The sequence below is a fragment of the Triticum urartu genome, chromosome 3A, assembly GCF_056163025.1.
Source record: "Triticum urartu cultivar PI428250 chromosome 3A, HENAU_Tu73, whole genome shotgun sequence".
NCBI lineage: Eukaryota > Viridiplantae > Streptophyta > Magnoliopsida > Poales > Poaceae > Triticum > Triticum urartu.
Window position 1 is genome coordinate 547,824,171 of NC_141875.1, and position 72,089 is coordinate 547,896,259.

Consider the following 72,089-nt stretch of genomic DNA (forward strand, 5'->3'; position numbering starts at 1 on the left):
TCACTGTTGCTCCTTCAAGCCGGTGTCCATCACGCCGACCTACTGCGACTCATTGGCTGACATCGAGGCTTCGACATCTCGGCTGGACCGGGGGCTCCGCCATTTCTTCATCAACCTACTTCGGAGACTTCGGCGACAATAGCCGATCAGCTCCGTGACGTTAGCTGGACCGAGGGCTTTACCTCGGCGAGCCAACCTTTGCCAGCATCGCCATGCCGTCGCTTTATCACCCATCAGGCAATGGGTGTGCGGATCGAGTCCTAATTTTGGGAATCACCTTTCTTCGGATTGCTACAACAAATAAACCAGGTGCTATTAATCCTAGTATTTTATTTTTGCTTGTTTGGGTTTATTTTTCCCAATGAATTATTACTCTGGTTTGTCCATCATCTGTACATAGGTCTATCAAATGATGGTCGCATTAACGACAGTCGCGTGGTGGTTCGGTCAGTTTCCGTACATAGTCCGGTGAACGCCGCATCCGGAACTTGGACCGACCTCTGAATTCAGGCTTTGCCACGCCCTTACCACATCGCGCCGACGCCCTGCATCGACGTTGACTTCGGCGCCAGGCCATATTTCTTTTATTACTCACTTTGCGTAAATTATTTATTATGCAATGATTTTTTTTAAATTATTATTATTACTATTATCTCCGGTTTGCACTATTTTTTGTGCACAGGAAAATGATCCGGGTTGGGCAGTATCGTCAACTCGGCATACATACATGCCACGTCACCTCGGCTGGACGAGGGGCTTCGTCAACACTTCGTTACCCCATGCCAGGGACTTCGGCATTACTCTGCCGGCCCGCATTGACCGTGCTATGTCACCACTTCGGAGTGTCGAGCTCTTTGCTCCGCCACCTTGGCACCGGCTTGGGGGATATCCGTTGGCTGGCACTACACGTGCACCAGCATCTACTGAAGCCACAGACAGCACAAATGCTCCAAGACCCAAGAAGCGGGCTCGTGTCCTCACTGACCGAGAGCTTCTTGTGGCCCTTCACCAAAAGCAAGATAGGCATCATGACTGGCTAAAGCGTCAGATGAAGAGCCTCTTGGTGGATGTCAATCGTCTTCGAAACCTATCCACCAAGAATGCTTTCGTTACACATGAAACATGCCGTCGTACATGGAAAGGGCTCTCAATGATATGTACTGAAGCTGAACTTGAAGAGGATGGCTTCACAGAGCGTTTCAAGTTTGACACCACACCTCCCAGAAGGGCTTTGATGCGCAACACACCATCATTTGAAGACTCTGAGTTTTCTTCATCTGCTGCCACAATTACTGCAAGGATTATTGATGAAGACGACGATGCTACATCACCACCACCTGCTTCAGCTCATCCCAGCTCTGCACCGCCAAACAACTCCACAGACCCTGCTGCGCCTGGGAACGCGTAGCAAACTCTATGTCTTCAAACCTTTTTGGTCATTACTGACAAAAGGGGGAGAAGCGTATGATGTTTATATTCTTCAAGCGGGTCAATATGGGCGGGTGCCTTATGTTTTGATATATTGTGCTTCGTGCTTACAACTCTTGTTTTTGCTTCATTTGGTTCTTTGAGTTGTAAACACTAAAACTCGATGGTCGTCTGCTACTCGTTTGCTACTCTGTTTGTGAAGATAAATTCCGCATGTGCGACGATAAATTCCGCACTTATCTCATTCTGCAGACGTCCATTTTCCATTATGCATGTCATTGTCTTCATATACTCTCACATGCATAGTGGATTGTCATTATAAGCTGAAGTGGATCTCCACAAGTACAACCTGCCATGTGCATTTGCATTCCAAAAGCAAATTAACTTATATGCACATCTTCAGGGGGAGCCCTTGCAACTTATGAAGACATTCCCTATCCTTTACAAACTTCACACATTATATTCCCCGTTGAAAACTTCAACTAGTTTGTCATAAATCACCAAAAAGGGGGAGATTGTAAGTGCATCTAGTGCCACCCCTAGTTGGTTTTGGAGTATTGACGACAAACCTAGTTGAGGGACTAATGTGTTTGTGAGAATTGCAGGAAAACACAGGTAGAAGTCCCTCATTGATTCGGTTTTACTACCAGAGATGACCCCTAAAAATGTATGAAGACATTGAAGACAAAGGTGGTATATGAAGACATTCACATTGAAGACTATGACAAAAGAAGACACGTTATGAAGCCTATGGAGCTCGAAGACTTAGATCTTTCGTAGTTCTTTTTATTTTGTGTTGAGTCATAGGAACCGCCGTACTGTTAAGTGGGGTCCAGGAGGACCAGTCAGAATGACTGAAGTGATGTATAAATCAAAAACCTATGTCTTCGAGTGAAGACAATGAGAGCGAATCTTGTCCAGAGCCTGACAAGTCAGCTTTGCTTGTGGCCCAAGCAAAGTTGCCATGAGAGTTTGAAATCTGACCGTTGAGACACGTGTCATTTCCTTAGTGACCCAGGGTCATTTCGGACAAATCAGGTCGGGTTGCCAAGTGGCTATAAATAGCCCACCCCCACAACCATAAACGGTTGGCTGCTCAGATTTCAGTGCACGGCTTTTGTCGTTTGAGAGCAACCCACCTCGAAGCCTTTGAGAGAAAATTCCTAGTGAGGAGAAAAGCCCTAACCACCCAGAGCCAGAGTAAATTGGGCATCACTTAAGTCTTCGTGTCTGCGTGATCTGAAGACTTATTACACTTGAGGGCTGTGAATCCTCCAGACGGTTAGGCGTCGCGTTCAGAGCATCCGAGAGACATTGTGGATTGCCAGTGAACGAAGTCTGTGAAGGTTTGGGAGTCTACCTTGAAGACTTACCAGAGTGATTGGGCGAGGACTAAGTGACCTTAGCTCAAGGATAATACGGTGAGGACTTGGTGTCCTGGACTGTGTGTTCAGGACTGGGTGTCCGGGACTGTGTGTCCTAAGGTTTAAATACGTAGTCGCTCCAACCAGACGTACAGTTGTCACAGCAACTGGAACTGGTCCAACATATCATTTTCTTCAATGAGTCACTGGTTTCATCTTCACTTCCTTTTCTTACTGTTACACATTGTGAAGCCATTGCATGCTTGCTTTATCTTTTGTCTTCAGAACGTGAATGTATGAACTGTTTGGCTTCATAACTTCTTCCTACCTGATCCTTATTACACTGAAGTTGTTTGTCATTGTGCTTTCTCTCTATTGAATACATGATCATGGCTGGCCTAGTGTAATCTAACTTCCGCTGCATAGTAATAGGCATAATCTTCGCTGTTTGTCTTCATAACTCTCACGTTTTGAAGACTTTCATAAAAATCGCCTATTCACCCCCCCTCTAGTCGATATAACGCACTTTCAATACTTCGGTACATACAATCATTATACATAAAATTATTTTACCCAAGTCACTTGGGGGCTCTTAAATTTATATGAGCCGTTTTATAATAAGTGTTCTTCTTCTTAGATGTTGCAAAGTTTTTATTACTATTATTATTCATCACTCCTTTTTTCGACATGAGTGTGTGGTCACTAGCCGGGGAGCCTAATTTCTCTCTCAAAGCCGCTAGAGTTCAGTTTGCTAAACTGGCCTAATGAGAAGTACTTCGTCTTCGGGATAGGAGGTTGAAGCCGTAGGCTGACCCGCTTGAAGTCTTGAGATAGGATGTGTCATGTTAAAGCACGACAGAAGCACTCTTTTTTTCTAAGACCAATTTTCGGATGGGCACCGAACACTTGATCTTGTTTGGACGTCAAGTTTTTACTGACGTTTTTTTGGTTTTCCAAGCTTTTTGGCACTTTTAAACTATTTGTGTGTTTCCAGCACAAGTCTCACAGTGCAATGCCGGACACCTTTACGGATTCGGCAAAAACATTCTCGGATCTCACTATATATGCATTGGTTTTGAATTGTGTCTTCGGTCAATAGTTGGGTTGCCCGGCTCCTGCGATTGCCTCCTGTTGGAGAATGTAGTAATTTCAAAAACTTTCCTACGCACACGCAAGATCATGGTGATGCATAGCAACGAGAGGGGAGAGTGTTGTCTACGTACCCTCGTAGACCGTTCGCGGAAGCGTTATATCAACGCGGTTGATGTAGTCGTACGTCTTCACGATCCGACCGATCCAAGCACCGAAAGCACGGCACCTATGAGTTCTGCACACGTTCGGCTCGGTGACGTCCTCGCCTTCTTGATCCAGCAAGAGAGGCAAAGTAGTAGATGAGTTCCGGCAGCACAACAGCGTGGTGACGGTGTTGGTGAAGAACAATCTCCGCAGGGCTTCGCCTAAGCACTATGAAAACTATGACGGAGGATAAACTAGAGGGGACGGGGTTGCCGGCACACAGCTTGGTGTTTCTTGATGTGTCTTTGGTGCTAGCCCTGCCCCTCTGTTTATATGTTGAGCCCTGGGGTCGAAACTTGGAGTAAAAGCCTCCACAAAGTCGGTTTCACCCGAAAGGCAAGAGTCCTTCTCGGACTCCAGGGCCAGACGCCAGGGTTCCCGGCGTCTGGACCCAGACGCCAGGGACCCTGGCGTCTGGCCCCTGGACTCCGCAAAACTTCCTTTTGCGCTTTCCAAAAACCTTGTGGGCTTTCCCCTTTGGCCCAAATAAAGTGTACTCGTACCAAAACATTTCGGGAAACATCCGGAACCCCTTCCGGTGAATTCCGGAACCCTTCCGGTGACCAAACACTATTATCCCATATATCAAACTTTATCTCCGGACCATTTCGGAGTTCCTCGTCATGTCCGTGATCTAATCCCGGACTCCGGACAACATTCGGTCATCAACATACATAACTCATATAATACTATATCGTCAACGAACGTTAAGCGTGCGGACCCTACGGGTTCGAGAACTATGTAGACATGACCGAGACACCTCTCTGGTCAATAACCAATAGCGGGACCTGGATGCCCATATTGGCTCCTACATATTCTACGAAGATCTTTATCGGTCAGACCGCATAACAACATACGTTGTTCCCTTTGTGATCGGTATGTTACTTGCCCGAGATTCGATCGTCAGTATCTCAATACCTATTTCAATCTCGTTACCGGCAAGTCTCTTTACTCGTTCCGTAATACATCATCCCGCAACTAACTCATTAGTTGCAATGCTTGCAAGGCTTATAGTGATGTGTATTACCGAGTGGGCCCAGAGATACCTCTCCGACAATCAGAGTGACAAATCCTAATCTCGAAATACGCCAACCCAACAAGTACCTTTGGAGACACCTGTAGAGCACCTTTATAATCACCCAGTTACGTTGTGACGTTTGGTGGCACACAAAGTGTTCCTCCGGTAAACGGGAGTTGCATAATCTCATAGTCATAGGAACATGTATAAGTCATGAAGAAAGCAATAGCAACAAACTAAACGATCAAGTGCTAAGCTAACAGAATGGGTCAAGTCAATCACATCATTCTCCTGTTGATGTGATCCCGTTAATCAAATGACATATCATGTCTATGGCTAGTAAACTTAACCATCTTTGATTCAACGAGCTAGTCAAGTAGAGGCATACTAGTGACATACTGTTTGTCTATGTATTCACACATGTATTATGTTTTCGGTAATACAATTCTAGCATGAATAATAAACATTTATCATGATATAAGGAAATAAATAATAACTTTATTATTGCCTCTAGGGCATATTTCCTTCAGTCTCCTACTTGCACTAGAGTCAATAATCTAGTACACATCGCCATGGGATTTAACATCAATAGTTCACATCACCATGTGATTAACACCCATAGTTCACATCGACATGTGACCAACACCAAAAGGGTTTACTAGAGTCAATAATCTAGTTCACATCGCTATGTGATTAACACCCAAAGAGTACTGAGGTGTGATCATGTTTTGTTTGTGAGTGAAGTTTAGTCAACGGGTCTGCCACATTCAGATCCGTAAGTATTTTGCAAATTTCTATGTCAACAATGCTCTGCATGGAGCTACTCTAGCTAATTGCTCCCACTTTCAATATGTATCCAGATTGAGACTTAGAGTCATCTGGATCAGTGTCAAAACTTGCATCGACGTAACCCTTTACGACGAACCTTTTGTCACCTCCATAATCGAGAAACATATCCTTATTCCACTAAGGATAATTTTGACCAATGTCCAGTGATCTACTCCTAGATCACTATTGTACTCCTTTGCCAAACTCAGGGCAGGGTACACAATAGGTCTGGTACACAGCATGGCATACTTTTTAGAACCTATGGCTGAGGCATAGGGAATGACTTTCATTCTCTCTCTATCCTCTGCCGTGGTCGGGTTTTGAGTCTTACTCAACTTCACACCTTGTAACAAAGGCAAGAACTCCTTCTTTGACTGTTCCATTTTGAACTACTTCAAAATCTTGTCAAGGTATGTATTCATTGAAAAACTTATCAAGCGTCTTGATCTATCTCTATAGATCTTGATGCTCAATATGTAAGCAGCTTCACCGAGGTCTTTCTTTGAAAAACTCCTTTCAAACATTCCTTTATGCTTTGCAGAATAATTCTACATTATCTCCGATCAACAATATTTCATTCACATATATTTATCAGAAATGCTGTAGTGCTCCCACTCACTTTCTTGTAAATACAGGCTTCACCGCAAGTCTGTATAAAACTATATGCTTTGATCAACTTATCAAAGCATATATTCCAACTCCGAGATGCTTGCACTAGTCCATAGATGGATCGCTGGAGCTTGCATATTTTGTTAGTACCTTTAGGATTGACAAAACCTTCTTGTTGCATCATATACAACTCTTCTTTAATAAATCTATTAAGGAATGCAGTTTTGTTTATCCACTTGCCAAATTTCATAAAATGCGGCAATTGCTAACATGATTTGGACAGACTTAAGCATAGATACGAGTGAGAAACTCTCATCGTAGTCAACACCTTGAACTTGTTGAAAACTTTTTTGCGACAATTCTAGCTTTTGTAGATAGTGACACTACTATCAGCATCCGTCTTCCTCTTGAAGATCCATTTAATATCAATGGCTCGCCGATCAATGGGCAAGTCAATCAAAGTCCATACTTTGTTCTCATACATGGATCTCATCTCAGATTTCATGGCCTCAAGCCATTTCGCGGAATCTGGGCTCATCATCGCTTCCTCATAGTTCGTAGGCTCGTCATGGTCTAGTAACATGACCTTTAGAATACGATTACTGTACCACTCTGGTGCGGATATCACTCTTGTTTACCTACGAGGTTCGGTAGTAACTTGATCTGAAGTTACATGATCATCATCATTAGCTTCCTCGCTAATTGGTATAGTAGTCACAGGAACAGATTTCCATGATGAACTACTTTCCAATAAGGGAGCAGGTACAGTTACCTCATCAAGTTCTACTTTCCTCCCACTCACTTCTTTCGAGAGAAACTCCTTCTCTAGAAAGGATCCAATCTCGGCAACAAATATCTTGCCTTCAGATCTGTGATAGAAGGTGTACCCAACATTTTCTTTTGGGTATCCTATGAAGACGCACTTCTCCGATTTGGGTTTGAGCTTATCAGGTTGAAACTTTTTCACATAAGCATTGCAACCTCAAACTTTAAGAAACGACAGCTTAGGTTTCTTGCCAAACCATAGTTCATACGGTGTCGTCTCAACGGATTTAGATGGTGCCCTATTTAACGTGAATGTAGCTGTCTCTAATGCATAACCCCAAAACGATAGTGGTAGATCGGTAAGAGACATCATAGATCGCACCATATCTAATAAAGTACGGTTATGACGTTCGGACACACCATTACACTGTGGTGTTCCAGGTGGCGTGAGTAGTGAAACTATTTCACATTGTTTTAACTGAAGGCCAAACTCGTAACTCAAATATTTTACTTCTGCGATCATATCGTAGAAACTTTTATTTTTGTCACGATGATTTTCCACTTCACTCTGAAGTTCTTTGAACTTTTCAAATGTTTCAGACTTATGTTTCATCAAGTAGATATACTCATATCTGCTCAAATCATATGTGAAGATCAGAAAATAATGATACCTGCTGCAAGCCTCAATATTCATCGGACCACATACATCAGTATGTATGATTTCCAACAAATCTGTTGCTCACTCCATTGTTCTAGAGAACAGAGTCTTAGTCATCTTGCCCATGAGGCATGGTTCGCAAGAATCAACTGATTCATAATCAAGTGATTCCAAAAGCCCATCGGCATGGATTTTCTTCATGTGCTTTACACCAATATGACCTAAACGGCAGTGCCACAAATAAGTTGCACTATCATTATTAACTTTGCATCTTTTGGTTTCAATATTATGAATATGTGTATCACTACGATCGAGATCCAACGAACCATTTTCATTGGGTGTGTAACCATATAAGGTTTTATTCATGTAAACAGAACAACAATTTATTCTCTTACTTAAATGAATAACCGTATTGCAGTAAACATGATCAAATCATATTCATGCTCAACACAAACACCAAATAACACTTATTTAGGTTCAACACTAATCCTGAAAGTATAGGGAGTGTGCGATGATGATCATATCAATCTTGGAACCATTTCCAATACACATCGTCACTTCACCCTTAACTAGTCTCTGTTCATTTTGCAACTCCCGTTTCGAGTTACTACTCTTAGCAACTGAACCAGTATCAAATACCAAGGGGTTGCTACGAACACTAGTAAAATACAGATCAATAATCTGTATATCAAATATACCTTTGTTCACTTTGCCATCCTTCTTATCCGCCAAATACTTGGGGCAGTTCTGCTTCTAGTGACCAGTCCCTTTGCAATAGAAGCACTTAGTCTCAGGCTTAGGATCAGACTTGGGCTTCTTCACTTGATCAGCAACTTGCTTGCCGTTCTTCTTGAAGTTCCCCTTCTTCCCTTTGCCCTTTTCTTGAAACTAGTGGCCTTGTCTACAATCAACACTTGATATTTTTCTTGATTTCTACCTTCGTCGACTTCAGCATTACAAAGAGCTTGGGAATCGTTTCCGTTATCCCTTGCATATCATAGTTCATGACGAAGTTCTACTAACTTGGTGATGGTGACTAGAGAATTCTGTCAATCACTATTTTATCTGGAAGATGAACTCCCACTTGATTCAAGTGATTGTAGTACCCAGACAATCTGAGCACATGCTCACTGCTTGAGCTATTCTCCTCCATCTTTTAGCTATAGAACTTGTTGGAGACTTCATATCTCTCAACTCGGGTATTTACTTGAAATATTAACTTCAACTCCTGGAACATCTCATATGGTCCATGACGTTCAAAACTTCTTGAAAATCCCGATTCTAAGCTGTTAAGCATGGTGCACTAAACTATCAAGTAGTCATCATATTGAGCTAGCCAAACGTTCATAACGTCTGCATCTGCTCCTGCAATAGGTCAGTCACCTAGCGGTGCATCAAGGACATAATTCTTCTGTGCAGCAATGAGGATAAACCTCATATCACGGATCCAATCCGCATCATTGCTACTAACATTTTTCAACTTAGTTTTCTCTAGGAACATATAAAAATTAAACGGGGAGCAACATCGCGAGCTATTGATCAACAACATAGATATGCTAATACTACCAGGACTAAGTTCATGATAAATTTAAGTTCAATTAATCATATTACTTAAGAACTCCCACTTAGATAGACATCCCTCTAATCATCTAAGTGATCACGTGATCCAAATCAACTAAACCATAACCGATCATCATGTGAAATGGAATAGCTTTCAATGGTGAACATCATTATGTTGATCGTATCTACTATATGATTCACGCTCGACCTTTCGGTCTCAGTGTTCCGAGGCCATATCTGCATATGCTAGGCTCATCAAGTTTAACCTGAGTATTCTGCGTGTGCAAAACTGGCTTGCACCCGCTGTAGATGGACGTAGAGCTTATCACACCCGATCATCACGTGGTGTCTGGGCATGACGAACTTTGGCAACGGTGCATACTCAGGGAGAACACTTTTATCTTGAAATTTAGTGAGAGATCATCTTATAATGCTACCGTCATAAGTATGCAAAGTAAGATGTATAAAAGATAAACATCACATGCAATCAAAATATGTGACATGATATGGCCATCATCATCTTGTGCCTTTGATCTCTATCTCCAAAGCATCGTCGTGATCTCCACCGTCACCGGCATGACACCATGATCTCCATCATCTTGATCTATATCAATGTGTCGTCACATGGTCGTCTCGCCAACTATTGCTCTTGCAACTATTGCTATCGCATAGCGATAAAGTAAAGCAATTATTTGGCGCTTGCATCTTATGCAATAAAGAGACAACCATAAGGCTTCTGCCAGTTGCCGATAACTTCAACAAAACATGATCATCTTATACAACAACTTTTATCTCATCACGTCTTGACCATATCACATCACAACATGCCCTGCAAAAACAATTTAGAGGTCCTCTACTTTGTTGTTGCAAGTTTTACGTGGCTGCTACTGGGCTTAAGCAAGAACCGTTCTTACCTACGCATCAAAACCACAACGATAGTTTGTCAAGTTGGTGCTGTTTTAACCTTCGCAAGGACCGGGCATAGCCACACTTGTTTCAACTAAAGTTGGAGAAACTGACACCCGCTAGCCACCTGTGTGCATAGCACGGCGGTAAAACCAGTCTCGCGTAAGCGTACGTGTATGTCGGTCCGGGCCGCTTCATCCAACAATACCGCCGAACCAAAGTATGACATGCTGGTAAGCAGTATGACTTATATCGCCCACAACTCACTTGTGTTCTACTCGTGCACAACATCAATGCATAAAACCTAGGCTCGGATGCCACTGTTGGAGAACGTAGTAATTTCAAAAAAACTCCTACGCACACGCAAGATGATGGTGATGCATAGCAACAAGAGGGGAGAGTGTTGTCTACATACCCTCGTAGACCGTTCGCGGAAGCGTTATATCAACGCGCTTGATGTAGTCGTACGTATTCATGATCCGACCGATCTAAGCACCGAAAGCATGCCACCTCCGAGTTCTGCACACGTTCGGCTCGGTGACGTCCTCGCCTTCTCGGTCCAGCAAGAGGGGCGAAGTAGTAGATGAGTTCCGGCAGCACGACGGCGTGGTGACGGTGTTGGTGAAGAACAATCTCCACAGGGCTTCGCCTAATGTGACGCCCAGGTAATTAAGCTACAGTAATCCTCACTAATGATGCCACGTCACCTCTGTCACTGTAGTTAATCTCGGGTTAAATCAAAACGGTTTCGAAATTCAAATCAAAATTATGATGGTAATAAAAGTGTTCAAAAAATAATCAAACTAAAATGTTCGGGGGTTGTCAAATATTACAAGGTTAATTATGGTGGGGTGCACACATTTTTATAAAGTGTCTGAATATTTTAAAATGAAATAAAACAGAAGAGAAAATAAATTAAGAAAAGAAAAATAAAACAAAGGAGAGGGAAACCCCCCTGGCCAAACTGGGCCAAGCCCACCTGGCCCAGCCGGCTAGCCCCTGGCCCGGCCCACCCTCCTCACTCCCATAACCCCCCCGGTCGGCGGAAACCCTAGCCGTCACCCCATTCCCCCTCGATCCCCTTCTCCTCCCTCCCCCGCCGATCTGGATCGGGATCCGCCCGATCCCGTCGCCCCCGACGCCGGCGCCCCACCCCACCGGCGCTCGTCCTCCTCCCCTCCTCCCCGACCGGCCGCGCAGGACGCCCGAACCCCCCCCCCCCCTCGTCGCCTCGGGACCGTCCCCGACTCCCACCTCGCCGGATCCGCATCGCCGGACGGCCGCCGCCTCGACCTCCTCCCCGCGGGACGCCCCCGACCGCCCCCGAGCCCGCTTCCGAGACCCCACGCGTCCCCCCCCCCGTGAGCTCTTCCCTCCCCTGCTTCGCTCTGTAGCCGTAGGGGTCGACCCCCACGCTCGGTCGCCATGGCCGGAGCTCGCTCCGGCGCCGCGCTCGTCGCGCTCCGGCTCGCGCCGGCTCACCGCGCCTCACGTACCCCCCTCCCCTCGCGCCTCCTCCGCTCGGTCGAGGCCCCCCTCCTCTTCCCCCTCGTTCCCCTCCATACCCGAGCGCCCCCGTCGCGGATCTCGTCGCCGGCGCCCTTCCAGTGACCAAATGGTCACGGGGCCGAGCCCCTTGTGCTCAGCGCGTCGCGCAACCCCCCTGGCCTTCCCGTTAGCCCCGTAGCGCGATCCCGACGCGGTCCTGAATCCCGCCGCCGCCTCCGCCGCTCGCCAGCGTCGTTTCCGGCCAAGTCCGGCCGTGCCTCTGCCACCGTTGGACGCGGCATCCTCTCCACGTTCGAACGCACCCGCCCGCGGCCATTTTTGCCGCCGGACGGCGAATCCCGGCGAGGTCCGGCGCCCCTCCGCCGCGGGAACGCTCCCCGGAGCTCCCCAACACCGGCCGCCGACGTGGCCGACCTGGGGCCACCCCTGGGTCACTGACCCGTGGGCCCTAGGGGCCCGGCCGGCCTGTTGACCCGGTCAGCCTTGCTGACTGGACCGGCCATGCCACTGACCGCAGGCCCCCCCCAGAACGTTAAAAATAAAAATAAATGATAATTAAAATATTAATTAATTAATTAAGTAAATGCTTAATTTAATTAATCCTGATTAATTAACCTAATGGCTAATTAACCTAATTAACTATTGTTAATTAACTAACAGAGTATGACGAACGGGACCCACCTGTCAGGTTGACCAAGTCAACCCTGTTGACTGCCGACGTCAGCATGACATCATGCTGACGTCATAAATTCATTTTTCGAATTAAATAATTAATTAATTAAATTCCAGAAATTAATAAAATCTTTAGAAAATCATATCTTTTAATCCGTAACTCGGATTAAAATATTTTCAACATGAAAGTTGCTCAGAACGACGAGCCGAATCCGGATACGCAGTCCGTTCGTCCGCCACACACCCCTAACCTATCGAACCCGCAACTTTCCCCCTCCGGCTCCTCTGCCCGAAATCACGAAACACCGGGGATACTTTCCCGGATGTTTCCCCCCTTAACCGGTACCACCTCATACCACGTTAGGGCACGCCTAGCATCGTTACTTGTCATGTCATGCTTCACTATGCATATGCTTGCATTATATTTATTGTTTCTTCCCCCTCTTCTCTCTCTAGACACCGAGACCGACGCCGCTGCTACCCCGTACGACTACGGTGTTGACGACCCCTCTCTCTTGCCAGAGCAACCAGGCAAGCCCCCCCTTTGATCACCAGATATCGCCTACTATACTATCATCAGTGGCCCAACATCCTTGTCCGTCTGCCATGCTATACTATCGGGCCGTGATCACTCGGGAGTTGATCACGGGTATATACTATATACTTTATACATGATACATGTGGTGACTAAAGACGGGTTGGCTTGAGGAGCACCCGCGAGTGGATCTTTGAGGCGGAGCGACAGGGCAGGTTCCGACCACCTAGGAGAGAGGTGGGCCTGGCCCTGGTCGGCGTTCGCGGATACTTAACACGCTTAACGAGATCTGGGTATTTGATCTGAGTCTGGCCATTTGGTCTATACGCACTAACCATCTACGCGGGAGTAGTTATGGGTATCCCGGCGTCGTGGTATCAGCCGAAGCCTTCTTGACATCAGCGACGGAGCGGCGCGCGCTGGATTGGACTGGAACGCCACTAGGCTAGGTCTGCTTCCGGCCGCCCACGCAACGTGCAGGTGTGCTAAGGGCGATGGGCCCAGACCCCTGGGCGCTTACGTTTAGACCGGCGTGCTGACCTCTTTGTTGGTCTAGGTGGGGCTGCGACGTGTTGATCTTCCGAGGCCGGGCATGACCCAGGAAAGTGTGTCCGGCCAAATGGGATCGAGCGTGTTGGGGTATGTGGTGCACCCCTGCAGGGAAGTTAATCTATTCGAATAGCCGTGATCTTCGGTAACAGGACGACTTGGAGTTGTACCTTGACCTTATGACAACTAGAACCGGATACTTAATAAAACACACCCTTCCAAGTGCCAGATACAACCGGTGATCGCTCTCTCACAGGGCGACGAGGGGAGAATCAGCGGTTAGGGTTATGCTATGCGATGCTACTTGGAGGACTTCAGTCTACTCTCTTCTACATGTTGCAAGACGGAGGCTGCCAGAAGCGTCGTCTTCGAAAGGATTAGTTATCCCCCTCTTATTCTGGCTTTCTACAGTTCAGTCCACATATGATACCCTTACTCCATTTGATACCCATGCATATGTAGTATAGCTCCTTGCTTGCGAGTACTTTGGATGAGTACTCACGGTTGCTTTCTCCCCCCTTTTCCCCCTTTCCTTTCATTCTGGTTGTCGCAACCGGATGCTGGAGTCCAGGAGCCAGACGCCACCGTCGACGATGACCCCTACTACACCGGAGGTGCCTACTACTACGTGCTGCCCGCTGGCGACGACCAGGAGTAGTTAGGAAGATCCCAGGCAGGAGGCCTGCGCCTCTTTCGATCTGTATCCCAGTTTGTGCTAGCCTTCTTAAGGCAAACTTGTTTAACTTATGTGTGTACTCAGATATTGTTGCTTCCGCTGACTCGTCTATGATCGAGCTCTTGTATTCGAGCCCTCGAGGCCCCTGGCTTGTATTATGATGCTTGTATGACTTATTTTATTTATAGAGTTGTGTTGTGATATCTTCCCGTGAGTCCTTGATCTTGATCGTACACATTTGCATGCATGATTAGTGTACGGTCAAATCGGGGGCGTCACAAGTTGGTATCAGAGCCAACTGCCTGTAGGAATCCCCCTTCCAAACTCCTTGGCCGAAGTCGAGTCTAGTCAGTGAAAACTGTTTACTAACATGGTTGTGTGGCTTACGGGCCCACGTCACCATTGGGTGGTACTAGGATCTTTTACTCCTCGATCTTTACTCCGGGACTCTGAACTCTTTTCTACTCGGGTTAAACGAATTTACTAACTATCACTAGGATCCCGTGACCACATTCACCCCAAAGTTGGATAAAGCCATAGTTATTCCTTGGAATTGTATTTTGATCAATTTCCACACTGTCATTTGACTCCTTTTGAAACATCTTTGTTTTCAGATGGAACCCACGAGGCAGGTCGTGCGCCACACGACGGCCATTGGTGCCTCGGGATCACCTGCGGTGCTAGCAGAGATGATGACCTATCTGGGTTATCGCTGGCACCCTGAGTACACCATCTTTGAGGAGTACCAGGACTTTAACCAGGAGCAGTACCGAGCCATCGTCCACCTCTACTCTCGGGAGTATGACTCCACTACTGTGCTGCACACCGCACATGGTGTTGGGGTGACTATCGATATGGCAGTCCACGATGCTGCTTATGCTGCTCTGACCCGTCTTCGTGGAGAGTATCGGGAGTTGGACACCTCCCCCTTCAGGCACATCGCTATCACCTCTGATGTTGGTGAGGAGGGATACTACACTCTGCCTACTCCACTGTCACCAGAGAGCCCTTCTACCATCAGAACTTTGTTCTGCATGCTGATGGGCTGGATCGAGCTAACCGAGCTCTTCGCCACGAGTTGTACGCCACCCGTCAGCACCTGTATCGTGCTCTGACGCTGTTGCACCCCTCTGTCCGCTCTGGTGACCTGTCGCGTTTTGCGATCTACCTTGCCCGGACCGTGATGCCCCAGGGCATCGGCTGGCCAGATGTGGGAGGCTACTCTCCTGCATTGGGTCCTCACCTGCCACCTGCGCATCGGGTTCCGCACCAGAGTATCCGTGGGCCCCAGGCTACTCGCGTGGAGGTCTTCCCTTCGCGTCACTACCAGCTGTCGGGCTACACCTACCTCCGCAGTACCGCATGGGACTGACGTAGACTTGCTTATTAGTGTTAGATGCATTCGCCGCGAGCCAGTGTGCCGCCTATGATGTCTTAGCGTATGTACCGAACTTTGTGTAACGAACTCTATGCTGATCTCTTTTGTAAGATATGCCGACTATTATGTAGTATCTATCGTGCTACGTTCATTGTGCATGTTTCATCATGAATGATTCTTGTTTCTTTTTTGCAATTCCTCAATGCTGAACTACCCCTGTTAAATATTAGCAGGATGGTTAGACCAGGTGGTCGTGGTCGTGGTGGCAACGCCCCACCACCGCCTGAGTACATGGCTGGTATGATCCAACAACTTGAGATGAATCGCCAGTTCATGGAGAATATGATGGCTCAGTTTCCTCGCCCCAATATGAACCAGCAGCCAACCCCAGTGACTCTGCAGGATTTCATGCGCCTGAACCCAACTGTGTACCGCAGCTCAACTCAGCCTCTGGATGCTGATGACTGGCTCCGTGACATCACCTATGAGATGGAGTCTGCTGATGTAGCCCCTGCCAGCTATGTCACCTTTGCTTCCTTCTTCCTGAAGGGACCCGCAGCTCAATGGTGGGACAGCCACAGGCGTACACTGCCAGCTGGAACAATCATCACCTGGCCAGACTTCCAAGCTACCTTCCGTGCTCGCTTCATTCCTCAGGGAGTTATGGACCGGAAGAAGCGTGAGTTCCGCAACCTCACCCAAGGCAACAGAACTGTGGAAGCTTATCAGCGGGAGTTTCTGGACTTGTCCCGCTATGCTGAAGAAGACATTGCAACTGATGCACGCAGACAGGAGAAGTTCCGTGATGGCCTTCAAGCTGACATCAAGCTCGCACTTCTAGTGCATGACTTTACTGATTTCGCCACCTTGGTGAACAAAGCCATCAACGTCGAAACTGGTCTGCAGGAATACCAGAGCTCTCACAGGCGCAACCGTGACACGGGCTCATCTTCGGGCCCGTCCTCGCAGAAGCGCAAGATATGGATTCCCAATAGCTTGTACCAGCCGGATGCACCTACCCCAAGGCAGACCTATGCTGCACCTCGTCTGGCTACTCCACCGACTAGGCGGCCAAGACTCCCAGCTCCACCACCACAAGCCCCTGTTCCCACTCCCAATAATGGATTGTGCTTCAGGTGTGGACAACCAGGGCATCGTGCTAGGGAATGCAACCAGAACCCGAATCAACTGGCCCTTCCAGCAACTGGCCGTGGAAGCAACCAGCCCCGCAGCAACAATGCCAAGTCTTATGGTCGTGTTCATGCCAACCATGTTGATCTGAGCGAAGCTCAAGACCAGCCTGCTACTGTGATGGGTACCCTCCTCGTAAATTCAGTACCAGCATCCGTTTTATTTGATACAGGTGCATCGCATTCATTCATGTCAGAAGGTTTTGCATGCTTGCACGACATTAAATGTGAGAACATGGATGCTTCACTATTAGTACACACCCCTGCGGGCCAATGTCGAACCTCCATGATTTGCAACGACGTCCCTGTAGAAATCGAAGGACTGGAATTCCTTGTCTCTCCCATCATACTGAAGTCCTGTAGCATTGATCTCATTCTGGGAATGAATTGGTTAAAAGCGCATACTGCTTCTATAGTTTGCGCCACTAAGGTCGTCCATCTGCTACACCCTTCTGATGAAATAATAGCTTACCAAGCTCACCTAGTTCAGAACGCCGAGGCACGACTTTATGCCTTGAATGCGTTGAACGCTGCACCACTCGAGGGCATTGAAAACATTCCCGTCGTTCGTGAATTCCAAGACGTCTTCCCAGAAGAACTTCCAGGGATTCCCCCTGCTAGAGCTGCCGAGTTCATCATCGACTTGAAACCCGGCACTACCCTATAGCTAAACGACCCTACAAGATGCCGCCGCATGAACTCCTTGAGCTTAAGGAGGAAATCGACAAATCTCTTGTCAAAGGTTTCATTCGCCCAAGTTGCTCTCCTTGGGGAGCACCTTCTCTCTTTGTTAGGAAGAAGGATGGGACAAACCGATTGGTCCAAGACTAGCGTCCTATAAACCAAGCTACCATTCAGAATAAATACCCTCTTCCTCGGATCAATGATCTTTATGATCAACTGGCTGGTTCATCAGTGTTCTCCAAACTCGACTTGAGGTTGGGTTACCACCAGATCCGTGTTCGTGAAGAGGACATCCCAAAAACCGCCTTCGTGACTCGGTATGGGTCATATGAGTACACCGTCATGTCATTCGGCTTAACGAATGCTCCCGCCACCTTCTCTCGTCTGATGAATTATATATTCATGGATTACCTCGACAAGTTCGTCGTGGTTTATCTGGACGATATCCTTGTATTTTCCAAGAACGAGGAAGAACATGCTGGACATCTGCGTCTTGTGCTAGAGAAGCTTCGAGAACATCAGCTGTATGCTAAGTATTCCAAGTGTGAATTCTGGCTTCCCGAAGTAACCTATCTTGGGCATGTCATCTCCAAAGATGGTATTGCCGTCAACCCTGAACGAGTTCAGGCTATTCTCGATTGGACTCCTCCGAAGAATGTGAAGCAAGTCCGAAGCTTTCTCGGTCTCGCCAGCTATTGCCGTCGATTCGTCGAGAACTTCTCCAAGATTGCCAGGCCTCTGACTAATTTGTTGCATAAGGGTGTCAAGTTCGACTGGACAGACAAGTGTCAGGAAAGTTTCCAGGCGCTCAAAGACAAGTTGACTTCTGCCCCCGTGCTTGCACCACCTGATACTAAGAAGGACTTCGTCATTTACTGCGACGCTTCCCGCCAAGGATTAGGCTGTGTCCTAATGCAGGAGCGCAGAGTGATTGCTTATGCCTCTCGTCAATTGCGCCCTCACGAAGAAAACTACCCGGTTCACGACCTCGAGCTTGCTGCTGTCATTCATGCACTGAAGCAGTGGCGACATTACCTTCTCGGTAATCGTTGCGAGATCTTCACCGACCATCAAAGTTTGAAGTATCTGTTTACTCAGCCAGAGTTGAACCTACGCCAGCAAAGATGGATGGAGACTATTGCAGACTTTGACGTGGATATATCATATACCCCCGGCAAGGCTAATGTGATGGCTGATGCCTTGAGCCGCAAGTCTTACTGCAACCACCTCCAGGTTCATAAAGTTCAGCCCTCGCTTACCGAAGAATTTAGAAGGCTGAACCTCCATATTGTTCCTCCGGGATCACTTGCTCCCCCTCCCGAAGATTTCCCCAAACGGAACCTCCATGTTGTTTCCAAGGGTTCTCTCAATACCCTGGTTGCGAAACCAGATCTTGTGGACACCATCAAATGGATACAGAAATGTGACGATGAAGTCCTCAAGATTAAGCGCGGCCTCAAAAGGGGAAAGCCCTCATTCTTCACGATCACCGACGATGGCGCCTTGTATTTCAAAGGCCGCTTAGTGGTACCGTGTTCAAAGAAAAACCTGGATAAGACTAAAAGGGTTATGCAAGAAGCCCATGATACGCCTCTGTCCATCCATCCTGGTAGTACAAAGATGTACCAGGATATTCGTCAAAGATTCTGGTGGTCTAATATGAAGCAGGACATTGCTCGTTATGTTGCTGAGTGTGACGTTTGTCGCCGAATCAAAGCAGAGCATCAAAGGCCTGCTGGAACTCTGCAACCTATCTCTATTCCTGAATGGAAATGGGACCATGTTGAAATGGACTTCGTCACTGGATTTCCCAAATCTCAGAAAGGTAATGATGCTATTCTTGTCGTCATTGACCGGCTTTCCAAAGTTGCCCATTTTCTGGCGGTCAAAGAGACAATCACTGCTAGTCAGCTTGCTACTCTCTACATGTCCAGAATTGTTTCACTTCACGGTATTCCACTGGTTATCAATTCGGACCGTGGCAGCTTATTCACCTCAAGATTCTGGGCAAGTTTCCAAGAAGCTATGGGGACTCATCTGACGTTCAGTACTGCGTTCCATCCTCAATCACAAGGGCAAGTTGAACGTGTCAACCAAGTTCTCGAAGACATGCTTCGAGCTTGTGTAATCTCATTCGGCAAGAAATGGGAGGAATCTCTTCCATATGCCGAGTTCTCTTATAATAATAGCTATCAAGCTAGTCTGAAGATGTCCCCCTTCGAAGTGCTTTATGGACGAAAGTGTCGAACCCCTCTGAACTGGTCAGAAACTGGGGAACGCCCACTCTTCGGTCCGGATATTATCCAACAGGCCGAAGAACAAGTTCGCATTATTCGCGAGAATCTCAAGACTGCTCAGTCACGTCAGAAAAGTCAGTATGACCGTCATCACCAAGACATGGTCTATCAACCTGGCGAAAGGGCTTATCTTCGAGTTACACCAATGAAGGGTGCTCACCGCTTCGGGATCAAGGGCAAGCTAGCTCCTCGCTATATTGGCCCATTCACTATTCTGGAAAGGCGTGGAAAAGTGGCATATCAACTGGAGCTTTCGTCGAACCTTTCTCAGGTTCACGATGTGTTCCACGTGTCACAACTCCGACGCTGCTTCAAGGACCCAATCCGAGCAATGGATCATGAAGTGCTCGAATTGCAGCAGGACCTCTCCTATAAAGAGCATCCGGTCCGCATTCTCGACCAAGCTGAACGCCGCACACGTCAGAAGGCGATCAAGTTCCTCAAAGTCCAGTGGTCGAATCACTCTGAAGACGAAGCCACCTGGGAACGCGAGGATCGTCTGCGTGATGAATACCCCGCACTCTTTCCTTCTACCTCCTAAATCTCGGGACGAGATTTCTTGTAGTGGAGGAGAATTGTGACGCCCGGGTAATTAAGCTACAGTAATCCTCACTAATGATGCCACGTCACCTCTGTCACTGCAGTTAATCTCGGGTTAAATCAAAACGGTTTCGAAATTCAAATCGAAATTATGATGGTAATAAAAGTTTTCAAAAAATAATCAAACTAAAATGTTCGGGGGTTGTCAAATATTACATGGTTAATTATGGTGGGGTGCACACATTTTTATAAAGTGTCTGAATATTTTAAAATGAAATAAAACAGAAGAGAAAATAAATTAAGAAAAGAAAAATAAAACAAAGGAGAGGGAAAACACCCCCCTGGCCAAACTGGGCCAAGCCCACCTGGCCCAGCCGGCCAGCCCCTGGCCCGGCCCACCCCCCTCACTCCCATAACCCCCCCCCCCCCCCCCGGTCGGCGGAAACCCTAGCCGACACCCCATTCCCCCCCGATCCCCTTCTCCTCCCTCCCCCGCCGATCTGGATTGGGATCCGCCCGATCCCGTCGCCCCCGACGCCGGCGCCCCACCCCACCGGCGCTCGTCCTCCTCCCCTCCTCCCCGACCGGCCGCGCAGGACGCCCGAACCCCCCCCCCCCCTCGTCGCCTCGGGACCGTCCCCGACTCCCACCTCGCCGGATCCGCATCGCCGGACGGCCGCCGCCTCGACCTCCTCCCCGCCGGACGCCCCCGACCGCCCCCGAGCCCGCTTCCGAGACCCCACGCGTCCCCCCCCCCGTGAGCTCTTCCCTCCCCTGCTTCGCTCTGTAGCCGTAGGGGTCGACCCCCGCGCTCGGTCGCCATGGCCGGAGCTCGCTCCGGCGCAGCCCTCGTCGCGCTCCGGCTCGCGCCGGCTCACCGCGCCCCACGTACCCCCCTCCCCTCGCGCCTCCTCCGCTCGGTCGAGGCCCCCCTCCTCTTCCCCCTCGCTCCCCTCCGTACCCGAGCGCCCCCGTCGCGGATCTCGTCGCCGGCGCCCTTCCAGTGACCAAATGGTCACGGGGCCGAGCCCCTTGTGCTCAGCGCGTCGCGCAGCCCCCCTGGCCTTCCCGTTAGCCCCGTAGCGCGATCCCGACGCGGTCCCGAATCCCACCGCCGCCTCCGCCGCTCGCCGGTGTCGTTTCCGGCCAAGTCCGGCCGTGCCTCTGCCACCGTTGGACGCGGCATCCTCTCCACGTTCGAACGCACCCGCCCGCGGCCATTTTTGCCGCCGGACGGCGAATCCCGGCGAGGTCCGGCGCCCCTCCGCCGCGGGAACGCTCCCCGGAGCTCCCCAACGCCGGCCGCCGACGTGGCCGACCTGGGGCCACCCCTGGGTCACTGACCCGTGGGCCCTAGGGGCCCGGCCGGCCTGTTGACCCGGTCAGCCTTGCTGACTGGACCGGCCATGCCACTGACCGCAGGCCCCCCCCAGAACGTTAAAAATAAAAATAAATGATAATTAAAATATTAATTAATTAATTAAGTAAATACTTAATTTAATTAATCCTAATTAATTAACCTAATGGCTAATTAACCTAATTAACTATTGTTAATTAACTAACAGAGTATGACGAACGGGACCCACCTGTCAGGTTGACCAAGTCAACCCTATTGACTGCTGACGTCAGCATGACATCATGCTGACGTCATAAATTCATTTTTCGAATTAAATAATTAATTAATTAAATTCCAGAAATTAATAAAATCTTTAGAAAATCATATCTTTTAATCCGTAACTCGGATTAAAATATTTTCAACATGAAAGTTGCTCAGAACGACGAGACGAATCCGGATACGCAGTCCGTTCGTCCGCCACACACCCCTAACCTATCGAACCCGCAACTTTCCCCCTCTGGCTCCTCTGCCCGAAATCACGAAACACCGGGGATACTTTCCCTGATGTTTCCCCCCTTAACCGGTACCACCTCATACCACGTTAGGGCACGCCTAGCATTGTTACTTGTCATGTCATGCTTCACTATGCATATGCTTGCATTATATTTATTGTTTCTTCCCCCTCTTCTCTCTCTAGACACCGAGACCGACGCCGCTGCTACCCCGTACGACTACGGTGTTGACGACCCCTCTCTCTTGCCAGAGCAACCAGGCAAGCCCCCCCTTTGATCACCAGATATCGCCTACTCTTCTCTATACTGCTTGCATTAGAGTAGTGTAGCATGTTACTGCTTCCCGTTAATCCCATACTGATGCATAGCCTGTCCTTTCTACTACTGTTGGTACCTTTACCTGCAATCCTAATGCTTAGTATAGGATGCTAGTTTATCATCAGTGGCCCAACATCCTTGTCCGTCTGCCATGCTATACTATCAGGCCGTGATCACTCGGGAGTTGATCACGGGTATATACTATATACTTTATACATGATACATGTGGTGACTAAAGACGGGTCGGCTTGAGGAGCACCCGCGAGTGGATCTTTGAGGCGGAGCGACAGGGCAGGTTCCGACCACCTAGGAGAGAGGTGGGCCTGGCCCTGGTCGGCGTTCGCGGATACTAAACACGCTTAACGAGATCTGGGTATTTGATCTGAGTCTGGCCATTTGGTCTATACGCACTAACCATCTACGCGGGAGTAGTTATGGGTATCCCGGCGTCGTGGTATCAGCCGAAGCCTTCTTGACGTCAGCGACGGAGCGGCGCGCGCTGTATTGGACTGGAACGCCACTAGGCTAGGTCTGCTTCCGGCCGCCCACGCAACGTGCAGGTGTGCTAAGGGCGATGGGCCCAGACCCCTGGGCGCTTAGGTTTAGACCGGCGTGCTGACCTCTCTGTTGGTCTAGGTGGGGCTGCGACGTGTTGATCTTCCGAGGCCGGGCATGACCCAGGAAAGTGTGTCCGGCCAAATGGGATCGAGCGTGTTGGGGTATGTGGTGCACCCCTGCAGGGAATTTAATCTATTCGAATAGCCGAGATCTTCGGTAACAGGACGACTTGGAGTTGTACCTTGACCTTATGACAACTAGAACCGGATACTTAATAAAACACACCCTTCCAAGTGCCAGATACAACCGGTGATCGCTCTCTCACAGGGCGACGAGGGGAGAATCAGCGGTTAGGGTTATGCTATGCGATGCTACTTGGAGGACTTCAGTCTACTCTCTTCTACATGTTGCAAGACGGAGGCTGCCAGAAGCGTAGTCTTCGAAAGGATTAGTTATCCCCCTCTTATTCTGGCTTTCTGCAGTTCAGTCCACATATGATACCCTTACTCCATTTGATACCCATGCATATGTAGTGTAGCTCCTTGCTTGCGAGTACTTTGGATGAGTACTCACGGTTGCTTTCTCCCCCCTTTTCCCCCTTTCCTTTCATTCTGGTTGTAGCAACCAGATGCTGGAGTCCAGGAGCCAGACGCCACCGTCGACGATGACCCCTACTACACCGGAGGTGCCTACTACTACGTGCTGCCCACTGGCGACGACCAGGAGTAGTTAGGAGGATCCCAGGCAGGAGGCCTGCGCCTCTTTCGATCTGTATCCCAGTTTGTGCTAGCCTTCTTAAGGCAAACTTGTTTAACTTATGTGTGTACTCAGATATTGTCGCTTCCGCTGACTCGTCTATGATCGAGCTCTTGTATTCGAGCCCTCGAGGCCCCTGGCTTGTAATATGATGCTTGCATGACTTATTTTATTTGTAGAGTTGTGTTGTGATATCTTCCCGTGAGTCCTTGATCTTGATCGTACACATTTGCATGCATGATTAGTGTACGGTCAAATCGGGGGCGTCACACCTAAGCACTACGAAAACTATGACGGAGGATAAACTAGAGGGGACGAGGTTGCCGGCACATGGCTTGGTGTTTCTTGATGTGTCTTTGGTGCTAGCCCTGCCCCTCTATTTATATGTTGAGCCCTGGGGTCGAAACTTGGAGTAAAAGCCTTCTCGGACTCCAGGGCCAGACGCTAGGGTTCCCGGCATCTGGACCCAGATGCCAGGGACCCTGGCGTCTGGCCCCTTGACTCTGCAAAACTTCCTTTTGCGCTTTCCTAAAACCTTGTGGGCTTTCCCCTTTGGCCCAAATAAAGTGTTCTCGTACCCAAACATTTCGGGAAACATCCGGAACCCCTTCCAGTGAATTCCGGAACCCTTCCGGTGTCCAAACACTATTATCCCATGTAAGTGCATCTAGTGCCACCCCTAGTTGGTTTTGGAGTATTGACGACAAACCTAGTTGAGGGACTAATGTGTTTGTGAGAATTGCAGGAAAACACAGGTAGAAGTCCCTCATTGATTCGGTTTTACTACCAGAGATGACCCCTAAAAATGTACGAAGACATTGAAGACAATGGTGGTTTATGAAGATATTCACATTGAAGACAATGACATGAGAAGACTCCCTATGAAGCTTTTGGAACTCGAAGACCTAGATCCTTCGTAGTTTTATTTCATTCATGTTGTGTCATAGGAACCACCGTACTGTTAAGTGGGGTCGAAGAGAACCAGTCAGAATGACTGAAGTGATGCCTAATTCAAATCCTATGTCTTCGAGCGAAGACTTTGAGAGAAAATCTTGTCCAGAGTCAGACAAGTCAGCTTTACTTGTAGCCCAAGTAAAGTTGCCGTGTGAGTTCAAAATTCGACCGTTGGTACACGTGTCACTTCCTTAGTGACCCAGGGTCATTTCGGATAGATCAGGTCGGGTTGCCAAGTGGCTATAAATAGTCCACCCCCCACAACCATAAACGGTTGGCTGCTCAGATTTCAGTGCACGGCTTTTGTCGTTTGAGAGCAACCCACCTCAAAGCCTTTGAAAGAAAAATTCCTAGTGAGGAGAAAAGTCCTAACCACCCAGAGCCAGAGCAAATTGGGCATCACTTAAGTCTTCGTGTCTGTGTGATCTGAAGACTTATTACACTTGAGGACTGTGCATCCTCCAGACGGTTAGGCGTCGCGTTCTGAGCATCCAAGAGAAATTGTGGATTGTCAGTGAACGAAGTCTGTGAAGGTTTGGGAGTCTACCTTGAAGACTTACCTGAGTGATTGGGCGAGGTCTGTGAGACCTTAGCTCATGGAGAAAACGGTGAGGACTGGGTGTCTTGGACTAAGTGTCCTTGACTGGGTGTCCGGGACTGTGTGTCCTTTGATTTAAATACCTAGCCGCTCCAACCAGACGTACAGTTGTCACAGCAACTGGAACTGGTCCAACAAATCATTGTCTTCAACGCATCACTGGTTTCATCTTCACTTCCTTTCACTTACAGTTATTCATTGTGAAGCCATTGCATGCTTGCTTTATCTTTTGTCTTCACAACATGAATGTATGATCTGTTCGGCTTCATAACTTCTTCCTACCTGATCCTTATTACACTGAAGCTGTTTGTCATTGCGCTTTCACTCTATTGAATACATGACCATGGCTGGCCTAGTGTAATCTAACTTCCGCTGCATAGTAATAGGCATGATCTTCACTGTTTGTCTTCACAACTCTCACGTTTTGAAGACTTTCATAAAAATCGCCTATTCACCCCCCCTCTAGTCGATATAACGCACTTTCAATTGGTATCAGAGCAAGGTGCTCCCTTGTTCTGTGTGATTCGGTTTAACCACCTGGAGTTTTAGCTATGTCGACTGCAGGGATAATCAAAGTCTCCGCTGCTTGTCCCATCTTCGATGGAACTGAATATCCCTACTGGAAGAATAAGATGCGCATGCATCTTGAAGCCATTGACGTCGACGTATGGTATGTCGTCGAAAACGGCGTTCCCAAGGCTGGAGAAGGTGTCACTGCTGCTGATGTCAAGAAGTTCGTTCAACTGGACTCTACTGCCAAGAATATCATCTGTGGTCATCTGACCAAAGGACAGTATGGCCGTGTGAGTGCCTTGAAGACATCCAAACTGGTCTGGGATTGGCTCTCCAAAGTTAATGAAGGCATATCAACCCAGAGAGATCAAAGAATCAGTGTCCTTCGCAATCTCTTCAACCGCTTCAAACGAAATGACAATGAGAATGTCCAGCACACCTTTGATCGGCTCACTGACATCACAAATGAGCTTCAAGCCCTCGGCGCTACTGAGATCACCAAACATGAAATCGTCAAGACGCTGCTGAGATCACTTGATAGTTCGTTTGACATTCTGGCCCTGATGATTCAAGAACGTCCTGATTTCAAGACACTCGATCCGTCTGACATACTTGAGAGGCTCAACACACATGAGTTTCAGCTTTCTGAGAAAAGAGATATCTACGGTCCAAACTATGGGCGAACTCGTGCCTTGAAGGCAAAAGCTGTCTCCTCATCTGAAGAAGAATCTGACTGCAGTTCTGATGATCCTGAAGACATTGGAAGAGAACTTGCAATGCTAGTGAAGAAGTTCCAAAAATTCACTAAGAAGAAAGGCTTCAGGAAATCTTCACGATCAAGCTCAAGGAATGATGAAGCTTCTGCTCATGACTACAAGAAGAAAACATGTCACAAGTGCAAGAAAACTGGACACTTTATCTCTGAGTGTCCACAGTGGGACAATGAGAACAGAAGGAAGAAGAAGAGCAAGGAATATGATTCTGACGACAAGAAGAAGAAGAAATACTCAAAGTCTTCTTCCAAAACTTCATCAAGGTCTTCATCACACAAGAAGAGCTCATCTGGCAAGGCACGTGCGTTTATTGGAAAGGAGATGGATTCAGAGGAGGAGTCCGCATCTGAGGAGGCAGAGGTGGAGTCTGAGGAGGAGTCTGATTCTGGCATTGCGAGTCTGGCTACAGCGTACGTCGCCAAGTCCATCTTCAATACTGAAGACAATGACTGCATCACCGACACCGACGCAAATGACAAGAACGACTCCAATCCTACCTACTGGTTCATGGCACGCGGTGCCAAGGTAAACACACGCACAACTCACTATGAAACATCTAGTGACGATGACTCTGAATGTGATTCAAAACCTAGCTACAAAACACTTGCTAAAATTGCAACTGAACAACAGAAAGCTATGGAACATATTCAAAAATTGTTAGACAGAAGCGATGATCTGTTGGGTGCTGAAATGACTCGATCTGAATCCTTAATTGAAGACATAAAATCTTCACGTTAAGTATCAGGAACTTGAAGATCGTCATGATACTCTCTCAACAACTCATGAAAAGCTTTCCTATGATTATCTTCAAAGGAAGCAAGAACTTGAGAAATTGAGGGTGACTCATGAAGATCTTCAAAAGGAAAACGAGTCACTTCGCGCTGAACAGATCAGTCCCGCTTAGGAAGGATTTGAACCACCATGTCTTAAATGCATTGAGCGTGATAATGCTGCTTCTGTTGCTGAATGTTCCACTACTACTACTGTTTCAATATCTTCAACTGTTGATGTGGTAACTAACCCCTCTGCTGAGGATACCACTGCTATTGCTGATGAGAATGCTAGGTTGAAGACATTGCTTGAAACAGGGATGTACAAAAGTCTGAAAGGGCATCAGACATTATGTGATGTCCTTAAGAAGCAGATTCTGAACCGAAACCCTAGGAAAGAGGGTGTTGGGTTCGTGAGGAAAATTAATGCAGATGGGTCTTACTAGAAACCTGAGCAGTACCCCAAAACCACATGGGTTGCTGCAAAGGAATCCTCAGCAGATCCATCCAATCTGTCTGGCTTCACTTGTGCTAACCCAATTATCATTGATGAATCCTTTGATGCAAACTATAAACTGTTTAAGAATCAGAATGATGAAGTGTTTGCCAGGTACATTGGTACTAACTGCAGGAATGGACCGCCTATGAAGAAAATCTGGGTTCCGAAAACATGTCTGGAAAATCTTCCTGTGAATGTCTTCATGACACCTCACTTAAAGAAGACAAACCTCGGTCCAAAGGCTTCATACAGACAGAGGACTCACCTGAGTCGCACTAACGCAAATGTTTTGCAGGGGAACCATACTCAGGCATATGAATATGAGAGTGGTTCATCGAACCGTCATGTTCATATGACCAAAAATTATTCTGCTTATTCCTATGAGTATTATTGTCCACCTGCTAGACTGTTTGCTAAGGTTTCAAAGCCAAAATTCTCAGATGCTGCACTTAGACTTATAGCTTCTAAGCCACCCTTGAAGATGTGGGTGGTTAAGAAAGCTTAACTCTCCTTTGCAGGGAAAGGTCTCCAGCACAAAAACAAAATCTTCTGATGCTATTGCTGGGGACCATAAAAATCTTGTGGGGCGCAAGATAAACTGCCCAAATGGCATCATTATGTACTTCGTTCCTTAATCGAATGCTACTCTCCCCATTAGTCCTAATCTGGATCTAAGTTTTCATAACCCACTGGTTCGTCAAATGTTATGCTTCACAACACTCTTCGTGAAGTCTATCCCCCTAACTGCACTGTAGGGTACGATACCAGCGACTTCAAAGTCTTCAGAATGGATTATTGACAGTGGGTGTACAAATCACATGACTGGCAGAAGAAGCCTTCTTATGGACTCAACTTTACGTCCATCCGACAAGAGCCACATTACATTCGCTGACACTGGTAAAAGTAAGGTATTGGGTCTAGGTAGAGTTGCAATCTCAAAGGATCAACAGATGGATAAAGTCATGCTTGTTGAATCCCTTGGCTTCAACTTAATGTCTGTCTCAATGCTTTGCGATTTGAATATGATTGTAATGTTTGGCAAATATCGCTGCCTGGTGCTAATGGAATCTGACAAATCTCTAGTGTTTGAAGGGTATAGTAAAGGTGATCTGTATGTGGTAGATTTCTCAGCAGGACCACAACTTGCAGTATGTCTTCTTGCAAAAGCTTCAGAATGCTGGCTTTGGCATCGAAGGCTTGGGCATGCTGGCATGAGGAACCTCCACACCCTTGCGAAGAAAAAGCACGTCATAGGCATCGAAGGCGTCAAGTTCAAGAAAGATCACTTATGCGGTGCCTGTGAAGCAGGGAAGATGACAATGGCAAAACATCCTTCGAAGACAATCATGACCACTACTCAACCCTTCGAACTGTTTCACATGGATCTTTTCGGTCCCACTCACTACTCAACTTTTACTACTTCTGCATGCCTCTATGGCTTCGTAATTGTTGATGATTATTCTAGATATACTTGGGTGCACATAATCCTTTACAAGACTGAAGTGCAGGATGTCTTCAGACGCTTCACAAATCGAGCTATGAACAATTTTGGCGCCAAGATAAAGCACATCAGAAGTGACAATGGCCCTGAATTCAAGAATACTGGCCTTGATACATATCTGGATACCTTGGGCATAACACATGAATTCTCAGCTCCATACACGCCACAGCAGAATGGCGTTGTCGAACGCAAGAACAGAACACTCATTGAGATGGCCAGAACAATGCTAGATGAATACAAGACTCCAAGAAAATTCTGGACTGAAGCCATTGATACTGCATGCCATACAATCAATCGTGTTTATCTTCACAAGCTTCTGAACAAGACATCCTATGAACTCCTAACTGGCAAGAAGCCAAATGTCAGTTATTTCAGAGTATTTGGCGCAAAATGCTGGATCAAAGACCCACACCACACCTCAAAGTTTGCACCAAAAGCACATGAAGGCTTCATGCTTGGATATGGAAAGGATTCACACTCCTACAGAGTCTTCAATCTCTTCCACTACAAAGTGGTTGAAACAGTGGATGTGCGATTTGATGAAACCAATGGATCACAAATAGAGCAATTGCCAAATGTGCTAGATGAAGTTCCAGCAAATGAATCAATCAAGCTTATGGGAACTGGAGAAATTGTACCTTCTGAAGCTCAACCTGAAGAAGAACTTATCATCTCAGCACCTGATCCACATGAAGACAATGCTCAGCCTGAAGATATACCTTCAAATGACCACATAGATCACCAAGAGCAAAGTCTTCGCCCCACACACCCTCGTGTTGCAAATGAAGTTCAAATTGACAAAATACTGGACAGCATCAATGCGCCTGGTCCACTCACTCGTTCAAGGCCAACTCAGCTAACAAACTTCTGTGGGCATTTCGCATTCGTCTCAATATCAGAACCCAAGAAAGTTGAAGAAGCCTTCATGGAACCTGAATGGATTCAAGCTATGCAAGAAGAGCTTCAACAGTTTGAGCTAAATAATGTATGGGAACTGGTTAAGCGTCCTGATCCACAGAAGCACAACATAATAGACACCAAATGGATATACGGCAACAAGCAAGATGAGCATGGTCAAGTTGTCAGAAACAAAGCTCGTCTAGTTGCTCAAGGATATACTCAAGTGGAGGGCATTGACTTCGATGAAACATTTGCTCCTGTGGCTAGGCTTGAAGCCATACGCATACTGCTGGCCTATGCAAATCATCATAACATACTTCTCTATCAGATGGATGTGAAAAGTGCCTTTCTCAATGGCAAGATTGAAGAAGAAGTGTATGTTGCACAACCACCTGGCTTTGAAAATCCAAAACATCCTGATATGGTATACAAGCTCAACAAGGCACTGTATGGCCTCAAACAAGCCCCTAGGGCCTGGTATGATACACTCAAGTACTTTCTGAAAAGCAAAGGCTTCATACCTGGTTCCCTGGATCCCACTCTTTTCACGAAGACATATGATGGTGAACTGTTTGTGTGCCAAATATATGTGGATGACATTATCTTCGGCTGCACCAATCAGAAGTATAGTGAAGAGTTTGGATACATGATGCAAGAGCAATATCAGATGTCCATGATGGGGGAGCTAAAGTTCTTTCTCGGTCTTCAAATACGGCAACAACGCAACGGCATCTTCATATCTCAAGAGAAATATCTTAAAGAGTGCCTGAAGAAGTTCGGTATGCAAGACTGCAAAGGCTTCACAACACCAATGCCAGCCAAGCATCATTTGGTTCCCGACGACAATGGTAAAGAGTTCGATCAAAAGGTATACCGCTCCATGATTGGGTCTTTGCTTTATTTATGTGCATCTAGGCCAGATATCATGCTTAGTGTTTGCATGTGTGCTCGATTTCAAGCGACACCAAAGGAGTCGCATCACTTAGCTGTGAAGCGAATTCTTCGATATTTGGCTCACACCCCAACTCTAGGATTATGGTATCCAAAGGGCTCAGAGTTTGATTTAGTTGGATTCTCGGATGCTGATTATGCTGGTGACAAAGTTGATCGCAAGTCTACATCAGGCACATGTCACTTTCTGGGACGATCACTTGTATGTTGGTCTTCAAAGAAGTAGAACTGTGTATCACTCTCCACTGCTGAATCTGAATACATTGCTGCTGGATCTTGCTGCGCTCAGCTTCTGTGGATGAAGCAAACACTCAAGGATTATGGCATTCATCTGAAGCAAGTGCCACTTTACTGCAACAACGAAAGCGCCATCAAGATTGCCAACAACCCAGTTCAGCACTCGAAGACAAAGCACATTGAAATTCGTCATCACTTTCTCAGAGATCATGTTGTGAAGGAAGACATTGATATCATACACGTCAACACTGAAGAGCAATTGGCAGATATCTTCACAAAGCCCTTGGATGAGAAGAGATTTTGCAAGTTACGGTGTGAGCTAAATATCTTGGAATCCTCAAATGTCCTGTGATCAGGCACACATCCTAACACTTAAGCATATTGATGACTTAGATGTGCAACACACGAAGTAGCGTATATCTTCAAACAATGAAGACATACATTCTAAGTGTGAATACATTAATGTGGAATTTGACTTCGGAGCGCCACGATAATTGTGCGCCGTGTCTGGGTCTAATACTTCCTATACGGTGGGTAACGCCACCACCAAACGTTCCATTTTGAAGCGTTTCTCTCATGGCGTCACCTCTCAATGTCTTCACAATTGGTTTGGTTTCATTCTCAATATGTCTTCATGATTATCTTCACTGCGTTGATTATATGGATATATATGTACTGATGTTCTGTCCTCTACAGCATTCACTTATAGCTATGTCTTCTTGGTTGAATCTTTTGAACTAAGTGAATGTGATCGGACCCTAACCTCTCTATGCTTTCTCTCTCAAACTCTATCTCTCCAAGCCATATGCATTCTGTTGAAACTGTCGAATGTCTTCACTGTGTCCTTGTCAGCCGAAGACATTAAGACAACCATAAAAGTCCGTTTTTAATGCTCATTCCTCCACATAAGATCCGGAGAAGCAAGAACGACCGTCCGACAATTTAGGCGTGCGTGGGACATGGAACAAATCCCAATCTTCCTCTAACTGGCCACGCGTGCCTCAAATGCGAACCGCCAGGGGTACCTGCGTAATAGCGCTGTGCCGCCTCTATCCCTATAAATACACGATTCACTGCGGTCATTATCTCCTTCTTCCACCCTCGCACGAACCCTAGCGCCACCGCTAGCACTCGACGACGCCGGCGACGAAGCGCTTCACTGCCGCAACCTCTCCGACGCCGTTTTCACGCCGACAGCGGACATCGCTCTCTCCGCCGTCGCCGTAGGTGTCTTCCGTCGCCAAGTTAGGGCACGGAGGATCGAACTGCTCGGCCTCAACTCTCACTTCGTCTAGCAGTTCCAAGTGTGGTAAATAAAACCTCTTTTTACAGCTTCTTTCGATCCTACAGTTCAGTCACTTTCTGCCATAAGAAGTTTCTCTTCACACCAGTTAAATCTCTTGCTGCATGTCATAACATGCCTAGTATATTCACTTGTGCTTCATAAAGTAGTTAGATTCCTCACTTGTACTGATCTATGGGTTCATACAAATCTGGAACCAACTTCTTATCTATAAGTGAATGTCTTCGCATAATGAGGTCAATGTCTTCTAAACCGATTTATCTTCAAAATCTTCTGAGAGTGCATATGACCTCTTCCCCTTCCCTCGCACCTTAATGCTGTCACAGGTACATGTCCGTGGGAGAATCCTTTGGTTCTCATAGTCTGCATTCATTTGCAGAGTACTTGCAGCATCACATCAACTCGCCTGAAGCCAGTTCTTGCAAAAGGAAGCCTTTGAAGCCTTTGAACATCTTGAAGCCTTCCAAGTTATTCATGGCTTCAGAAACAGCAGCAAGGAAGGGAGGCAGACAGCGATGTGGTGAAACATCCAAAGATCTGCTTGATGAATTGGCAGAGATGTACAAAACTGATCCTGAAGAAAGCTATGGTCAGCGCAAGACACGAATCCAATGGATTCGAAGATATTGGGCAGAGCAATGGTTCCACTACCGCTTCGTCACTCAGGAATATGCGGAGAAGTGCGCCATCAAGAGACCGTGGGGAGATGTATTATACAAAAATCTCGTACCCAAGTCCAGAGACGAAGCCATTGCTCAAGGCTTCTATCCATGCATGGTGAGAGGACCACAGCCAGCTGAGGCACATCCGTCATCACTTCTCTGGTGTCGCGATGATAATCTCTTCAAGCGCAACTTTCAGTTTGCACAACAGTCAGCAAAGATAAACAAGAAGAAATTTGGGCTTGACTTCAACCCTGGTCCCTCCTCGCCAAGGGCAGATGGCACACGCAACGCCGATCCCAATATCATCGGGCCGTATGACAATCTTGAAGGCCTCATCACTCGCATCCTAGTCCAAGGGACTGCTGTGAATGACCCTCCAGCAGATACTGAGTCAGATGACGCCCCTGCTGCTCCGAAGCCAAAGCAGAAGAAGCCAAAAGCACCAAAAGCTTCAAAGCCAGCCGCTTCTCCCAAGATCGCAAGAGTGAAGCCTTTAGCAACTGCACCTCCTGAAGCCAGTGTGCAGTCAGAAGGCTTATCACGAGTGTCTAAGCCCCAAGAAGCCAAGAAGCCTCAGCCACACACAGGCAAAGAACTCACAGCTGTTGACATTCTGCGCTGCGAAGCCATTGATCTCTCAAGCGATGAAGATCTTGGAGATGATGCTCTTGAGCAGCTCATCAAGAGCAAGGAGGAGGCTGAAATCTTCAACAATCTGCCTCTGTTTGATGTCGCCATCATCCACAACTTCATCGATGAATGGTTTGACACACCAGACATAAGCTTCAATGATCTGCAGCTACCCATAGGCCTCAGCGTTGCCTTTCAAGGTGCAATCGCTTCAGAACTTGCAATAGCCCAGCGAATTGTAGAACTGAAGCAGAAAACTGATCATGAAAAGGCTCAGTTCAAGAAGCACGTGGCCAAGCTCAGTGTGCAAGAAGTGAAAAACTTCAAGATCATGTTGCACGAGCTGAAAGAAAACTTCCTGAAGACGCGTGCCGAAGCTCAAGGCTCGCGAGAACGCATGAAGACTTTGGCTGAACGGTGCGTGCAAGCCTATAATGAGGCAGAAAAGCGCAAGGCACTTGGGCGTCCCGGCATTGACCCCAGGATGGCCGCGAAGAAGAAAAAGAAGGCGGCTGTGCCCGAACCTGAAGCGCCAAGGTCAGAACCTGATGCTCCGATTGTCTTCCCCGCTGCAACGACTGGCTCGAAGCCAAAGAGTCGATCAACCGCCTCACAGCACAAGAAGACACGGACTGCAGAGGCTAAAGCTAAGAAGAGAAAACATTCTGAAGCCTCTCCTTCTGAACCCATCATCAAGAAGCGCAAGACCAAGAAATCTCGGGCTGCTCCCACAGAGCCCCTGATAGTTGAACCACTCTGCGTCCGCTATCCTGACGCAGACCGTCAGTTGACAGTGCATGAGCCTGCTTACATAGAGGCTCCGCACGCTGAAGACATTCCAGCAGCCAACCCCAATGCTGCTGAAGACATTGGTCTCCAAGACAATGTGCAAGGTGATGCAGCCCTTCCTCAGCTTGAGACAAGCGAACAGATAAGTATTGGTCGTCCATTAACGCCAATCACACAAAATGCATCGTGGGCAGATCGCCCACAGGAGGAAGATGAGCCCGAACACACTGCAACTCCACCAGCGCCTACATTCCATAGGCTTCGCAAAGGGCCAAGGGCTCAGGCTGCTGAAGACATTCCGGCTGCATCAGCCGAAGAGCAAGCAGAAATACCACAAGCTCCAACTCCCCCGCACCAACAAGAAGCAGTTCTCAAGGAGAACATGCCTGAAGCTGAAAATGTTGAGGCTGCCACAAACAACGCCGAAGCAAATGTGGAGCCCTCCCCAACAACAGCTTCAGAAGACACCGAAGCTACTGCTCTTGAACATTCTGTGCCTGAGTCTGCTGCCGGACCACAATTCAACTATCATATTGCGCACAGGCCCCAGGTCCAGAAGCCGATCCCACGACTACCAAGGTTCCCAGGTCCTGCATCAGCTCCTGGTTCCTTCAACATCAACGGCTTCAGGGCAGATAACACGTTTTTCGACCGCTCCAAGAACCCTTATTCAAGGGAACGGATTGTATCAGATAGGTTCTGGAGCCATCAACAGCGCAGCTATTATTCATGCATCCTCTACAACCAAGGCCGCATCTTTCCTCACAAGCGCCTTGAGGTTGAAGCTGTTGCTGGTCTGCCTGGTCTGGAAGAAGCACTGGATTGCTTCAAGCAAGTGGGTTTGCTGCCATTCATCACTGACGAAGAGCACTGGAACGAAGAGCTTCTGCTCCAGTTCTATGCCACCTTGCATATCAAGGGCTATAACAGAGATCCGAAGACATGGATCCTGGAGTGGATGACAGGAAATATCCATCATGAAGCCAATGCTTTCGATCTAATTGAGCTTACCGGCCTTCCCACTCCTGGCGAATTCTTTGAAGAAGGGTGCCAACTCCATGTTGAAGCAATTGAGAGCATATTTCAGCATCCTGAGCCAGATATGAGTCAGATGCTCTCAATGATGAAGCCATTTCCTCCAAATGCACCCTATCCAACTAAGTTCTTCGTTGAAGACTTGGAGTACCTGCCCAGAACAATATATCACATCATAAGGCGGACTCTCTGGCCAATCAAGGGACACTCTCGATATGCAACGATTGATGGTGCAATGAAGACTCTCATCTTCTCCATTCTTCACGGCAAATGCTTGAATACACAAGATCTCTTCATCCGTCAATTTGCAGCGTCTGCTTCAGAACTGTTTGGATTAAAGTTTTATGCTCCTTGGGTTATGAGGCTGATCAAGCTTCACTCTGCAATCTCCTATCAACCCTCAGCACGCAATCATAGGATATTTTTGCCAGATATGGACACATCTGCTGAAGCAATATATCCAGAGCCGGCCAAGCAACCACTAAGTCTTCAGAATGCAGAACACCAGAGCTTCACTCAAAATATTGAAGGTGTTGAAGCTCTCTCCCGAGTGTATCCAATGGCTGGCACCACACGTGCCCCTGCATCAACTGAAGCCACCAACAGCACAGCTGCAAAGAGACCCAAGAAGCGCGCTCGTACACTCAATGACAGAGAGCTTCTTGTGGCTCTTCACCAAAAGCAAGATAGGCATCATGACTGGCTCAAGAGGCAGATGAGAAGCATCATGCAAGAAGTCAATCGCATCAGAAATCTGGCAACCAAGAATGCATTTGTCACACACGAGACCTGTCGCCGCACTTGGAAGGGCCTCACTATGATGTGCCCTGAAGCTGAACTGCATGAGGATGACTTCACAGAGCATTTCAAATTTGACTCCATGCCTCCAAGAAGAGGGGTGATGCGCAGCACACCATCACTTGAAGAGTCAGAGTTCTCTTCTTCTGCTGCCACCGTGTCTGCCCGGATTATTGAAGAAGAAGACGACGCGACATCATCTCCACCTGCTTCAACGCGCGTCGAATCTGCACCAAGCTCGTCTGCACCGCCGCCAAACAACTCCACCGACCCTGCTGCGCCTGGGAACGCGTAGAAACCCCTATGTCTTCAAACCTTTTTGGTCATCACTGACAAAAGGGGGAGAAGCATATGATGGTTATAGTCTTCAAGCGGGTCACTATGGGCGGGTGCCTTCATATTTTGCTTCGTGCTTACAACTCCCGTTCTTTTGCTACATTTGCTTCATTGAGTTGTAACACTTAGCCTTGATGGTCGTCTGCTACCTGTTTGTCACTCCGTTTTGCGAAGATAAATTCCGCATGTGCGACGATAAATTCCGCACTCATCTCATTCTGCAGACGTCCATTTTCCATTATGCATGTCATTATCTTCATATACTTTCACATGCATAGTGGATTGTCATAAGTTGAAGTGGATCTCCACAAGTACAACCTGCCATGTGCATTTGCATTCAAGAAGCAAATTACTTATATGCACATCTTCAGGGGGAGCCCTTGCAACTTATGAAGACAATTCTTTTATTTTCACAAATTATGTTTCCCGTTGAAAACTTCAACTAGTTTGTCATCAATCACCAAATAGGGGGAGATTGTAAGTGCATCTAGTGCCACCCCTAGTTGGTTTTGGAGTATTGACGACAAACCTAGTTGAGGGACTAATGTGTTTGTGAGAATTGCAGGAAAACACAGGTAGAAGTCCCTCATTGATTCGGTTTTACTACCAGAGATGACCCCTAAAAATGTACGAAGACATTGAAGACAATGGTGGTTTATGAAGATATTCACATTGAAGACAATGACATGAGAAGACTCCCTATGAAGCTTTTGGAACTCGAAGACCTAGATCCTTCGTAGTTTTATTTCATTCATGTTGTGTCATAGGAACCACCGTACTGTTAAGTGGGGTCGAAGAGAACCAGTCAGAATGACTGAAGTGATGCCTAATTCAAATCCTATGTCTTCGAGCGAAGACTTTGAGAGAAAATCTTGTCCAGAGTCAGACAAGTCAGCTTTACTTGTAGCCCAAGTAAAGTTGCCGTGTGAGTTCAAAATTCGACCGTTGGTACACGTGTCAGTTCCTTAGTGACCCAGGGTCATTTCGGATAGATCAGGTCGGGTTGCCAAGTGGCTATAAATAGTCCACCCCCCACAACCATAAACGGTTGGCTGCTCAGATTTCAGTGCACGGCTTTTGTCGTTTGAGAGCAACCCACCTCGAAGCCTTTGAAAGAAAAATTCCTAGTGAGGAGAAAAGTCCTAACCACCCAGAGCCAAAGAAAATTGGGCATCACTTAAGTCTTCGTGTCTGTGTGATCTGAAGACTTATTACACTTGAGGACTGTGCATCCTCCAGACGGTTAGGCGTCGCGTTCTGAGCATCCAAGAGAAATTGTGGATTGTCAGTGAACGAAGTCTGTGAAGGTTTGGGAGTCTACCTTGAAGACTTACCTGAGTGATTGGGCGAGGTCTGTGAGACCTTAGCTCAAGGAGAAAACGGTGAGGACTGGGTGTCTTGGACTAAGTGTCCTTGACTGGGTGTCCGGGACTGTGTGTCCTTTGGTTTAAATACCTAGCCGCTCCAACCAGACGTACAGTTGTCACAGCAACTGGAACTGGTCCAACAAATCATTGTCTTCAACGCATCACTGGTTTCATCTTCACTTCCTTTCACTTACAGTTATTCATTGTGAAGCCATTGCATGCTTGCTTTATCTTTTGTCTTCACAACATGAATGTATGATCTGTTCGGCTTCATAACTTCTTCCTACCTGATCCTTATTACACTGAAGCTGTTTGTCATTGCGCTTTCACTCTATTGAATACATGACCATGGCTGGCCTAGTGTAATCTAACTTCCGCTGCATAGTAATAGGCATGATCTTCACTGTTTGTCTTCACAACTCTCACGTTTTGAAGACTTTCATAAAAATCGCCTATTCACCCCCCCTCTAGTCGATATAACGCACTTTCATCCCATATGTCAAACTTTATCTCCGGACCATTCCGGAGTTCCTCGTCATGTCCGTGATCTCACCCCGGACTCCGAACAACATTCGGTCATCAACATACATATCTCATATAGTACTATATCGTCAACAAACGTTAAGCATGCGGACCCTATGGGTTTGAGAACTATGTAGACATGACCGAGACACCTCTCTGGTCAATAACCAATAGCGGGACCTGGATGCCCATATTGGCTCCTACATATTCTACGAAGATCTTTATCGGTCAGACCGCATAACTACATACGTTGTTCCCTTTGTCATCGGTATGTTACTTGCCCGAGATTCAATCGTCGGTATCTCAATAGCTAGTTCAATCTCGTTACCGGCAAGTCCCTTTACTCATTCCGTAATACATCATCCCGCAACTAACTCATTAGTTGCAATGCTTGCAAGGCTTATAGTGATGTGTATTACCGAGTGGGCCCAGAGATACCTCTCCGACAATTGGAGTGACAAATTCTAATCTCGAAATACGCCAACCCAACAAGTACCTTTGGAGACACCTGTAGAGCACCTTTATAATCACCCAGTTATGTTGTGACGTTTGGTGGCACACAAAGTGTTCCTCCAGTAAACGGAAGTTGCATAATCTCATAGTCATAGGAACATGTATAAGTCATGAAGAAAGCAATAGCAACAAACTAAATGATCAAGTGCTAAGCTAACGAAATGGGTCAAGTCAATCACATCATTCTCCTAATGATGTGATCCCGTTAATAAAATGACATCTCTTGTCTATGGCTAGGAAACTTAACCATCTTTGATTCAACGAGCTAGTCAAGTAGAGGCATACTGTTTGTCTATGTATTCACACATGTATTATGTTTCCGGTTAATACAATTCTAGCATGAATAATAAACATTTATCATGATATAAGGAAATAAATAATAACTTTATTATTGCCTCTAGGGCATATTTCCTTCACCTCCTATGTTCCACTTTGTTCAGCTAGGTGTGCAAATGGAGAACCACTGCGATTGTGCTTCCAGATCACATGGTTAAGCACCTTAGTGGAGAAAGCCGAAAACTGACTGTCAAAATAAGCGTAAACTGGTCAGCGATCAGATGACTGTGTTAAATGACGGGCCATTCATAACATTGGCCGAAGTGTTTACGGCTTGACCTCGACTGTCACCGAACACTACCGGGGACTAGTAACTGGCCTCCCAAACTAAATCCTCAATATTCTGCTCTTACATTAGAGCCGAGGATTCATGATCATGCTTAGCATGAAAACCCAAAGAAAGGAACCTATAGCAGGACTATTTTCTTTGGAAGACATTTCTTATGTTGAACAGTAATATAACATACCTCTCTGCGTACCTTTGTTTATAAAATTGTATGGCCAGATTGCCTTGTTTGTCGTAAATCTTTGCCCTCATAAAGGCTTTATAAAGTAGGACAAAACTCCTCGGCTACTGGCTGAGGAGGTGGAAGCCGATGGTCGGTCAACAAAGTTTTGTACAATGCGGATCCGAGCATTAATGACGTAAAGTACTTGGATACATAGAGTCATTACACATAATTTGTGATTTTACTATGGATATCGATCCTTAATTCGGCCACCCGTTCCCGCATTAAGGCTCGGGGGCTACTGGGCTTCGGGCTTATTATTTACAAATATTAAAGGGGCACATCAATCCCCTAATCTGGTGTTGCCTCCCGACCAGTGTCTCGGGGGCTACTGCATTGCATGTCCAATGCAGAAAATTTTAAGTGCAATAAAGTTTCCGAGGAGATTTTGATCCTCAGGTTGGTCGGCCGCACCCAACCTGAGTCTCGAGGACTGAGCACGCCGCTTTTTGTGTCCCGAAGTATTCTGCCAAGCTAGGAGTTGATCCTCAGACCGATTTTGCAAATCAACCTGAGTCTCAGTGGCTACTGGGATCAGCGGTCTTATGTCATCCTTCAGGTGCATCTCGGGTTTTAGACTGATACACACCTTGAGGGCTACTAGCTATATATCTCGGCAGAGAATAAATTGCACCAATAAAAAATATTGACAAAAAATCGGCCCACAGTCGGGGTGGTGCACCACCTCGGAAGCAGTCCGGCATAAAGCTCGGGCGCTAGTGGCTGGCTCCATAGAGGGCATTTCCATCATTAAGCTCGGCTAAACTCCTTCAACTTTTTTGAACCAAGGTGATTTATGACACCTCGGATATAGTCCGGTGTTGGAGCTCAGATACAGTCCGGCGTTGGAGCTCGGATACAGTCCAGCGTTGGAGCTTGGACATAGTCCGGCGTTGGAGCTCGGATACAGTCCGGAATTGGAGCTTGGACATAGTCCGGCGCTGGAGCTCGGACACATTCCGGCATTGGAGCTTGGAAGCAGTCTGGCATTGGTGCTCGGCTGCAAAAGATACCTCGAATGCAGTCCGGCGTTAGAGCTCGGACGCAAGAGGACACTGCCTCCCGGGAACAACTTCAAACCCGAGGTGTGGCATAAAAATAACAAGGCATTGATAAAGGTCGGAAACTTAAAGGGGCACCTCGGATACCCGACGTGTAAAATCATCGAATGCATTTCGGCAATCCTCAAGATCGAAGATGAGAAGATTCGTTGAACCAGTTTTCAAGACCGACGACCAAAGATGAAGAACAGTTCAGAAGAATCGAGGAGCGTCCCTAACTTGAAGACCGGTTCAGGGGGCTACTGACGGTGTCCTGGACTAGGGGGTACTCACCACGTCGTCTCCCGATTTGTTAGATTGGGCCGAGGACCCCCATGGCCGTATACTCATGGGCCAGTTCGGATAGCTGCCGCATACATGGAAGATTCCACAAGACTTGGTGATCAAGACAAGGAATCCTCCCCACCGGCATATTCGGCTAGGACTCTTGTTATCCTAGGCCTCAGGTGCAATATATAAACCGAGGCCAGGCTAGTCGATAGATTAGATATACAACAACTACAACATACAATCATACCATAGGCTAGCTTCTAGGGTTTAGCCTGTCTGATCTCGTGGTAGATCTACTCTTGTACTACCCATATCATCAATATTAATCAAGCAGGACGTAGGGTTTTACCTCCATCAAGAGGGCCCGAACCTCGGTAAAACATCGTGTCCCCTGCCTCCTGTTACCATCCGCCTTAGACGCACAGTTCGGGACCCCCTACCCGAGATCCGCCGGTTTTGACACTGACACCCATGCAATGTTTCCCTTCAGTGGTATCAGAGCTAGGTCTATGCGTAGATGACATCACGAGTAGAACACAAAGGGGTTTGTGGGCGTTTATATTCAAATTGCTTCCTTCCTTGGTCTTTTCTTGATTCGGCCATATTGTGGGATGAAGCGGCCCAGACCAACCTTACATGTCCATGTACATGAGATCGGTTCCATCGACAGACATGTGACTTTCTTGCATAAAGATGGCTTGTGGGTGTCTATCTCTCCCTCAACCTACATCACCTACTGAAAATGTTGAATCTGAAATTCCTTCGGGTATGACAGAACAACTGCTAGCTAATCCTCACGCAGGAGATGGAACTGAACATCCTGATATGCACTTGATATATGTGGAATGCTACCTCTTGAGCACTGCGTTGGATTTCCCCGAAGAGGAGAGGATGATGCAGCAAAGTAGCGTAAGTATTTCCCTCAGTTTTTGAGAACCAAGGTATCAATCCAGTAGGAGGCTACGCTTCAAGTCCCTTGTACCTACACAAAACAATAGATCAACGCAACCAACGTGCTTAGGGGTTGTCAATCCCTTCAGGTCACTTATGAAAGTGAGATCTGATACAGCCGATAAATAATATTTTTGGTATTTTTGGTATAAAGATGCAAAGTAAAAAGTAAAAGCAAAGCAATAATAAAGTGATGGAGATTGATATGATAAGAAAGAGACCCGGGGGCCATAGGTTTCACTAGTGGTTTCTCTCAAGAGCATAAGTATTCTACGGTGGGTGAACAAATTACTGTTGAGCAATTGACAGAATTGAGCATAGTTATGAGAATATCTAGGTATGATCATGTATATAGGCATCACGTCCGAGACAAGTAGACCGAAACGATTCTTCATCTACTACTATTACTCCACTCATCGACCGCTATCCAGCATGCATCTAGAGTAATAAGTTAAAAACAGAGTAACGCCTTAAGCAAGATGGCATGATGTAGAGGGATAGTTTCATGCAATATGATAAAAACCCCATCTTGTTATCATCGATGGCAACGATACAATACGTGCCTTGCTGCCCCTTCTGTCACTAGGAAAGGACACCGCAAGATCGAACCCAAAGCTAAGCACTTCTCCCATGGCAAGAACAACCAATCTAGTAGGCCAAACCAAACTGATAATTCGAAGAGACTTGCAAAGATATATAACCAATCATACATAAAATAATTCAGAGAAGATTCAAATATTATTCATAGATAAACTAGATCATAAACCCACAATTCATCGGTCTCAACAAACACACCGCAAAAAGAAGATTACATCGAATAGATCTCCACAAGAGAGGGGGAGAACATTGTATTGAGATCCAAAAAGAGAGAAGAAGCCATCTAGCTACTAGCTATGGACCCGTAGGTCTGAAGTAAACTACTCACACTTCATCGGAGAGGCTTGGATGATGATGTAGAAGCCCTCCGTGATCGATGCCTCCTTCGACGGAGCTCCGAAACAGGCCCCAAGATGGGATCTCGTGGATACAGAAAGTTGCGGCGGTGGAATTAGGTTTTTGGCTCCGTCCCCGATCGTTTGGGGGTACGTGGATATATATAGGAGGAAGAAGTACGTCGGTGGAGCTCTGAGGGGCCCACGAGGCAGGGGGCGCGCCCTAGGGGGCGGGCGCCCCCACCCTCGTGACCACCTCGTGGCTTTCTTGATGGGGGGTCCAAGTCTCCTGGATCTTATCTGATGAGAAAATCATGTTTCTGAAGATTTTATTCTGTTTGGACTCCGTTTGATATTCTGTTTCTCTGAAACACTGAAATAGGCAAAAACAGCAATTCTGGGTTGGGCCTCCGGTTAATAGGTTAGTCCCAAAAATAATATAAAAGTGGAAAATAAAGCCCAATATAGTCCAAAATTGTAGATAATATAGCATGGAGCAATAAAAAATTATAGATATGTTGGAGACGTATCAAGCATCCCCAAGCTTAATTCCTGCTCGTCCTCGAGTAGGTAAATGATAAAAAGAGAATATTTGATGCGAAGTGCTACTTGGCATAATTTTAATGTAATTCTTCTTAATTGTGGTATGAATATTCAGATCCGAAAGATTCAAGACAAAAGTTCATATTGACATAAAAATGATAATACTTCAAGCATACTAACTAAGCAATTATGTCTTCTCAAAATAACATGGCCAAAGAAAGTTCATCCCTACAAAATCATATACTTTAGTCATGTTTCATTTTCGTCACACAAGAATGCTCTCATGATCCACAACCCCGATGACAAGCCAAGCAATTGTTTCATAATTTAGTAATCTCAAACCTATAAACTTTCACGCAATACATGAGCGCGAGCATGGATATAGCACTATGGATGGAATAGAATATAGTGAGGGGGGTTATGTGGAGAAGACAAAAAAGGATAAAGTCTCACATCTACGAGGCTAATCAATGGGCTATGGAGATGCCCACCGATTGATGTTAATGCAAGGAGTAGGGATTGCCATGCAACGGATGCACTAGAGCTATAAATGTATGAAAGCTCAACAAAAGAAACTAGTGGGTGTGCATCCAACTTGCTTGCTCACGAAGACCTAGGGCACTTGAGGAGGCCCATTGTTGGAATATACAAGCCAAGTTCTATAATGAAAAATTCCCACTAGTATATGAAAGTGATAACATGAGAGACTCTCTACTATGAAGATCATGGTGCTACTTTGAAGCACAAGTGTGGTAAAAGGATAGTAACATTGTCCCTTCTCTCTTTTTCTCTCATTTTTTTGGGCCTTTTCTTTTTTATGGCCTTTTTTTGGGCCTTCTCCTTTTTATGGCCTTTTTTATTTATTCCTCACTTGGGACAATGCTCTAATAATGATGATCATCACACTTCTATTTATTTACAACTCAATGATTACAACTCGATACTAGAACAAGATGACTCTATATGAATGCCTCTGGCGGTGTACCGGGATATGCAATGAATCAAGAGTGACATGTATGAAAGAATTATGAACGGTGGCTTTGCCACAAATACGATGTCAACTACATGATCATGCAAAGCAATATGACAATGATGATGCATGTCATAATAAACGAAACGGTGGAAAGTTGCATGGCAATATATCTCGGAATGGCTATGGAAATGCCATGATAGGTAGGTATGGTGGCTGTTTTGAGGAAGATATAAGGAGGTTTATGTGTGAAAGAGAGTATCATATCACGGGGTTTGGATGCACCGGCGAAGTTAGCGCCAACTCTCAATGTGAGAAAGGGTAATGCATGGTACCGAAGAGGCTAGCAAGGATGGAAGGGTGAGAGTGCGTATAATCCATGGACTCAACATTAGTCATAAAGAACTCACATACATATTGCAAAAATCTACAAGTCATCAAAAACCTCGGCACTACGCACATGCTCCTAGAGGGATAGATTGGTAGGAAAAGACCATCGCTCGTCTCCGACCGCCAAGTAAGGAAGACAATCAAATAACACCTCATGTTTCAAATTTGTTGCATAACATTTACCATACATGCATGCTACGGGACTTGCAAACCTCAACACAAGTATTTATCAATTTCACAACTACTCAACTAGCATGACTTTGATATTATTACCTCCATATCTCAAAACAATCATCAAGCATCAAACTTTTCTTAGTATTCAACACACTCATAAGAAAGTTTTATTATTAATCTTGCATACCAAGCATATTAAGATTTTAAGCAAATTACCATGCTATTAAGACTCTCAAAATAATCTAAGTGAAGCATGAGAGATCAAAAGTTTCTATAAAACAAATCCACCACCGTGCTCTAAAAGATATAAGTGAAGCACTAGAGCAAAACTATAAAGCTCAAAAGATATAAGTGAAGCACATAGAGCAAAACTATAAAGCTCAAAAGATGTAAGTGAAGCACATAGAGTATTCTATCAAATTCCAAATCATGTATGGCTCTCTCAAAAGGTGTGTACAGCAAGGATGATTGTGGTAGACTAACAAGCAAAGACTCAAATCATAAAATACGCTCCAAGCAAAACACATATCATGTGGTGAATAAAAATATAGCTCCAAGTAAAGTTACCGATAGAAGTAGACGAAAGAGGGGATGCCTTCCGGGGCATCCCCAAGCTTTGGATTTTAGGTGTCCTTAGATTATCTTGGGGGTGCCATGGGAATCCCCAAGCTTAGGCTCTTGCCACTCCTTGTTCCATAATCCATCAAATCTTTACCCAAAACTTGAAAACTTCACAACACAAAACTTAAAGTAGAAAATCTCGTGAGCTCCGTTAGTGAAAGAAAACAAAAGACCACTTCAAGGTACTGTAATGAACTCATTATTTATTTATATTGGTGTTAAACCTACTGTATTCCAACTTCTTTATGGTTTATAAACTATTTTACTAGCCATAGATTCATCAAAATAAGCAAACAACACACGAAAAACAGAATCTGTCAAAAACAGAATAGTCTGTAGTAATCTGTAGCTAGCGCAAAATCTGGAACCCCAAAAATTCTAAAATAAATTGCTGGACGTGAGGAATTTATCTATTAATCATCTTCAAAAAGAATTAACTAAGTAGCACTTTCAAAATAAAAATGACAGCAGTTCTCCTGAGCGTTAAAGTTTCTGTTTTTTACAGCAAGTTCAACAAGACTTTCCCCAAGTCTTCCCAACGGTTCTACTTGGCACAAACACTAATTAAACACAAAAACACAACCAAAACAGAGACTAGATAAATTATTTATTTCTAAACAGGAGAAAAAATCAAGGAATAAAAAATAAAATTGGGTTGCCTCCCAACAAGCGCTATCGTTTAACGCCCCTAGCTAGGAATAACGAGCAAGAATAGATCTAGGTATTGCCATCTTTGTTTTTCAACTTTTTAGCGGAATCAAGCTTGAATCCAGGAGGTTCTTTACGTTTCCCTTCATATTCTGAAATTTTTAGATCTAATGAATCCAACCACTTATTGCAAAGGGTAATTAACATATTCATGCGGTGAATATTTCCACTAATGTTCTTAAGAGGTTCAAGAGATTTCTGCAAGATTTTAGTAACTTCACAAATATTTCAAAAACTTGTGTCTCTTCCTGAGTAGGATGAGGCCCCTTTTGTTGAGGTAGTGTTCCCACTATACCTTCTATAATTTCAAGTGCAATATGGGGATCGATTTCAATAAAGTTGCCTTTGGCAACGCAATCCAAGAGTTGTCTATGAGACATATTTAATCCAACATAAAAATTGCGAAGCAAAATTCTCAGATTTATTTAAGAGGTACAATTATGATGAGATTCCATTATTCTCAACCAGGCATCTTTTAAGTTTTCTCCTAACCTTTGTTTAAAGTGAAAGATTTCAAACTCAGGGGTCAACGGAGAAGATAAGGGACTAGCCATGACGACAAGCAAACAAACTAACACACGAGCAGGCAAAAAGCAAACGAGCAAAAAGAGGCAAATAGAGAGGGAGGATAGAGAGAGAGAGGGCGAATAAAACGGCAAGGGTGAAGTGGGGGAGAGGAAAACAAGAGGCAAATGGCAAATAATGTAATGCGGGAGATAGGGATTGTGATGGGTACTTGGTATGTTGACATATGCGTAGACTCCCCGGCAACGGCACCAGAAATTCTTCTTGCTACTTCTTGAGCACTGCGTTGGATTTCCCCGAAGAGGAGAGGATGATGCAGCAAAGTAGTGTAAGTATTTCCCTCAGTTTTTGAGAACCAAGGTATCAATCCAGTAGGAGGCTACGCTTCAAGTCCCTTGTACCTACACAAAACAATAGCTCAACGCAACCAACGCGCTTAGGGGTTGTCAATCCCTTCACGGTCACTTATGAAAGTGAGATATGATAGAGATGATAAATAATATTTTTGGTATTTTTGGTATAAAGATGCAAAGTAAAAAGTAAAAGCAAAGCAATAATAAAGTGATGGAGATTGATATGATAAGAAAGAGACCCGGGGGCCATAGGTTTCACTAGTGGCTTCTCTCAAGAGCATAAGTATTCTACGGTGGGTGAACAAATTACTGTTGAGCAATTGACAAAATTGAGCATAGTTATGAGAATATCTAGGTATGATCATGTATATAGGCATCACGTCCGAGACAAGTAGACTGAAACGTTTTTGCATCTACTACTATTACTCCACTCATCGACCGCTATCCAGCATGCATCTAGAGTATTAAGTTAAAAACAGAGTAACGCCTTAAGCAAGATGACATGATGTAGAGGGATAGTTTCATACAATATGATAAAAACCCCATCTTGTTATCCTCGATGGCAACGATACAATACGTGCCTTGCTGCCCCTTCTGTCATTGGGAAAGGACACCGCAAGATCGAACCCAAAGCTAAGCACTTCTCCCATGGCAAGAACAACCAATCTAGTAGGCCAAACCAAACTGATAATTCGAAGAGACTTGCAAAGATAACTATGGGAGTCCTGGATTAGGGGGTCTCCGGACAGCCGGACTATATCCTTTGGCCGAACTGTTAGACTATGAAGATACAAGATTGAAGACTTCGTCTCGTGTCCGGATGCGACTCTACTTGGCATGGATGGCTAGCTAGGCAGTACGGATATGGAAATATCCTCCTTTGTAACCGACCTGTGTAACCCTAACCCTCTCCGGTGTCTATATAAACCGGAGGGTTTTAGTCCGTAGGACAGAACAATTACAACATACAATCATACCATAGGCTAGCTTCTAGGGTTTAGCCTCTCTGATCTCATGGTAGATCTACTCTTGTACTACCCATATCATCAATATTAATCAAGCAGGACGTAGAGTTTTACCTCCATCAAGAGGGCCCGAACCTGGGTAAAACATTGTGTCCCCTGCCTCCTGTTACCATCTGGCCTACATGCACAGTTCGGGACCCCCTACCCGAGATCCGCTGGTTTTGACACCGACATTGGTGCTTTCATTGAGAGTTCCTCTGTGTCGCCGCCGTTAGGCTTGATGGCTCCTACTATCATCGACAGCGATGCAGTCCCGGGTGAGACTTTTCTCCCTGGACAGATCTTCGTGTTCGGCGGCTTTGCACTGCGGGCCAATTCGCTTGGCCATCTAGAGCAGATCTAAAGTTATGCCCCTGGCCATCAGGTCAGGCTTGGAAGCTTAAAATACACGGCCGATGTCCGCGGAGACTTGATCTTCGACGGATTCAAGCCTATGCCTTGTGCGTCACGCGGTCATGATGAGTACGATTTAGCTCTACCATCGGACAGTGTTCAGGAAATCGCACCGGCAGCCGCTCCGACCCTCAATTCGGAGCCAGTTGCGCCTTCCGCGGACGGGTGGATGGACCCCGCTGTTGGGGAACGTAGTAATTTCAAAAAAATTCCTACGTACACACAAGATCATGGTGATGCATAGCAACGAGAGGGGAGAGTGTGATCTACGTACCCTTGTAGACCGACAGTGGAAGCGTTATGACAACACGGTTGATGTAGTCGTACGTCTTCACGGCCCAACCGATCAAGCACCAAAGCTACGGTACCTCCGAGTTTTAGCACACGTTCAGCTCGATGACGATCCCCGGACTCCGATCCAGCAAAGTGTCGGGGAAGAGTTCCGTCAGCACGATGGCGTGGTGACGATCTTGATGTTCTACCGTCGCAGGGTTTCACCTAAGCTCCGCTACAATATTATTGAGGATTATCGTGGAAGGGGGCACCGCACACGGCTAAGAAAATGATCACGTGGATCAACTTGTGTGTCTAGGGGTGCCCCCTGCCCCCGTATATAAAGGAGCAAGGGGAGGAGGCCGGCCGGCCCTATTGGCGCGCCAAGGAGGAGTCCTCCTCCTAGTAGGAGTAGGACTCCTACTAGGAGGGGAAAAGGAAGTGGGGAGGGAGAAGGAAAGGGGGGCGCCGCCCCCCCCCCTCTCCTAGTCCAATTCGGACCAGGGCGGAGGAGGCGCGCGGCCCACCCTGGCTGCCCTTCTCTCTCTCCACGAAGGCCCATATGGACCATTACTTCTCCCGGGGGGTTCCGGTAACCCTCTGGCACTCTGGTTTTCTACGAAATCACCCGGAACACTTCCGTGTCCGAATATAGCCGTCCAATATATCAATCTTTATGTCTCGACCATTTCGAGACTCCTCGTTATGTCCGTGATCACATCCGAGACTCCGAACTAACTTTGGTATATCAAAAACTCATAAACTCATATAACTGTCATCGAAACCTTAAGCATGCGGACCCTACGGGTTCGAGAACAATGTAGACATGACCGAGACATGTCTCCGGTCAATAACCAATAGCGGAACCTGGATGCTCATATTGGCTCCCACATATTCTATGAAGATATTTATCGGTCAGACCGCATAACAACATACGTTGTTCCCTTTGTCATCGGTATGTTACTTGCCCGAGATTCGATCGTCGGTATCTCAATACCTAGTTCAATCTCGTTACCGGCAAGTCTCTTTACTCGTTACGTAATACATCATCTCGCAACTAACTCATTAGTTGCAATGCTTGCAAGGCTTGTGTGATGTGCATTACCGAGAGGGCCCAGAGATACCTCTCCGACAATCAGAGTGACAAATCCTAATTTCGAAATACTCCAACCCAACATTTACCTTTGGAGACACCTGTAGAGCTCCTTTATAATCACCCAGTTACGTTGTGACGTTTGGTAGCACACAAAGTGTTCCTCCGGCAAACGGGAGTTGCATAATCTCATAGTCATAGGAACATGTATAAGTCATGAAGAAAGCAATAGCAACATACTAAACGATCAGGTGCTAAGCTAATGGAGTGGGTCATGTCAATCACATCATTCTCCTAATAATGTGATCCCGTTAATCAAATGACAACACATGTCTATGGTTAGGAAACATAACCATCTTTGATTAACGAGCTAGTCAAGTAGAGGCATACTAGTGACGTTTAGTTTGTCTATGTATTCACACAAGTATTATGTTTCCGGATAATACAATTCTAGCATGAATAATAAACATTTATCATGATATAAGGAAATAATATAATAACATTATTATTGCCTCTAGGGCATATTTCCTTCACTCGCCGCGGAGGCCCTACCCTCAGCAGCGATCGAGCCGAATATCGACCTTACCTTGCACGAAAGTCGTGTTGATAAACTGTCGGATCCTTCTCCGGCCACGGACTCCGAACCGCCTGCGCCCGTTCCTATTGAAACTGATTTGGTGCCGATCATGGAGTTTACCTCCGCGGATATTTTTCAGCACTCGCCCTTTGGCGACATACTGAACTCGTTAAGGTCTCTCTCATTGTCAGGAGAATCCTGGCCGAACTATGTCCGGCAGGACTCGGATGCGGACGACGAAGAAATTCGTGACCCACCCACCACCCACTTAGTAGCCACTGTCGATGACTTAACCGACATGCTCGACTTCGACTCCGAAGACATCGATGGTATGGACAACGATGCGGGAGACGAAGAGGAACCACTGCTTATGGGGCACAGGACATGCACCTCATCATACGATATATACATGGTGGATACACCCAAACAAGGCAATGGCGATGAGATAGCGGAGGATGACCCCTCCAAGAAGCAACCCAAGCGCCAACGTCAGCGGCGCCGCTCTAAGTCCCGCCAAATCAAAAGTGGTGATATCGGCACAGGAGATAATAACACTCCGGATAGTACCGAAGACAACAACAATACCCTCCAGCAAGATTTAGAGCAGGAGGATGGAGGAGCCAACCCTCCTGAGAGAGCGGCAGACAGAGAGGAGGAGGATGATAATTACATGCCCCCTCCGAAGACGAGGCAAGCCTCGGCGACGACGACGAATTCGCTGTGCCAGAGGACCCCGTCGAACAAGAGCGCTTCAAGCGCCGGCTTATGGCCACGTCAAATATCCTAAAGAAAAAGCAGCAGCAGCTTCAAGCTGATCAAGATCTGCTAGCTGACAGATGGACTGAAGTCCTCGCTGCCGAGGAATATAAACTCGAGCGCCCCTCCAAGAGTTACCCAAAGTGCAGGTTGCTACCCCGACTGGAGGAAGAAGCGTATGACACGGCTGATCGGCCACCTCATAGCCGCGATAGAGAGGCATTCCAGCCAAAAACTCAGCCCGCACCCCGACGTCATTCAAATAAAAAGGCATGGGGAGATACGCCAGACCTGCGAGACATATTGGAGGACAAAGCAAAGCATGCAAGATCGATCTACGGATCACGAGGGCGCGCCACCATGAAAGACGATAAACGTCACGCCGGATACAGTAAAAGCAAATCCGGCCGGGCCGAACACAGCGGGAAAGACCCATTCGAGCTGCGTCGCGATATAGCCCAATACAGATGCACCGCACACCCTTTATGCTTCACAGACGAAGTAGTGGATCATCAAATCCCAGAAGTTTTCAAACCTGTAAATATTGAATCATACGACGGCACTACAGATCCTGCGGTATGGATCGAGGATTTCCTCCTCCACATCCACATGGCCCGCGGTGATGACTTACACGCCATCAAATACCTCCCACTAAAGCTCAAAGGACCAGCGTGGCATTGGCTTAACAGCTTGCCAGCAGATTCCATTAGCTGTTGGGAAGATCTGGAAGCCGCATTCCTCGACAACTTTCAGGGCACTTATGTGCGACCACCAGATGCCGATGACTTGAGCCACATAATTCAGCAGCCAGAAGAGTCGGCCAGCCAATTCTGGACTCGGTTCCTTACAAAGAAAAATCAAATCGTCGACTGTCCGGATGCAGAGGCCTTAGCGGCTTTCAAACACAACATCCGTGAAGAGTGGCTAGCCCGGCACCTTGGTCAGGAAAATCTGAAATCTATGGCAGCCCTCACAACACTCATGACCCGCTTTTGAGCGGGAGAAGACAGCTGGCTAGCTCACAGCAATAACATGTCAAAGAACCATGGTACTTCGGACACCAAGGACGGCAATAGCAGGTCACGTCGCAACAGACATAAGCGCCGCATTAACAGCGATAATACTGAAGATATGGCAGTCAATGCCAGATTCAAAGGCTCTAAACCTGGTCAGGGGAAAAAGCCATTTAAACAAAGTACGCCGGGCCCGTCCAGTTTTGACCGCATACTCGATCGCTCGTGTCAAATACACGGCACCCCCGACAAGCCAGCCAACCACACCAATAGGGATTGTTGGGTATTCAAGCAGGCCGGCAAGTTAATTGCCGAAAACAAAGATAAGGGGCCACATAGCGATGACGAGGAGGAGACCCGGCAGCCGAACACCAGAGGACAGAAGAGGTTCCCCCCTCAAGTGCGGACGGTGAACATGATATATGCAACGCACATCCCCAAACGGGAACGGAAGCATGCGCTCAGGGATGTATATGCGTTGGAGCCAGTCGCCCCAAAGTTCAACCCACGGTCCTCCTGTCCGATCACCTTCGATCGCAGGGACCATCCCACTAGTATCCTTCATGGCGGATTCGCCGCACTGGTCCTAGACCCAATCATTGATGGATTTCACCTCACTCGAGTCCTTATGGATGGCGGCAGCAGCCTGAACCTGCTTTATCAGGACACAGTGTGCAAAATGGGTATAGACCCCTCAAGGATCAGACCCACAAAAACGACCTTTAAAGGCGTCATTCAAGGTGTAGAGGCCCATTGCACAGGCTCAATTACACTGGAAGTGGTCTTCGGATCCCCGGATAACTTCCGAAGCGAAGAGTTAATCTTCGATATAGTCTCGTTCCGCAGTGGTTATCATGCACTGCTCGGGCAAACCGCATTTGTTAGATTCAATGTGGTACTGCATTATGCATACCTCAAGCTCAAGATGCCAGGACCTCGCAGAGTTATTACTGTCAATGGAAACACAGAGCGCTCTCTCCGAACAGAGGAGCACACCGCGGCCCTCGCAGTAGAAGCTCAAAGCAGCCTCTCAAGGCAATTAACCAGTTCGGCGTTTCAAAACCGGACACCGTCAAGCGCGCTCGGAGCAATCGGCAAATAGACCATCTGGCGCGATCTGAGCTCGGGTAGCAATGCGGCCCCTACCCCAGTTCCAGCCATACGGCGAAACTCGTGTCACGCGTACATAATTACACATTAAAAATACCATGGGCACAGGTGGGGAGGGGGCACAACTGTGGCACGCCCCAAGACGCGGCTTAAACCGCACTAGGGGCTCCCCGTTTGGTTATTCTTCTCTTTTTCAGGACCTTAATCTCTGGAAACCCTGTCCGACAGCACTATTGCCGAACACATGATGCAGCAACCAAGGAGGCCGAAAGCTACGTCACACCACGGAACTCCCAGGTGGATTACAGTAACGAGTGAAATATTTGATTTAATATCATTGCTCAGCTTGCCCTTGGAAGGGACATAGTCCCACTCTTTGCTTATCGCACTATCTGTATCATTCTGCTTTAACGCAATTTTTTGAATAAACAATGCATGACATTACGACTATTATTGCATTCTTGTTATGTATATATATATATGTGTGTGTGTGTGTGTGTGTGTGTGTGTTCACTAATGACGCCTTGCAACCGTACACTTTGGTACGACCAATACACCAGGGGCTTACGTACCCCACAACACGGTGTGAAAAGTCCGAACACTTTCACAAGTACGGCACCCCGAACTTATAGCATTATATGCATCAGCTCTGAATCATGTCTTTGGTCAAATGTTGGGTTTTCCCGGCTCCTATGTTTTGGTACCTTACGTTCCGCTCCATCGGCTAAGGTAGCGCTAGGAGAACTACTACGATTATGCCCCGGTTCTGCTGGGTTCAGCACCTCAGTAGAGAAAGCTAAAACTGACTGTCATGATAAGGCGAGAGACTTGTCGCTGTTCGGCGAGGTTTTCGAGTCCCTAAAGACTTATGCCGCTTAGAGCGAGGGGCCGGCCCTGTTTGTCTTAAAGGCATGTATAGCGCCCCGAATTCATCCTTCCAAATACCAGGGGCTTCGCCGAAATTTAAAATTATAGAATTCTATGGCTAAGTGAGAGTGATAAAGCATTATTAGTCTGGTTACCTTGTTTGTGTTGCTGAGCACCTCCCTCGAAGGACCCAAATATGGGAACAAGAGTGCTTAGGTTTATCCCGAACACCCCAGCACTCGTGGCATGGGGGCAGAAGCCGAGGACTAGCCATCTCTCAGATTGGATAAACAGCCAAACAGAAGGTAATATTTTAAATTCACACAAGCGTTGCATAGCGCATATGAAACAAGTTTTCATCATACAGGATCACACGAGCAAGTTTACTCAAATATTACATCCTTTGAATATTCGTCCGCTACAAGATGGGCACCCTTCAGGACACCCTCATAATAAATTTGGGGGGTGCGATGCTCCTTGCCCTGCGAGGCCCTTCCTTGATCAGCTTCACGGCGTCTAGCTTGGCCCACTGCACCTTCACGCGGGCGAAAGCCCGGCGTGCACCTTCGATGCAAACGGACCGCTTGACGACCTCCAGCTATGGGTAGGCATCCACAAGCAGCCTCACCAGGCCGAAGTAGCTGTTCGGAAGGGCATTGCCAGGCCACAGCCGGACTATAAGGCCCTCCATGGCCTGTTCAGCCGCCTTGTGCAGCTCGACCAGCTGCTTTAGCTGGTTGCTCAGAGGCATCGGGTGTTCGGTCCCAGTATACTGAGACCAGAACAGCTTCTCCGTTGAGCTTCCCTCCTCGTCCTGGTAAAACTGTGCGGCATCCGACACACTGCGGGGCAAATCTGTGAATGCTCCCGGAGAGCTCCGAATTCGGGTAAGTAATCGGTAATTTACTTTTGCATGCTTGCTCTGCATATAGAATGCCTTACCCGCCGCTATCTTCTTCATTGTGTCGATCTCCTTGAGGGCCTTTTGGGCTTCGGCCTTGGCACTTTTCGCACTCTCGAGGGCTGCGACAAGCTCAGACTCTCGCGTCTTCGAGTCAAGCTCCAACGCCTCATGCTTCGTCGCGAGAGCCTGGAGCTCTTGCCGCACCTCGCCCACCCGAGCCTCTTGCTTTTCTCGCTCGGTGCGCTCCTTGGCCGCTTTATCTTCGGCCTTGGTTAGCGCTTGCTTCAGGGTCGCCACCTCGGTCGTGGCCCCTGGCAGATATACGATGATCCTGTCATTTTGCAATCGCGTTTTTTATATACATATCTATAGACAGGGTATTACTTACCCTTGTTCTCCTCGAGCTGCCTCTTGGCAAGGCCGAGCTCTTTCTTGGACCCCTCGAGGTCCTGCTTCAGTATGGCAACCACCGCAGTCAGTGCGGCGGACGCCAGCAGCGAGGCCTGCATACACATATTGACATACTTATATTAGACTCCTGCGATATTGTTTGATCCTCTGTTCGGCTTTTCTTCGTGAACACCGAACAAAGCATCAGGGGCTACTGTCTATGCGGTAATATTTTTCCTATATTTTAAAACACTTACCTCAAAACCTGTTAGAAGGCTGGCACAAACTTCAGTCAATCCGCTCTCAGCGGACTGAACCTTCTGGACCACCGCACTCATAATAGTACGGTGCTCCTCGTCGATGGAAGCGCTGCGAAGCGCTTCCAGCAGATTGTCCGGCGCCTCTGGATGGACATAGGTCACCGGCACAGGTGTCTCGCCCCTCTCGGAAGGAGGCCGCCTGCCCGAGCCCGGAACCACTGGAGGTTCCGGCGCGGTGTTCGGTTGAGGACCGAACTCGGAGCTCTCAGGGGCCCCGTCCCCTCAGCTCCCGGATCCGGAAGGTCGCCTTGAGGCGCCTCCGGGACTGTCTCCCCTCCACTCGGTGCCTCTTGAGACAGCACCTCGGCGTCGTCAGCAGGATGAGGGGAGGTGGCGGTCGGGACTAGATCGCTATCTATGTCCGACAAGCCCAGGGAGCCGTCCGATGATACATCGATACTGGCTCGTGGTGGCCTGCATAATCATGTTTGGCGTTTGGGAAAAGCAGTGCGGCAAAGGAATACTATGACTTACTCTGGTATCCAAATACTTACGACTACCCAGGGGCTTGGCCCTGGGCAGCCACTCGTCTTCGCCGTCGGCGGTGGTGGTAGAGTAGTCCAGAAGGAGAGTTTTCCCCTTCTTGGACCCTTCGGCCTCCCCAGTTGGGGCGGCCTTCCTTTTCTTGTCTCCCCCGTCTGGAGGGGGAGCATCCTCTTCTGCCTCCTCGTCTTCGGGGGAGGATTGCGCCGTAGAGTCCTCGGACGGTGAGTCCGATGACACCTGGCGCCGGGAACTCTTTCGGGTTCCCTTGGCCTTCTTGGTCTTCTCCGGCACCGTATAATGAGCCGGAGTCAGCATCTTCGCCAGAAGAGCGTTTGCTGAGCCTTCGGGCAAGGGAGCCGGACAGTCGATCTGTCCGGCCATTTTCTGCCAGTCCTGTCAAAGGAACGGGAGTTTAGATCCCGCATGGAGTCAATCTATAAAAAAACAAGTATCCTGTAAGAGGTAAAGCAACCTACCGCACTGGCTTGGCGCTTCGCGCTGAATCCGCGATCCTCAGTAGTGGGAGGGGGGACCTCGGCGCTCTTGAACAGTACCCTCCAGGCATCTTCATGAGTTGTGTCGAAGAGCCTGTTCAGAGTTCGGTGCTGCACCGGGTCGAACTCCCACAAGTTGAAAGCCCGTTGTTGGCACGGGAGGATCCGGCGGATGAGCATGACCTGGACTACATTGACGAGTTTGAGCTTCTTGTTGACCATGTTTTGAATACATGTTTGGAGTCCGGTCAGCTCTCCCGAACTGCCCCAGGACAGGCCCTTCTCTTGCCAGGAGGTGAGCCATGTGGGGAAGCCAGATCGGAACTCGGGGGCCGCTACCCATGTAGGGTCACGTGGCTCGGTGATGTAGAACCACCCCGACTGCCACCCCTTTATTGTCTCCATGAAGGAGCCTTCGAGCCATGTGACGTTGGGCATCCTGCCCACCATGGCGCCTTCGCACTCCGCCTAGCGGCCGCTCACTACCTCAGCTTGACATTAAAAGTCTTCAGCCATAAGCCGAAGTGGGGCTTGATGCGGAGGAAGGCCTCGCACACGACGATAAACGCCGAGATGTTGAGGATGAAGTTCGGGGCCAGATCATGGAAATCCAAGCCATAGTAGAACATGAGCCCCCGGACAAATGGGTAGAGAGGAAATCCCAGTGCGTGAAGGAAATGGGTGAGGAACACCACCCTCTCATGGGGCCTGGGGGTGGGGATGAGCTGCCCCTCATCTGGGAGCCGATGCGCGATGTCGTCGGGCAGGTATCCGGCTCTCCTCAGCTTCTTGATGTCTCCCTCCATGACGGAGGAGACCATCCACCTGCCTCCCGCTCCGGACTTGGTTGGGGAAGGTTGAGGTGGGAAGTGCAGACTTGGGCGCTAGAGCTCGAGTGTGCGAAAACGGATGAGAAAAGGAGGAAGAAGGCGTGGATGAAAAGGTGAATCCTTATCCCTTTATATGGGCGGATGAAACTAAGCGTCCCACTAGCCTGGTAAAACTCGCTTATCCCCCAAGCGCCGTAATCGATGGCGCGGTTGGGTTACCCACACCCGTATTGATGAGAATCCCGTAATAAGGGGACACGATCTCTGCTTTGACAAGACGTGTCAAAAAACTGCCTCGCGTTATGTGCGGGGCTAGTTAAAGGAAACGGTTCGAATAATCACCGGGCCGTGACGTAATATCATGTTGCCAAAATAAGTCAGCAAATTGGATTTGTGAAATATTATTCTCTCTACGGTGGTATGTGGAACTTGTTTTGCAGGGTCAGACACTATCCTTATATTCAAAATTCTTCCGTGGTGTATTCGGAGGAGGAACCCGCCTTGCAATGCCGAAGACAATACTGCGCGCCGGACTCATCATCATTGAAAGCCTGGTTCAGGGGCTACTGTGGGAGCCCTGGATTAGGGGGTCTCCGGACAGCCGAACTATATCCTTTGGCTGGACTGTTAGACTATGAAGATACAAGATTGAAGACTTCGTCTCGTGCCGGATGGGACTCTACTTGGCATGGAAGGCAAGCTAGGCAGTACGGATATGGAAATCTCCTCCTTTGTAACCGACCTTGTGTAAGCCCAACCCTCTCCGGTGTCTATATAAACCGGAGGGTTTTAGTCCATAGGTCACAACAACTACCACATACAATCATACCATAGGCTAGCTTCTAGGGTTTAGCCTCTTTGATCTCGTGGTAGATCTACTCTTGTACTACCCATATCATCAATATTAATCAAGCGGGACGTAGGGTTTTACCTCCATCAAGAGGGCCCGAACCTGGGTAAAACATTGTGTCCCCTGCCTCCTGTTACCATCCGGCCTAGACGCACAGTTCGAGGCCCCCTACCCGAGATCCGCCGGTTTTGACACCGACAATAACCAATCATACATAAAAGAATTCAGAGAAGATTCAAATATTATTCATAGATAAACTGGATCATAAACCCACAATTCATCGGTCTCAACAAACACACCGCAAAAGAAGATTACATCGAATAGATCTCCACAAGAGAGGGGGAGAACATTGTATTGAGATCCAAAAAGAGAGAAGAAGCCATCTAGCTACTAGCTATGGACCCGTAGGTCTGAAGTAAACTACTCATGCTTCATCGGAGAGGCTTGGATGATGATGTAGAAGCCCTCCGTGATCGATGCCTGCTCCGGTGGAGCTCCGGAACAGGCCCCGAGATGGGATATCGTGGATATAGAAAGTTGCGGAGGTGGAATTAGGTTTTTGGCTCTATCCCCGATCATTTGGGGGTACGTGGATATATATATATATCGTGGATATATATATTGGAGGAAGAAGTACGTCGGTGGAGCTCCGAGGGGCCCACGAGGCAGGGGGCGCGCCCTAGGGGGGCGACCCCACCCTCATGACCACATCGTGGCTTTCTTGATGGGGGTCCAAGTCTCCTGGATCTTATCTGATGAGAAAATCACGTTTCCGAAGATTTTATTCCGTTTGGACTCTGTTTGATATTCTGTTTCTCCGAAACACTGAAATAGGCAAAAAAAACAACAATTCTGGTCTGGGCCTCCGGTTAGTAGGTTAGTCCCAAAAATAATATAAAAGTGGAAAATAAAGCCCAATATAGTCCAAAACAGTAGATAATATAGCATGGAGCAATCAAAAATTATAGATACGTTGGAGACGTATCATGGAACAAGTTTGTGATTGTTTAAGCTTGCATGTTTACCCGAAGATGAGGTGATGAGAAAGGTTTTCCATTTATCTTTGAAGGGGAAAGCATTGGCATGGTATAGGCTATGTGATGATATTGGATCATGGAATTGGAATTGTTTGAAATTGGAGTTCCACGAAAAATATTATCCTATGCATCTAGTTCATCGTGATCGGAATTATATATATAATTTTTGGCCTCGTGAAGGAGAAAGTATCACTCTAGCTTGGGGGAGGCTTAAGTCAATGTTATATTGATGCCCCAATCATGAGCTCTCAAGAGAAATTATTTCCAGAATTTTTATGCTCGGCTTTCTCATAATGATCAAACCATGCTTGATACTTCTTGTGATGGTTCTTTTATGAAGAAGACTATTGAATTCCGGTGGGATCTTTTGGGAAGAATTAAACGCAACTCTGAAGATTGGGAACTCGACGAAGGTAAAGAGTCAAGTATTAAACTTAAGTATGATTGTGTTAAATCTTTTATGGATACCGATGCTTTTCAAAAGTTTAGCACTAAATATGGACTTGACTCTGAGATAGTAGCCTCCTTTTGTGAATCATTTTCTACTCATGTTGAACTCCCTAAGGAGAAGTGGTTTAAATATTACCCACCTATTAAAGAAGAAATTAAAGAACCGGTACCAGTTAAAGAAGAAGCTATACTTTATAATGTTGATCCAGTTGTACCTACTTCTTATTTTGAGAAACCTCCTTTTCCTGTTAGGATAAAGGAAGATGCTAAAGTTTCAATTGTGGTTAACAAAAGCTCTGTTAGAACACCTAAACCAGATGAACAAATTAGAGTTTAACCTAATATTGCTATGGTTAAAGATCTCTTGGAAGAAGATGTGGACGGGCATGTTATCTACTTTTGTGCAGAAGCTGCTAGAATTTCCAAACCCGAAAAAGGGATAAAAATAGACTAGTTGCTGGCATGCCTGTCATTTCATTTAAAATAGGAGATCACTATTATCATGGTTTATGTGACATGGGTGCTAGTGTGAGTGCTATTCCTTACAAGTTATATCAAGAAATTAGGGAAGACATAGCACCTACAGAGTTAGAAGACATAGATGTTACTATTAAACTCGCAAATAGAGACACTATATCACCTTGTGGTATTATTAGAGATGTTGAAGTCTTGTGTGGGAAAATAAAATATCCTACTGATTTTCTTGTTCTTTGTTCCCCACAAGATGACTTTTGTCCCATTATCTTTGGTAGACCTTTCTTGAACATAGTTAATGCTAAGATAGACTGTCAGAAACAAACTGTGGGTGTTAGCTTTGGTGATGAGTCTCATGAGTTTAATTTTTCCAAGTTTAGTAGGAACCATCATGAAAAAAATTGCCTAGAAAGGATGAATTAATTAGTCTTGCTTCTATTGTTGTGCCACCTATTGATCCTTTAGAACAATATTTGCTAGACCATGAGAATGATTTACATATGCATGAAAGAAATGAAATATATTATATTTTGTTTGAACAACGTCCTCTGCTTAAACACAATTTGCCTATTGAAACTCTCGGAGGTCCTCCTCCACCTAAGGGTGATCCACTTAAGAGACGTCTTTGAACCTGGAGCAACATGCAACACGATCCGTTGCTCGAACAACTCGACTAGTTCTTTTACTTCGCTCCACTGGACACGCGTGTAGCTGCCACTTAAGGGACGTCTTTACACCTGGAGCAACATGCAACACGATCCATTGCTCGACTAGTTCTTTACTTCGCTCCACTGGACACACGTGTACCCCAACATGCTAGTTAAACCACTCTGCAAACCAGTCTCAGATCATACCCCTTCTGTCATGAGAATTGAAACAAAAATACCATGTGCCAAGCTTTTCCGATTTGAATCATATTGGTTACTACACCCCAGATTCATGGACGTGGTCAAAAAAGTTTAGGAACGACGTATCAACTATCACCAAATGCTGCCACGGTCCTTTGTCGCAAATTCGAGCTCTTACGACAAGAATTAAAAGGGTGGAGTAAGAATATTTCTCGGTTATCAGTGGCCATTGAGAATACAAACAAGACGTTGAATGATCTAGATGAGCTTGAGAACAGACGACCACTTACTATTCCTGAATCCAACTTTCGCAAAATCATCAAAAAACATCTCCTCAGATTGCTGGATTAACAGAAGAAATATTGGAAAAAGCATTGCATAATATGTTGGGTTAAATTCGGAGATGAAAACACTAAATTTTTTCAAGCAGTTGCAACCGAAAGGTACAGGAGAAACAATATCACTACCCTTCAAACTCTGGATGGCCTGGTAGAGGAGGATCATACAAGAAAAGAAGACCTTCTTTTCCAAGCTTATACTGAAAGACATGGCACCTCCAACCCCACACAGATGAGGTTTAATCTGCCATCATTGATCCAATAGACAAAAAACCTTGACCACCTCACGCTACCATTCACGCATGAGGAAAAAGACTCGATCGTCAAAGAAATGCCAGCAGACAGGGCTCCGGGGCTGGACGGTTTCAGTGTCTTATTCCTCAAGGCTTGCTGGCCAATTATCAAGGAGGATTGTGTGTCTCATCTTCGTGCTGGCGGCGGATCTCCTATAATCAGCCATCAATGATGCCTACAGGAGAGGTTTAATTGAGCTGCCATTTCCCTCCAATGGGAACATGGACTACCCAATCGTACAATATGCTGATGACACGCTCCTTCTCATGCCTGCCTGCCCTCGACAAGCTGCAATCATTAAGAACATATTATCTGATTATGCTCATTCCATCGGGCTGAAAATTAATTTCCACAAGTCAATGCTTATACCCATCAACTTGAACTTGGAAATGGCCACCAACATTGCTACGATTTTTGGCTGCTCGATTGGCTCCATGCCGTTTACCTATCTTGGCCTCCCATTGGGCACTTCCCGTCCAACACTGCATGACTTTATGCCTCTGGTCGGCTCCATCGAAAGGAACTTGTCATCAACGCTCTCACTTATGTCATAGGCAGGAAAACTTACTTTAGTCAACACAACAGTTACCTCTCTGCTCATTTATGCAATGTGCACGCTCAAGTTTCCTCCAAAACTCATTGAAATGCTTGACAAAACTAGAAGAAGATGCCTCTGGATCAAAAAGACAGACCAAGGTGACAAATGCAACTCTTTGGCTGCTTGGGACATGGCATGCAAACCAAAAAACAAGGGAGGTCACGGCGTGCTAAACCTCAAGATCTAGAATGAGGCCCTCCTCATGAAGTTCTTGCATAAATTTTACAATAAGATGGACATCCCTTGGGTTCAGCTTACTTGGGCTGCTTATTACGATCAGAAAATCCCACATGCCATGGATCCTATTGGGTCGTTCTGGTGGCGTGACGTGCTCAAGCTAACCCCAGATTTTCGCGGGATCTCTCGTGTCAACATTGTGTGTGGAACCACAGTGCTCTTTTGGAAAGATCTTTGGACGGATCAATTACTCTCAGAGTCGCACCCACGTGCTTTCTCGTATGAAATAAATGAGGATGTCTCCGTGAGAGATTTCTTGGGGATCACGTCACTTGGAACGGCCTTTCATCTCCCACTCACCTCTCAGGCTCATGATGAGGTCAGAAACATACAACTGATAGCATCCTCCCTACAACCAATGGCTGCCACGTCGGATGTATGGCACTATGTTTGGGGCAAAACCACCTTCAAATCCACGGATTAGTACCACTTCCTTTTCAGGGAGATTCAATCTCCCCAAGTCTTCCGTTGGCTCTAGAAATCCAAATGCACAATGAAGCTGAAAGTTTTTTCCTGGTTACTACTCAACGACAGGCTCAACACCCGAAATATGCTCAATAGGCGTCACTACAACTTAGGCGACGATCACAACTGCCTTCTCTGTGGGCTTAACATTGAAGAAACATTCGAGCACATGATCTTCACCTGCTCCTTCAGTAAACATTGCTGGCGCGCCTTGGACATAAATTGGGAACAATTCTCTAGGCGACTACAAGCTATTGAAGATCAGAGAAATATCCACCCTACACCTATGCTGTTTGAAAAAATCACTGTGGTAGCGTGGAGTATTTGGAAGGAAAGAAAAATCAAACACTTTAGAGCTATAGAACCCTCCTTCCGATCCTGGCTAGATAGATTCAAGAAAGACTTTCAGGTCCTTCAACACAGGGTCAAAGAGGTACATAAGCCATTTGTACTCAACTTTGTAAACTCTTTACACTAGACCTCTACTCTTGTATATCTGCCTCCCCCTCTTGACCCAAAGTGGTCAAGCCCTCATCCCCCTCCATCATGTAAATACTCACACTTGTACAGTGCGCTATTTATTAATACAATTATACAGTAGGAGCCTTTCCTACTGTCCATGGTCAAAAAAACCTAAGGCTAATCCTATGTTTGAATTAAAACAATTGCTAGACACCTTGAAATATGCTTATCTTGACGAAAAAAAATATATCCAGTTATTATTAGTGCTAACCTTTCAGAACATGAAGAAGAAAGATTATTGAAAGTTCTAAGGAAGCATCGAACTGCTATTGGATATACTGTTGATGATTTAAAGGGCATTAGTCCCACTCTATGTCAGCACAAAATTAATATGGAACCTGATGCTAAACCAGTTGTTGATCATCAACGCTGGTTAAATATGAAGATGAAAGAGGTGGTTAGAACAGAAATATTAAAACATCTAGAAGCATGTATAATTTATCCTATAGCTGATAGTAGATGGATAAGTCCTATTCATTGTGTTCCTAAGAAAGGAGGTATTACTGTTGATCCTAATGATAAGAATGAACTCATTCCACAAAGAATTGTTACACACTATAGAATGGTAATTGATCTTAGAAAATTAAATAAAGCAACTAGAAAGATCATTACCCTTTGCCTTTTATTGAACAAATGCTTGAAAAGATTATCTAAGCACACACACTTTTGCTTCCTTGATGGATATTCTGGCTTTTCAAAAATACCTGTTTCTCAACCTGATCAAGAAAATACCACTTTTACTTGTCCATTTGGAACCTATGCTTATAGACATATGCCTTTTGGTTTATGTAATGCACCTGCTACCTTTCAAAAATGTATGACTGCTATATTCTCTGACTATTGTGAAAAGATTGTTGAGGTTTTTATGGATGACTTTTCTATTTATGGGAATTCTTTTGATGATTGTTTAAGCAATCTTGAGCGAGGTTTGCAGAGATGTAAACAAACATATCTTGTCTTGAATTGGGAGAAGTGCCACTTTATGGTTAATGAAGGCATTGTCTTGGGTCATAAAATTTCTGAAAGAGGTATTGAATTGGACCAAGCTAAGGTTGATGCAATTGAGAAAATGCCATGTCCTAAGGACAACAAAGGTATTCGTAGTTTCCTAGGTCATGCTGGTTTCTATAGGAGGTTTATTAATGACTTCTCTAAAATTTCTAGGCCTCTCACTAGTTCCTTTTGTTTTTGATGATTGTTTAGAAGCCTTTGAAACACTCAAGAAAGCCTTAATATCTTCAACCACCTAATTGGAACTTGCCTTTTGAAATTATGTGTGATGCTAGTGATTATGCTGTTGGTGCTGTTCTAGGACAAAGAGTTGATAAGAAACTTAATGCTATTCATTATGCTAGTAAAACTCTAGACAATGCTCAAAGGAATTATGCTACTACTGAAAAAGAATTCTTAGCAGTGGTGTTTTCTTGTGATAAATTTAGACCTTATATTGTTGATTCCAAAGTAATTGTTCACACAAACCATGTTGCTATTAAATATTGTTGGGTTCTCTTGTTACAAGAATTTGATTTACATATCATTGATAGAAAAGGAGTTGAGAACCCCGTAGCTGATAATTTGTCTAGGATTGAAAATGTGCTTGATGACCCACTTCCTATTGATGATAGTTTTCCCAATGAGCATTTAGCTGCATTAAATGTTGTTAATGGTACTCCTTGGTATGCTGACTATGCTAATTACATTGTTGCTAAATATTTGCCACCTAGCTTCACATATCAACAAAAGAAAAAATTCTTCTATGATTTAAGACATTACTTTTGGGATGACCCACATCTTTATAATGGAGTAGATGGTATTATTAGACATTGTGTACCTGAGCATGAACAGGGACAAATCCTACAGAAATGTCACTCCGAGGCTTATGGAGGGCATCATGCTGGAGATAGAACTGCTCACAAGGCACTGCAATCTGGATTTTATCGGCCTACTCTCTTCAAGGATGCCCGTAAGTTTGTCTCATCTTGTGATGAATGTCAAAGAATAGGTAATATCGGTAAGCATCAAGAAATGCCTATGAATTATTAACTTGTTGTTGAGCCTTTTGATGTTTGGGGATTTGATTACATGGGACCTTTTCCTTCCTCTAATGGGTATACACATATTTTGGTTGCACCTGGGCGCGCCAGGCCCCCCTGGCGCGCCCTGGTGGGTTGTGGCCTCCTCGGCCCACCTTCGGTGCCCATCTTCTGGTATGTAAGTGGTTTTGACCTAGAAAAAAATAAGAGGAGGACTTTCGGTACGAAGCGTCGCCGCCTCGAGGTGGAACTTGGGCATGAGCACCTTTTCCCTCTGGTGGAGCGATTCTGCCGGGGGAACTTCGCTCCCGGAGGGGGAAATCATCATCATCGTCATCAACAACAACTCTTCCATCTTGGGGAGGGCAATCTCCATCAACATCTTCACCAGCACCATCTCATCTCCAACCCTAGTTCATCTCTTGTATTCAATCTTGTTACTGGAACTATAGATTGTTTCTAGGGGGTGACTAGTAGTGTTGGTTACATCTTGTAGTTGATTACTATATGGTTTATTTGGTGGAAGATTATATGTTCAGATCCATTATGCATATTTATACCCCTCTGATCATGAGCATGTTTGTTGTTTGTGAGTAGTTACATTCGTTCTTGAGGTCACGGGATAAATCATGTTGCAAGTAATCATGTGAATTTGATATGTGTTCGATATTTTGATAGTATGTATGTTGTGATTCCCTTAGTGGTGTCATGTGAACGTAGACTACATGACACTTCACCATATTTGGGCCTAAGGGAATGCATTGTGGAGTAGAAAATAGATGGTGGGTTGCGAGAGTGACAGAAACTTAAACCCCAATTGATGCACTATTCTGTAAGGGACCGATTGGATCCTAGAGTTTAATGCTATGGTTAGAATTTATTCTTAATACTTTTCTCGTAGTTGCGGATGCTTGTGGGAGGGTTAATCATAAGTAGGAGGTTTGTTAAAGTAAGAACAACACCTAAGCACCGGTCCACCCACATATCAAATTATCAAAGTAGCGAACACAAATTGAACCAACATGATGAAAGTGACTAGATGAAATTCTTGTGTACCCTCAAGAATGCTTTGCTTGTTATAAGAAACCGTTTTGGCCTGTCATTTGCCTCAAGAGGATTGGGCTGCCTTGCTGCATACTTGTTACTATTATAGTTACTTGCTTGTTACAAACTATCTTGCTATCAAAGTACCCGCTACTTACAATTTCAGCACTTGCAGACACTACCTTACTGAAAACTACTTGTCATTTCCTTCTACTCCTTGGTTCGACACTCTTACTTATCGAAAAGAGCTACTGTTGGGGATATTACTACTGGGCGTAAACCGGCCTATCTGGGTCGGGTTAACTTCATCAGTAGTTAATTACTCCCTCCGTTCCTAAATATAAGGTGTATAGTTTTTGGCACGGAAATTAAAGAATGCACATGGAGGGAAAATTTCACAAGTTTTGGGAGAGATTACACCTGACTAATTGACATGAGAAAATAGAGGAGCTTGCCTAACATCAGGAAATGTAATCGAATCCCTAAAAAAGTTATCTAAACGAGTGATGCAACACAATACACCTTATATTTCGGACTTTTTCTCAAAAATCTATACACCTTATATCAAGGAACAGAGGGAGTATGTTAAAGCCCAAGAAGGCAGATGAGAGCTCAAGGCCCATAGTCGGTTCAAGGCCTGTAGCCGTAAACCGGCGTTGGTATTTAACTTGTATTGTAAGTTAGGAATAAGTAGAGACCAAACCGGACACATCTATGAGCCGGTATTAGGACTCTGTGAACCGACGGGCGTCACCCGTGTATATAAGGGGACGACCCGGCGGCGGTTCAAGGAGAATAGACAACAACTCGAGACTTAGGCGAAGCTTGTTTGCTCCCTAGTCATCGAAACCCCATCAATTCCATCACAACTAGACGTAGGCTTTTACCTTCATCGAAGGGGCCGAACTAGTATAAACCCTCTTGCGTCCCTGTGTCCACTTTAACCCCTTCAAGCTAACCCGTTGCGGTGGCTCCACGACTAAGTCCTTTCTCTAGGACATCTGCCGTGACAAAACCACGATAGTTGGCGCCCACCTTGGGGCTATCGCATGATGGTTTCAAGTTCTTGGAGGGCCGCTTTGAAGGACTCGAGGGCTACGTTGTGGGCCGGATGACTAAGAGTCGTCGCGGCAAGCTCTACATCGATGATGCAGGCTGGGGCCCCGAGGCCGGCTCAGTTAAGTACGGGTACCGGGTCCCCTTTGGTGGCATACACGTTTTTATCGGCAAGATCGGTGAACCGGGCCCTGAGCCGGACATCTGCACTAACCTCGTCGAAATGGCTCAGCGTGCGCGGTCCGCCCGGGTTAAACCGGCTGTGAAGCGTGCCTTCGTGGGAGTCATCCATGGAGGATGTTACGAGGATGGATCAGAATCTCGCGGCGAGACCGTCGTTTATTCCGGCGACGAGTCATCAACCGGAGAAACCGAATCTCTATATCAGCTACAAGATGGCTGGATTGGGGGCTGTTCCGATGGCGACAGTATTCCGGACCCCTCTGATCTACCCAACCGAGTTGGAATATTCATGGCCGGCACACAAGCAGCACTTCATTCTTCGACCGCTGCGCCAATAACCTCCGGTTCAGTAGCGGCGACAGCTGCCGGGGCAGGAAGCTCTGCACGCCCGCCGGCTCAAGTTCTATCAGATCTATTTGATGCATTGGTTGTGCTTATGACAGAAGCTAATCCGGCAGATCAGGAAGTCCACAACGCAGAGATTGCAAAGGTGAAGGAACAGATCACCCAGGCCAAGGCGGACCTGGCAGCTGAGAGTGCCAGGATGACCGCAGAGCGGGCCGCTTTAGACGCACAAGCCTACAGGCTCATGCTGGACCAAAACGCGTCGCATGAAGTCATGAAGAGGAAGTACCGATCCCGTTTGCCTTCGGTTTTCAAGGCCAGAGACCTTTTCAACACCCCAGGAGCAGGAACCAGTAATCTGCTGGAGGGAAACCAGCCGGAAGCTCCGGGGACCGGTGCACCGGTTCAGCCCCGTCTGATGAATCCGCCTCGTCAAAACACTGTTATACCTCAGGCTGTTTCAACACCTCCGGGTCACTACTCCAACCCAATGGACAATCTCATTGCCGCTGCTGCACGGCTGGAGGCCATTCCAATTGAAGGTGACTCACCGCAGGCGGTAGAGACACGAGCGGTCAAAGAGCTTCCTAGGACAGCTTTGGTCCAATAGGAAGCATACTCGTACAACCGTGACCGGATCCACTCGACCCCTCATCCAAGCCGGAGCTATAGCAGGCGTATGGATGAACCAGCAGTATCAAGTAATGAACGACGTGGAGCACCCCGCGGCAACAACCCGGCGGGTGGTGCTGATAACGCTCAGGAAGTGGTGCACCGGGCCCGAGCGCGCAGGGAGGCCGAGCTAGCCGCACAGTATCAGGCTCGGCAGCTTACGCCGGTTCGTCCAACTATTTTGGTCGAACCCGGTGTTACTTCTAGCTCTTTGGGGGTGCCTTGCCTTGTCCCCGCTTTACGCAATATGCGCCTGCCCAAGGATTTCAAGGGCCCACGCAAGGTACCAAATTACACGGCAGATCAACCCCCAGAGACATGGGTGGAGAGCTATGAGATGGCCATGGAGATGCTTGATGTGGATGATGCGGCATGTGCGAAGTACTTCACTATGATGCTTGAAGGAACGGCCCGCACTTAGTTAAAAAGCTTACCGACCAACTCTATCAGTTCATGGGCCCAATTACGAGCCCGGTTTATCAGTAATTTCAAGGATACATGTAAGCAGCCTATGTCGATAGTGGACTTAGCTACCTGTGTCCAGGAGGAAGGAGAATCGATGACTCATTGGGTGCGCCGGGTCTCACAAGTGTTGCATTCATCAGACCGCATCAACGCTGACACCGCAGTCTTAACCCTAGAAGGCAACTGCCGGTTTGGGCCCCTAAAGCTGAAGTTGGGACGGATGAAGCGCCATTGCACTGACATGGGGACCCTCATGGCTGCTTTGGTAAAGTATGTTGATTCTGATAGTACAAAGGATCCCGAATCTGATGAGGACAAGGCAGGGAAGGGAAAGAGGAACAACAACTCCAAAGGTCAGCAGCATCACTTGGCAGGCAATGGTGGCGGAGGCAAGCGTAAAGCGGATGGTAACATGGACTTTGTGGCTAATACCAACGCGCAGGACAAGGGCCAGCGACGCAAGGGTAAACCGCCAAATCGCAGTGGGGCACCCAACCCTAACCCGGACCGCCTAAATTATGTATTGAGCCAGCCCTGTCCAAGACATGGGACGAAGGAGGTGCCAGCAAACCACCTTTGGAAGGATTGCTTCATTATGCAGGAGTTCAAGAATTCTAATGCTTTCCGGTATGATCACGGCTCCGGCGGTGGCTCAGCATCCGGGCCGGGTTACGGTGGAGGAAATTCCGGTTCAGGATTTAATGGTAATCCGGGCAGACATAATAATCAAAATAATCAGAACAACCAGGGTGGTTACAACCAGCAGCAGCAACAGTCAGGTTACCAGAGCAACCCAAAGCAGTTGAATAGTGGGCAGTACCATGTCTTCACCACTAGCTTGGACAAGCGAGACCGGAAGGTTCAGAGGCGGGCAGTCAACTCTGTTGAACCGGCCGTGCCCCATTATCTACGCTGGTCTGAACAGCCAATCATATGGAGCAGAGAGGATCACCCTCCCCAGGTTGATAATCCGGGTCAGTTGGCTCTGGTGGTGGCGCCTCAGGTGGGAGGTTACAAGTTCACCAAAGTGCTCATGGATGGAGGGAGCAGCATTAATATCTTGTACTATGAGACCTTTCGTCGTATGGGGCTAACAGATAAAAATCTCAAACCGTCTAATACGGTGTTCCACGGTGTGGTACCTGGCCAGTCAGCATATCCTGTTGGTAAGATAGCTCTGGAAGTGGCCTTTGGAGATGATCATGATTCCAGTTCGGAAACATTGACGTTTGAAGTGGTGAAAATCCAAAGTCCATATCATGCCCTGTTTGGGCGACCGGCCTACGCCAAGTTTATGGCACGGCCCTGTTATGTGTATTTGCAGCTCAAGATGCCGGGTCACAAGGGGACAATAACGGTTCACGGAAGCCGTAAAATTGCTTTGGAGTGCGAGGAAGGAGATGCGGCCTACGCAGAGTCGCTTTGTGCCACCGAGGAGCTGAAGTATTATAAGGACAATGTTGATCCCGCGGACATGACTCCATTAAAGAAGCCAACTATGGAGCATGATCCGGCCCTGAAGTTCAAATCGGCAGCAGAAACTAAGCTTGTTGACTTCGTACCTGGCGATTCGTCCAAGCAGTTCAGCATCAGTGCCAACTTGGATCTGAAATAGGAAAGCGCGCTCATCGAGTTCATCCGTGAGAATCGGGACATTTTTGCATGGAAGCCCTCTGACATGCCAGGTGTACCGAGGCAACTCGTTGAG